The 72089-nt window shown below is 45.2% G+C and overlaps 1 protein-coding gene across 2 annotated transcripts; it reads left to right on the plus strand.

The window, feature by feature from the left end:
• Positions 1–14348: 14348 nt before the first annotated feature.
• Positions 14349–55612, plus strand: TM2D1 (TM2 domain containing 1). Of its 2 annotated transcripts, none has more exons than XM_068242491.1 (7): positions 14349–14677; positions 24309–24382; positions 30692–30800; positions 33360–33451; positions 38187–38260; positions 50021–50138; positions 54414–55612. In XM_068242491.1, the coding sequence occupies exons 1-6, from the start codon at positions 14556–14558 to the stop codon at positions 50129–50131; spliced, it is 582 nt and encodes a 193-aa protein (XP_068098592.1). In that variant the 5' UTR covers positions 14349–14555; the 3' UTR covers positions 50132–50138; positions 54414–55612. The 2 variants fall into 2 exon arrangements, with proteins under 2 accessions (XP_068098592.1, XP_068098590.1); XM_068242489.1 differs by having other exon boundaries at positions 14351–14677; positions 50021–50154.
• Positions 55613–72089: the final 16477 nt, after the last annotated feature.

The following is a 72089-nucleotide window of genomic DNA, read 5'->3' on the forward strand; positions in this document are numbered from 1 at the left end:
TTTGTTTCTTGGTTGAATCTGCCCATCATTGCTAGATGTATGGCAACCAACAAACCGCATTTTGTTTCAAAAACAATCCTGCTATGGGCTGCAGCTTGCACTGCTGCTTAGACAGAAGACGGTAGAGAATGTGCTTTGAGGACGGAGGAGGCTCTGCTGCTGTGTGTGTTCGTGTTTTGAGCATGGGTGCTTTTTAATTTTCATCACTAATCTCTGTGCAAACATTATAGCGTGTTTAATTTTGATTGAGCAGCACGCACATTATCATTTAACTGCCGTCAGGAATAAAAGTGCTTACCATATTAGTAATTTTATGTTTTATCATTCCATCAGTTAAATATTTCCCGGAAGAAAGTTTTTAACGGTCAGTGAAATAAAACTGTGACATATGGAATGTGCAGTTCTCAGTTTACCTGATTGCCTGAGATTTAAAGTGTGTTTCTACCTTAAGGCCCCGTTCACACTTGCGGTTTTGCGAAAACCGCACCGGATGTCCGGACCGCACCGGAGCCGGATCGGACCTGAATCGTACGGTTCCTGTCCGGATCCGGTCCGGATCCGGTCCGGTTGCATACGGTTTCCGTGCGGTATGAACACGGTTGCGGTCCGGATCCGGATTCTTAAAGAGATAACAACCTGTATAAATACCTGGGGTTCTGGGAGGTCAGCAGAAGCTCTGGGGTCATTGTTGGAGACAGCTGGACGTGTGGAGACCATCCTTGGATACAGAGACAGCAGTTGGGACCATGGATCCAGTCATTTTTTACGCTTATTACCTGGGAATTCTCTCCTTCCTGTTGTTTACCTACTACTTTGTGGGGAGAAGGCGTGCTCCTCGCAGGAGATGGTGGGTGCACCCTCTACTAGCCAGGAGGCAGAGGAAGGGAGAGTTCCAGGCCCTCTACCGGGACCTCAGACGACACCCACAGAAGTTCTACAGCTACACTCGGATGTCTATTCTCCTGTAAGTATATAGGCCTAAATACACCAACCCCCACCATTCCTAAACACCCCACCCTCACCCCCACAACACCTCATCCCTGTATACCTAGCTAAACACACCACCCTGACCCCCACACCCCTGTATACCTAGCTATACACTACACCCCCACCCTCCACAACACTCCCAAACCTCTGTAAACACACCTCCCCCATCCTCCACCCAACACCTTGTCCCACAACATACTTTACAGCTTCTTCCTTTCCATCTCCTGACAGGTTTGATACCCTTTTGGAGATGGTGAAGGATGACCTTAGGAAGAAGGATACCACGTTCAGGAGAGCAGTCACACCACAAGAACAACTACTCATCACACTGAGGTATGTAAAAACAAATTTTTTTATTGCAAAAACAACCACTTTCCAACATGGAAACATTCTTCCAACATGGAAGACAAAAAAATAACATATCTATGGTATAGCCCGGTCAGTTTTAAGGAACACCAACCACCAACTTTGTGCTGGAAGAGTTGCAGGGCATAGCTGCCCAAGTGTCTTTCGGGGACACCAGTCCCTAATATTAAAGTGCTTCAAAAACCTAACCACTGGCACAGGACCCTCTGAGCCATGGATGAAGGACACAGGTCAGTGAAAAGGCTAGGCCTCTCACCAACCAGTCAAGGTGTCCTTCATCCATGGTTTCAAGGGTCTTGTGCAAGTGATTAGGAACAAGAACAAAGTGAGGAGCAAGAGGAACCGATGGCAGAGGAGCAGGACTACAGGTGCAGTGCAACAGGCACAAGGTTGTGACCCAGGTAGTGTCTTTCGGGGACACCAGGCCCTAATAAATTGAAGTGCTTCAAAAACCTAACCACTGGCACATGACCCTCTGAGCCATGGATGAAGGACACAGGTCAGTGAAAAGGCTAGGCCTCTCACCGACCAGTGTAGGTGTCCTTCATCCATGGTTTCAAGGGTCTTGTGCAAGTGATTAGGAACAAGAACAAAGTGAGGAGCAAGAGGAACCGATGGCAGAGGAGCAGGACTACAGGTAGTGTCTTTTGGGGACACCAGGCCCTAAATTATTAGTGCTTCTAAAACCTAACCACTGGCACATGACCCTCTGAGCCATGGATGAAGGACACAGGTCAGTAAAAAGGCTAGGCCTCTCACCGACCAGTCAAGGTGTCCTTCATCCATGGTTCAAAGGGTCTTGTGCAAGTGGTTAGGAACAAGAACAAAGTGAGGAGCAAGAGGAACCGATGGCAGAGGTGCATGACTACAGGTGCAGTGCAACAGGCACAAGGTTGTGACCCAGGTAGTGTCTTTCGGGGACACCAGGCCCTAAAATTGAAGTGCTTTAAAAACCTAACCACTGGCACATGACCCTCTGAGCCATGGATGAAGGACACAGGTCAGTGAAAAGGCTAGGCCTCTCACCGACCAGTGAAGGTGTCCTTCACCCATGGCTCCAAGGGTCTTGTGCAAGTGATTAGGAACAACAAAGTAAGGAACAAGAGGAATCAAAGGCACAGGTGCAGGACTACAGGTGCAGTGCAACAGGCACAAGGTTGTGACCCAGGTAGTGTCTTTCGGGGACACCAGGCCCTAAAATTGAAGTGCTTTAAAAACCTAACCACTGGCACAGGACCCTCTGAGCCATGGATGAAGGACACAGGTCAGTGAAAAGGCTAGGCCTCTCACCGACCAGTGAAGGTGTCCTTCACCCATGGCTCCAAGGGTCTTGTGCAAGTGATCAGGAACAACAAAGTAAGGAACAAGAGGAATCAAAGGCACAGGTGCAGGACTACAGGTGCAGTGCAACAGGCACAAGGTTGTGACCCAGGTAGTGTCTTTCGGGGACACCAGGCCCTAAAGTTCAAGTCCAGCAAAAACAAAAGTTCCCTGACATGGTCATCTGAACACCTCTGAACCTTGGTTGAAGGAGATGGGGCAGGGAAAATGTTGGGCTAAAAAGCCCTGTGATGGTATCCTTCCTCCGAGGATCGGAGGTATTCAGAGGAGCATGTCCAGGAACAATCTGACTTTTTTTTTCAAATTGTATCGGCACCACTACTAGAAAAGGTGGGAGTTGCTGCCTGGAAATCTGGACTCTCTTGGGTGCTGGTCGTGGATGAGCTGGACCCTGACAGCGGTGGCCCATATTGACTGCCTCTGTAGCCGGTGTACATCTGTGATGATTGCCAGGTGGGCACCGCTGTTGGTTGTGGGGGTCTAAAAATTGGTGGTTGCAATAATGGCGTGTCCATGTGTTGTTTGATCACCTCCAGCAAAGTGGAATGGCACGCCATCATGTTTTGGGAAGGCACCTTTTCCAAATATGGTATTAGAGACATCACAGTGTGAAAACACGGGTGTGCCTGCAATTTCAGTAGTTCCTTGCTTTGTTGATGCATTTGCTGCATCATGTTCTGCAGCTGGCCCACCGACTGATGATGCTGCGCACGCAGTTGGTCGATTTCTCCTCTGTGCATCTCATGCATCATTTTAAGCTCGTCCCTGTAGTGCCCATGTACAGCGTCGAGCTCACATTGCAGTGAAGTGATGTGGGACTTGTACTGCTCCATGATATGGCCCCTGTCCTCATCTTGCAACTGCCGGGTTATGAGAGTTTGGTGGCTCTGAAGAATCCCGAGAAGTCCGGAGACAGCCCCGGACATCTCGGACTCTGTCTCTCTCCTTGTTGGGGGGAGGGTACCTCGACGCCTCACTGGTGGGGTGGTCCTCACTGGTGGTGTGGCAGCATCTTCCCGTCCTCTGGCCTGTGTCGGGGTTGCCCTGCGCGCTGGTTGTGCTGCAGTCTCTCGGTGCTCCTCACTTTGTTCTTGTTCCCCTGGAGCTTCCATAGCGGTCGATTGTGGAGGTGCAGCTTCTTCCACACTCGGTCCTGCAACCTCAACATCCAAGCTCTCTTCTCCCAAGTCATCATCAAAGGAGAGAGCTGGGATAGCTAAGGACTCCCTCCTCCTACTCCTCTCCTCGGGGAAATAGGTTACATCGGCGACGTCATCATCCACCAAGCTCTCCTCACTGCTGAACCGTGCCTCCTGGGTCGGTTCCTCTTGCTCCAAATTGTCTTCAGTCCTGTAGATAAAAACAATATTTATTGGTGTGCCAAACAGCATGTGGCGTCAATTCACAGAGCTAGCAAACACTAGCAAACACTTTATCAACCGTTTCTACCAAACATTTGATAAAGCTTGTGAGAAAAGTTCGCTAGCCATGGGAATTGAGGCCAGTTTATAGCAATACATGGCCGAAGTCATGGTAGTTGTCTGCTAAAATGAGCTCTCAGTTCCTGCCCATAGTAGTGGTACTTACAGTCTAGGTTCCAGGCTTGCATTGATGAAAGACAATTGCTTGGCAAATTGGTAGTCTTTTTGTCGCTTTCCCCCGCCACTGCGTTCGGCAAGTTTTTTCTTCCGTAACCATTTCACGTATGCATCACGTATATTGCGCCACCTTGTCTTGAACCTTTCTCCTGTAACGACATGAAAAATTGATTTCGATTATTTCTCTTGTAGGTACATCGCAACTGGACAAACATATACATCGCTACATGTCACATTTCGTATTGGGAAGAGCACGGTGGCAGGCATCGTCGTGAGGACTTCGAGGATCCTTTGGACGCGACTGAGGGCCAGATACATGCCTGTGCCGGACACCACGAAATGGGAGGAGATCGCCCAGGGCTTCTGGACCGAGTGCAAGTTTCCTAATTGTGTTGGCGCACTGGATGGTAAACACATCCGGATTCAGAAACCCGTGGGGAGTGGCAGCCATTATTTCAACTATAAAAAATACTTCAGCATTGTTCTAATGGCAGTGGCAGATGCGGACTACAAGTTTGTGTACGTGGACGTGGGGTCGTACGGTAGTTCCAATGACTCTGGAATTTTCCAGCGTACGACCCTTTGCCGGCTGATGGAGGAAGGCAGACTGCGTCTCCCCCGTGACAGACCCTGGCCTGGGACAAGGGCACCAGCCTACCCCTATGTGTTTGTGGGGGACGAGGCCTTCGCCCTGTCCGACCATGTAATGCGTCCGTACCCAGACAGGGGACTTGATGCCAGCCAGCTACACTTCAATGCTCGGTTGAGCCGTGCAAGGAGAATGGTGGAGTGCACATTTGGGATCCTGGTGTCAAAGTGGAGGGTGTTCCACACGCCCATGCTGCTGAAACCGGGCAACGCAGTTGTCGTGGTGAAGGCAGCATGCATCCTTCACAACTTTGTGCGGCAGGAGGAAAGAGAGACTCCGGAACCCCCGAATGTGCTTCCACTAATGCCCCTGCGGAGGTATGCAACCAGGCCAAGGGTAGTGTCACTGCGGAACAGGGACCAACTGAGACTTTATTTTACCACACTACCAGGACGAGGGTGAATGTTTGGTTTTTAATATGTTTTGTTGAAATGTGTTTATTTTGGAGTTTCAAGTTTTTAAGTGATTTTAAATGTCTTAATTTTTTACAATAAATTGATGTTTAATAATTGGTCATTGTGTATGTTTTATGTGCACAGGTGGGGTACATCGCAGGTGGGTGGGAGACATCACAGGTGGGTGGGATACATCACAGGTGGGTGGGATACATCACAGGTGGGTGGGATACATCACAGGTGGGGTACAGGTGGGTGGGATACATCACAGGTGGGTGGGATACATCACAGGTGGGGTACAGGTGGGTGGGATACATCACAGGTGGGGTACAGGTGGGTGGGATACATCACAGGTGGGTGGGATACATCACAGGTGGGGTACAGGTGGGTGGGATACATCACAGGTGGGTGGGATACATCACAGGTGGGTGGGATACATCACAGGTGGGGTACAGGTGGGTGGGATACATCACAGGTGGGGTACAGGTGGGTGGGATACATCACAGGTGGGTGGGATACATCACAGGTGGGGTACAGGTGGGTGGGATACATCACAGGTGGGTGGGATACATCACAGGTGGGGTACAGGTGGGTGGGATACATCACAGGTGGGGTACAGGTGGGTGGGATACATCACAGGTGGGTGGGATACATCGCAGGTGGGTGGGATACATCACAGGTGGGGTACAGGTGGGTGGGATACATCACAGGTGGGGTACAGGTGGGTGGGATACATCACAGGTGGGTGGGATACATCACAGGTGGGTGGGATACATCACAGGTGGGTGGGATACATCACAGGTGGGGTACAGGTGGGTGGGATACATCACAGGTGGGTGGGATACATCACAGGTGGGTGGGATACATCACAGGTGGGGTACAGGTGGGTGGGATACATCACAGGTGGGTGGGATACATCACAGGTGGGGTACAGGTGGGTGGGATACATCACAGGTGGGTGGGATACATCACAGGTGGGGTACAGGTGGGTGGGGAACAGGTGGGTGGGCCACGGGTGGGTGGGCAACACGTGGGTGACACAAATCCATAGCAAAAGTGGAATACATCACAAGCTAACCACAAGCCCCCCCAAAAACTTCTAGTCAACATACCCTCTGTGCCTTGCTGTCTCTTGCTCAAGTGCTCAAAGTCCTCCACATACAGCTTGGCAATTTTTTTCCACAGGCCTCTGCATTTTTTGATGTTGCTGTGGTCCGCATCCCCCTTGTCCCACAGGGCTGGTACCTGCTGCACCTGTAGGATGAGGTCTTCTGATGTGTAGGGCCTCACCCCCTCGTTATCAGACATATCGTCAGACATGTTGCTGCCAAACAGCTCCAGCATGAAGTCACTGCTGCTCCACTCTGTGAACGCTGGTGCCATGTGGTCCCCATCCAAAATGGCCACCATACCATAGAGTCAGCATAGGAAGTGTGGTATAACATCCGGTTTTTATAGCCAGTGTGTTGTGCGCTCTCCGGTTCTCATTGGTTTCCATTGGCCGGATGCAACATTCCGGCTCCGGTCCGGATACGTCAGCCGGACCAGCCGGACCAAAAAATAGCGCATGTTGGAACGGACGCCGGAGTCCGGATCCGGTCCGGCTCCGGTCCGGACGAAACGGACGCATGTGAACGGTCGCATAGACTTTCATTGCTATGCCGTGCGTCCGTTTCGTCCGGTCCGCATGCGGTCCGGCTCCGGCACGGCTCCGGCACGGCGATTCCGGATAGCAACCGCTAATGTGAACCGGGCCTTAGGGAAAAGTACACAGCTAAATTTGTCCCAACTAAATTGTGCCATAATTTATAAGAAGCCTGGTTTTCTTCCCTCTACTGAAAGTCAATTGTGTAACCTACCGTACAGAGGGCCTGGGAAACCGTGCAAATGTTCCGTACTTGAGTGTGAAATCCATACTGAACGTACAATTGTGCACGAGTACAGGCATGCCCCCTGGGGTCGGTGCAGTGTCTGCCAATAATTTTGTGCTGCCCTGCATGTGCACGATTCTCCTATGGTACCTGCACAATACGATTCCCTATCAGAGTCTGAGACTTGGGAAAAGGGGGAGTTAGTGTCAGGACCCGTTTACACTGACACGTTTTCACTGCGTTGTGTTACCCCTTTGTTACTGCAGGGTAACACTATAGCAATAAAAACCTATGGGGCCTTGAATACTTACTGAGGTGCGATGCAGCAGAAGTAGCGAATTTACCGCAACAACAGCGTGTAATTGGCGATGACCCGTGGCGATATGCGGCAACCAGTAGTCATGTAAGTCTATGGCGCTGCAGATATTTGAGCATTCGTGTTGCGTAAGCACAGAAGCGTATTTTGACATTACACTTCCATGGCCTTACTATTTCTGCAACAAGAAGTGAACGCTACAGCTCCTCATTTCTTGCCTGGCTTGCAGCCAGAAGTGAGATTACCGCTATAATCTCCAAAGGCTGTTTTTGACATTGCGATGCGATGGGAACAAAAACACAGGTTTCTAGTGTGAAGCAGGCCTTAGGCATCAGACAGGGCTGGAGAATAGTGTTAGGCATCAGAGAAGTGAAGGTTAGTGTTAGGCTAAAGGTGCGTACACACACACTACCGCCGGACCCTCCCGCTGGGCGGACTTTCAGCCGACAGTAGCACGTGTGTACGCGCTGTCGGCGGACTGATAAGGCTGTTTCGGAACGATCCGCTCAGCGGATCGTTCACAAACAGCCTTATAAGTCCGCCAACAGCGCGTACACACGTGCTACTGTCGGCTGAACGTCCGCTCATTGGGAGGGTCCGGCGGTAGTGTGTGTGTACGCACCTTTAGTTTAGAGGGGCATGGACAGTGCTGTTAGGTTGGCCACCTGCAACTAGATAGAAAGTTTGTCCAATGGATGTGTTACTTTCTAAATGGTTCAGTATATGGTTGTGGTGTCTTTTGTACCTATATGTTTTTACTATTAACAGCAGTGAAACTCATGCGTAGCCTTGCATGTTGGTAGTGTTCATGGGTATTTAGAGCTAATAAAGTTTTAATTATTGAACCTCTCTCCAGGTGTTTCTGATAGTCTGTCTTGTATGTGGATTTAGCGGGCTCAGCTAGATGACTCCTATGTTAACTTTTCATTTGGGCGTCTGAACCAGCTGCCCGGAGTCTCGCTCAAATGCTTTTCTGCTAGTGAGAAGGAAAGGATTTGGCGGTTTTTAGTGGCATGGGGACACGGGAGCGCGACCCTAAATGATCTTGGAAGCAACCTGTGCCTCAGATGATGGGAAAAGTTGGAATTGAAACAGAGTTTGCGCAAACGACAGTAAACGACTGTACCATGGTTCTCAGACAGGCTGAGACAACTGCGGAAGTGCAAGAAAGCTGTGCACAAGTCTGGCTCCCTGGAGGATTTCGGGATTGCAAGGAACTCCGTAAACTGGGAACTGCGAGCATCAAAACGGACATACGCAGATAGGATTCAGCACAACCTCTGCTCAAATGACCCTGGGGCGGTGTGGAAGGGCCTTAAAGGGAACCTGTACTGAGTAAAATTATTTAAAATAAATACATGACGTAGCTGCAAATGACTATTATATACTTACCTCACCGTCAGTTCCTCTCAGAAGCTCACCATTTTCTTCTTACAATGATCCCTTCCAGTTCTGACAATATTTTGTCAGAACTGAAATATACCAGTTGCTAACAGTTATATCTCAGCTGCTGTCAGTTACAACTGAATGTGTAAGGTAATGTCTGTGACGGACAGTTGCGTAGCCGCAGCCGCGTCCTTGAACCGTCCGTACAGAACATGCGATCTCAATCGATTCTCTGCATCGATTACGATTAAAATCGATAGAATCTAGATTGGTTGTGTAGGAGCATCTGCAGTCAATCTGGGCTCTCTTTTTTCTCAGCAGAGAGCTAGCAGGACATCTTTTGATTTGTTAATTAGCTTGGGCCAGGCTTGTGTCCAATAGAATGTTTATTTTTAATTACCTCAGGCAGAAGTCAACTGCCCACCATTTGGTGAGCCCTTTTCATACAGGGAGAGCCAGGAAGCTACTCACAGCAGGAGGCTATTCAAAACCTACTTTCACACAGACTTCATGGCACCGATAAGGACAGATATGAATGCATGTGATGTATGGTTTCTTACCTATTATATGGAGACCGTACATCGCACAGCTATAAAATTCATATAGTCTTATTCGTTAAAGTTTGCCCAACGCGCTGATATAACATTCATGGTAATACCTCGTCCAGTAATTGCGGTATGAATCTTCTCAGGAACCTGAGGAGCTACCCAAGTCACGTCTGATATCATATTAATCTGTATTTTCCGACAAGTATGAATCTGTTATCCACCTAAATATGACATGTATCGTTTATGAGTTACGGCATTTTATATGTTTAAACCTAAAATCTCTCAGAGGGAATGAACTGTCATTGGTGGGTAATTCAGAGGGGGCGGGCATTGCCACACCCCCGAACCAGCTTCATCAAAAGCACATCGCCGGCAGGCGGACCTCAGTCCTCCCTGTGTACTATCACCTGATTGAGCCAGCCAGAGGACAATGTGGCTGGCAGCCATTTTCTTGGACTGAAACAAAGCACATTTTCCTTGTGCTCAGATTTTCCCCCAAAGGACATCTTCCATGAACCTAAGTATTTTTTCCTTTTCTTTTCATACTGCGCTATTAATGTCTCTATAATTGTTGATTGTAACAATTTTCTGTATATATTAATTATTTATATTGCACGTAAATAAAGACTTTATCAAAGTCGTTTACTGTTACTGTTTACACCTGCTATACAGCCATACACAGAAACTGAACTCAGGTCTCTGAGGAGTCGCTACTATTATTGATATCTAGACAGAATACAGCGTGTTTTAACAGTTTTATTTGCAGGATCAGTCAGTCAGTCGGTAGGGACCACTGGCCCATACCAGTGGTGGTGGCAGATATACCCTGAAATAGTGTGTAAGTTGTAATTACCGTACCTCACACGCTCCCTTCTATTCGGGCTGCTGCCCAAATTCCGTCGATTCCCGTGCACTGATTGCGACCACAGTTTGCATGGTCTGTGTGCTGAAACCGATTGGAAGGCAAATTGCGTTCCGACAACTAGGGCTCCTGTGACATGTCCATTTTTCCCTATGGCTCAAGTGGGCGATATTACAGTTTAACAGTGTGCTGACCAGGAAGCTGTTATGGGGTAATGGCCATTTTCAAAATGGATGACGGAGAATTCCATTGATATTTGTGGACAAACAGGACGCATGAGAGGAGAAAGAGATTGTTGAGTAGACTACACGGGAGGGAAGTGCGACGTGTGTATGTTTATTTTGACTTTTAATTTTCAATTCAGGTTCTCTTTAAGGATGCCACCAACTACAAGCCTCCCCTTCCCAACATGCCATGCCAGGCCCTGAGCTAGCTGAAGAACTCAGCAATTTTTACTGCAGGTTTGAGGACCTGGCAGCCTCAGGGGTGCACTCTATGTCCTCCGTCCCGCCTTCCCCCTGCCCCTGCTAGTGTTGATCTTAGCTTGAGGACAGACCCTCCGGCAGTAACTGAGCCTGATTTTCTGCGCCTCCTGTCTACTCTAAATGCGAGGAAAGCCTCTGGAACTGATGGTGTGTCACAAGTGTGTTTGAGGTCCTGCTCACGTAAGCTGGCCCCCATCCTCACATCCATCGTTGCCATTCCCCTTAATGAAGGGAAGGTCCCATCATGCTACAAGGAATCCACAATCATCCCTGTACCAACCCCCCCCCCCCCCCCAAAAAAAAAAACAAGGGGTTCCAGTGCCCACCTTCCTGGACACTACCATGTCTGATGACCTGTCCTGGAGGGCCAACGCAATTTCAGCTCAGAGGAAGGCACAACAAAGACTCTTCTTCCTTTGCCAACTAAAGAAGTTTGGTATGGCTCAGGAACTTCTGAGGTCCTTCTACTCTGCCACCATCGAGTCGTTCCTTTGCTTGTCCATCCTGGTCTGGTGGTACTCTAGCTCTTCTGCCAGCGATAGATACAAAATCCAGAGGGTCATCAGCTCAGCGGAGATAATTATTGGGAAACCCCTACCCCTTTTAGACGTCACCTAGGTTCTCAACGTGTGGTACTCGTACCCCAGGGGGTACTTCTGATGGTTCCAGGGGGTACTCAGGCGTGATAAACTTAACCAAGAACAATAAATTTAGAGTTTAAGAAAATTATAAATCTTATTTAAACACCAGATTTGTATTTTAGCTAATTAAAAGCAATAGTAAATGCTTGGAAATGGTTTATGAACCAAGTATCATGTACTAAGATTAAATATATATTTGTCAAGGGGTACCTGTGATAAGGTTTTCTATGCTAGGGGGTACTTGGTGAGTACAAGGTTTTAATAGGGGTACATACCAATAAAATGTTGAGAAACACTGATCTACAACACCAGGCTGTGCACTAGGGCAACGAAAATTGATGGCAACCATTCCCTCCCAGGTCATTGCTTCTTCAGACGGCTAAGATCTGGCTGGAGGTTCCGGCCATACTCGCTAGGAACAACAGGCCTAGGAACACTTTTTTTTCCCCCCACAGCCATCAGACTGTTGAACTCTGACCATGCCACTCTCCCCCCCTCAACAGGACATAGCCACCTTTGGACTGTCATCTTCTCGCTATAGGTGTATTACTGTTACTGTGTTATCTTCTAATACATGTCTGTTGGACTGTTCATCTGCTTTTTCAATTGTTGTGTTACTTCACTGTGCCAAAACCTATTCCAGGCACAACCCAATTGTGCTTGGCGTATGAGGCAGCGTTCCCTCCATAAAGTACATTAGGCAGCGTTCCCCCATAAAGTACATTGGGCAGCGTTGCCCCATACAGTACATCAGGCAGCGTTTCACCAAAAACTACATGAGGCAGTGTTCTCCAATAAAACACCAGTGTTTCCTGATACAATAAGTTAGGCAGCCAGGGTGGCCATCCGTCCGGATTTAGGCTGGACAGTCCGGTTTTTGGACTGCTTGTCCTCCGTCCGGCGCAAGGCAAGGAAGGACAGCCAGATGTCCTCCTTTTTGGGCTGTGTGGAGGGAGAGAGCGCAGAGAAGAGGGATCAGTGGGCACAGTGGGAAAGGGGGGACATCCCCCCCCCCTTTCCTCACCTTTGGGCTCCCCCTTCCTCGCTCTCCCCTCTAGAACTAAAGTTTTGGGGTGACTGGCAGCGGGCGGGACTTACCTCTGCCTCGCTCCAAGCGCTGCGTAGTGACCTCTGGTTCATGAGTTATTTGAGCCTGTTCTTTCCTGTGAGTTTAATGATCCGACTCATCCACTGAGCCGAATCAGTTCAGTGGATGAGACAGGAACTGCTGTCTCCTCCACTGAACGGATTCGGTTCAGTGGATGAGTCGGATCACAGGAAAGAACAGGCTCAAATGACTCATGAACCGGACATCACTACTGCTTCGCCGTGGAAGGAGGCAGGTAAGTCCCACCCGCTGCCAGCCACCCCACAACTTTAGTTCTAGAGGGGAAAGCGAGGAAGGGGGGCCCAAAGGTGAGGAAAGGGGGGGAGATGTCCCCCCTTTCACACTCCTGTACCTACCGCTCTCCCTTCACTGAGCTCGCCCCTCCTGCTGGGGGACACCTGGCTAACTATTCTGGGGACACCTATAGACCTGGCTACATATACTTGGGACACCCATAGCCCTGGCTAAATATACTGGGGACACCTATAGACCTGGCTATATATACTAGGGACACTTTACACCTGGCTATATATACTGGGGACACTATACACCTGGCTATCTGTACTGGAGACACCTATACACTTGGCTAACTATTCTGGGGGAACCTAAAGACCTGGCTACATATACTGGGGACACCTATAGACATGCCTAACTCTTCTGGGGACACCTAAAAACCTGGCCATCTGTACCAGAGACATCTATAGACCTGGCTAACTACTCTGGGGACACCCAAAGACCTGGCTACCTATTCTGGGGACATTATACACCTGGCTACCTATTCTGGGGACAACTATACTCATGACTACTTATACTGGGGACACCTATAGAACTGGCTACCTATGCTGGGGGTACCTATTTTGGGGTAACTGCTGTCAGATTATCTGTATTTATGGGGAACCGCTGCCATATTATGTATGTTAGGAGCACGGCTGCTGCCAGATTTTACGTATTTTGGGGGAACTGCTGCCAGACTGTGTATGTTTGGGGGACCACTGCTGCCAGATTACATGTATTTTGGGTGTTATGTGTATTTTGGGTGATCCGCTGCCAGGTTTCGCGTATTTTGGGGAACTGGTTCCAGATTATATGTATGTTGGGGGGAACTGCTGCTGCCACATTGTCTATTTTGGGGGAACCACTGCCAAATTATGTGTCTTTTTGGTGAAATTCTGTCAGATTACATCTATTTTTGGGGGCTACACTACGGCAGAGCTCAAACTTCCCCGGCAGACAATTTACACCACTGCTAAGGTCATGTATATTTGGCTCCACCCATGACCACGCCCACGGTATGCTTGACCACACCCACTTTTGGCACGCTCAGTACGATGTCCTCCTTTTCAGGGTGTGATGTCCTCCTTTTTGGGGTTCTGCAAGTGGCCACCCTATAGGCAGCGCCCTCTATAAAATACAATAGGCAACGCCCCCATAAAATACTTTATTCAGCACCCCCACCTCAAATATGTTAGGCAGCGTTCCCCCATCCATAAAATATGTAAGCCATTGTTCCCCCACAAAATATATGAGCCAGCACTTCCATTGTTTTCTACCCCCCTCTGTTGACCTCCCAATATCCTGACTGAATACCTGAAAAGGAAAAATAATGTACTCACCTGGCAGAAGTTTCCCTTCTCCCTCCAGCGTCGCCCTCTTATCCTTGCAGCAACTCCAGCTGCAAATCTCCCGCTCTGTGCTGAGCAGAGCAGGGCTACAAGAAAATGGCCGCCGGAGCCCAGCACTGGAGACACAGACTTTAGTGCAGTGCTTCGGAAGCCATTTTCCCGTAGCCCTTCTGCTCGCAGATAGTCCTGTCCTGCTGCAACGCCGCAGGCTGGAGGTGGTGAGCGGATCGCTGCCTGCAGCACCAGCACTCCGCCGCCCGTCGCCCGCGGTCGCCAGTTCCCCAAGCCCGGCACGATTAAAAAAGAAAAAAAAAGTTTAACTATCGGCAGCTAGGCTGCCTCCACCCCCTCAGTTTCCCCGCCCATTCCCATTTCCCAAGATGGCGCCACCCTGTAGCTGGTCGGTTCTGATTGCAGGGGTCTCTGTGGTACTGTGGTCGTGTTCTGCTGGTCTCTCTGTTGAAGACGTGGGTTTCAAATGTGATGAGCTGCGCCTGGGGCAATATCCTTTATAAAGCAAGCCGAAGCCATATCTACCTGCTGTGTGCTAGGACTCAGGAGAGGGTATATGATGCTGTGGTGTGACAGGAGGTGGTATATGGTGCTGTGGTGTGACAGGAGGTGGTATATGGTGCTGTGGTGATGCGAGAGAGGGTATATGATGCTGTGGTGTGACAGGAGAGGGTATATGATGCTGTGGTGTGACAGGAGGTGGTATGTGGTGATGCAGGAGAGGGTATATGATGCTGTGGTGATGCAGGAGAGGGTATATGATGCTGTGGCGATGCAGGAGAGGGTATATGATGCTGTGGCGATGCAGGAGAGGGTATATGATGCTGTGGCGATGCAGGAGAGGGTATATGATGCTGTGGCGATGCAGGAGAGGGTATATGATGCTGTGGTGTAGCAGGAGAGGGTATATGATGCTGTGGTGTGGCAGGAGAGGGTATATGATGCTGTGGTGTGGCAGGAGAGGGTATATGATGCTGTGGTGTGGCAGGAGAGGGTATATGATGCTGTGGTGTGGCAGGAGAGGGTATATGATGCTGTGGTGTGGCAGGAGAGGGTATATGATGCTGTGGTGTGACAGGAGAGGGTATATGGTGCTGTGGTGATGCAGGAGAGGGTATATGGTGCTGTGGTGATGCAGGAGAGGGTATATGATGCTGTGGTGTGGCAGGAGAGGGTATATGATGCTGTGGCGATGCAGGAGAGGGTATATGATGCTGTGGCGATGCAGGAGAGGGTATATGATGCTGTGGTGTAGCAGGAGAGGGTATATGATGCTGTGGTGTGGCAGGAGAGGGTATATGATGCTGTGGTGTGGCAGGAGAGGGTATATGATGCTGTGGTGTGGCAGGAGAGGGTATATGATGCTGTGGTGTGGCAGGAGAGGGTATATGATGCTGTGGTGTGACAGGAGAGGGTATATGGTGCTGTGGTGATGCAGGAGAGGGTATATGGTGCTGTGGTGATGCAGGAGAGGGTATATGGTGCTGTGGTGATGCAGGAGAGGGTATATGGTGCTGTGTTGATGCAGGAGAGGGTATATGGTGCTGTGGTGATGCAGGAGAGGGTATATGGTGCTGTGGTGATGCAGGAGAGGGTATATGGTGCTGTGGTGATGCAGGAGAGGGTATATGGTGCTGTGTTGATGCAGGAGAGGGTATATGGTGCTGTGGTGATGCAGGAGAGGGTATATGGTGCTGTGGTGATGCAGGAGAGGGTATATGGTGCTGTGGGGATGCAGGAGAGGGTATATGGTGCTGTGGGGATGCAGGAGAGGGTATATGATGCTGTGGTGTGGCAGGAGAGGGTATGTGATGCTGTGGTGTGGCAGGAGAGGGTATGTGATGCTGTGGTGTGGCAGGAGAGGGTATGTGATGCTGTGGTGATGCAGGAGAGGGTATGTGATGCTGTGGTGTGGCAGGAGAGGGTATGTGATGCTGTGGTTTGGCAGGAGAGGGTGTATGATGCAGGATAGGGTATATGATGCTGTGGTGTGGCAGCAGAGGGTGTATGATGCAGGAGAGGGTATGTGATGCTGTGGTGTGGCAGGAGAGGGTATGTGATGCTGTGGTGTGGCAGGAGAGGGTATGTGATGTTGTGGTGTGGCAGGAGAGGGTATGTGATGCTGTGGTGTGGCAGGAGAGGGTATGTGATGCTGTGGTGTGGCAGGAGAGGGTATGTGATGTTGTGGTGTGGCAGGAGAGGGTATGTGATGTTGTGGTGTGGCAGGAGAGGGTATGTGATGTTGTGGTGTGGCAGGAGAGGGTATGTGATGCTGTGGTGTTGCAGGAGAGGGTATGTGATGCTGTGGTGTGGCAGGAGAGGGTATGTGGTGCCGTGGTGTGGCAGGAGAGGGTATGTGATGCTGTGGTGTGGCAGGAGAGGGTATGTGATGCTGTGGTGTGGCAGGAGAGGGTATGTGATGTTGTGGTGTGGCAGGAGAGGGTATGTGATGCTGTGGTGTGACAGGAGAGGGTATGTGATGCTGTGGTGTGGCAGGAGAGGGTATGTGGTGCCGTGGTGTGGCAGGAGAGGGTATGTGATGCTGTGGTGTGGCAGGAGAGGGTATGTGATGCTGTGGTGTGGCAGGAGAGGGTATGTGATGCTGTGGTGTGGCAGGAGAGGGTATGTGATGCTGTGGTGTGGCAGGAGAGGGTATGTGATGCCGTGGTGTGGCAGGAGAGGGTATATGGTGCTGTGGTGGTGCAGGAGAGGGTATGTGATGCCGTGGTGTGGCAGGAGAGGGTATATGATGCCGTGGTGTGGCAGGAGAGGGTATATGATGCCGTGGTGTGGCAGGAGAGGGTATATGATGCCGTGGTGTGGCAGGAGAGAGTATATGATGCCGTGGTGTGGCAGGAGGGGGTATATGATGCCGTGGTGTGGCAGGAGAGGGTGTATGATGCTGTGGTGTGGCAGGAGAGGGTATGTGGTGCTGTGGTGTGGCAGGAGAGGGTATGTGATGCCGTGGTGTGGCAGGAGAGGGTATGTGGTGCTGTGGTGTGGCAGGAGAGGGTATGTGATGCCGTGGTGTGGCAGGAGAGGGTATGTGATGCCGTGGTGTGGCAGGAGAGGGTATGTGATGCTGTGGTGTGGCAGGAGAGGGTATGTGATGCCGTGGTGTGGCAGGAGAGGGTATATGATGCTGTGGTGTGGCAGGAGAGGGTATATGATGCTGTGGTGTGGCAGGAGAGGGTATGTGATGCCGTGGTGTGGCAGGAGAGGGTATATGATGCCGTGGTGTGGCAGGAGAGGGTATATGATGCCGTGGTGTGGCAGGAGAGGGTATATGATGCCGTGGTGTGGCAGGAGAGGGTATATGATGCTGTGGTGTGGCAGGAGAGGGTATGTGGTGCCGTGGTGTGGCAGGTGAGGGTATATGATGCCGTGGTGTGGCAGGAGAGGGTATATGATGCTGTGGTGTGGCAGGAGAGGGTATGTGGTGCCGTGGTGTGGCAGGTGAGGGTATATGATGCCGTGGTGTGGCAGGAGAGGGTATATGATGCTGTGGTGTGGCAGGAGAGGGTATGTGGTGCCGTGGTGTGGCAGGTGAGGGTATATGATGCCGTGGTGTGGCAGGAGAGGGTATATGATGCAGTGGTGTGGCAGGAGAGGGTGTATGATGCTGTGGTGTGGCAGGAGGGGGTACAGTACAGACCAAAAGTTTGGACACACCTTCTCATTCAAAGACTATCATTCATAAAGCATTTCCGCATGCGGAAATGCTGAGAACAGCTCACTTTATCGACCTCTTAGCAAAGTTTCCATTCATAAAGGCTCTTTCCGCATGCGAAGCTGACATTTCCGAGCAGAGTGATAAATCACTGCCTTGTGCGGTGATTATCATAAAAAATGTAACAAACTGTCAATTCATAAAGATTACCGCAAGCGGTATGAGGATGGGAAATACCGCCCCCTCTGATGTGACGATGACAATGTTAAAGGAGTACTATCGATTGAAACGACTTTTTTTTTTAATACTCTATATTAGTGTACACATTACCACTAGTGCTAGGGGCACTTTATTTATTCACCCAGGTCTCTCTCTCACTATCCCTGCTTAAAAATTCATTTCTCACACAGCTCATAGTAGTTTGGGTCACCCTGAGCTGCTTGGTTGCTCTGTCACACAGCTCACAAATATATTTCACTGTGTCACTCACAGCATGCAGCAGACATGAGGAGAAATAGGCTGATCTGAGGTGGTAACAGGTAACTAAATGAGCTGGAATATTGCAGGAATATAACTAGCTATACCAGGAGTCTGTGTTTACACTCAGACTGGCTGCCTGCTTGAGGCGATTCACTCCAGGCTGCATCCACTTTACAAGCTGCTGAGAGGGGCAGACCACTGTCTACAATTAGCATTATTAGTATCTTTATCAGTAAAGAGAAGCAAAGATAATAAACACACATTGCTAGAATCTTTAACCCCTTACCACCATATCAACAAGATTCTTTTAGCAAGGTGATAATTAAACTATAAACTGAGGAGTTGATAGCATCTCCCCTTTGCAGAGGCATGGTCTAGGCCTTTGGGAGCAGTCAGTATTAGATACATTTTGCATCCAACACTGACGCCAAAACTGACGGAGGATTTTACAGCTGAGAGGAACAGCTGTGTGAGGAATCAAATTGCTCCTAGTACTTGCCCTAATGTGTGCTACAACATACAGCATTTAAAAATAAATGCATACATCGATAGTATTCCTTTAAGTTAATGGAGACACAGACCTCCCAGGCAGCTGCAGTAGAACAGAACACAGAGAAATGTATCAACTCCGCAGCTTCCTGTGCTTCCGCAAGCCTACCGCCAGCCTAGTTTGGGAAATCTCTGCACTCCTATCGCAACTGTATCCTTTTCTATGAATGCCCACACAGAAGTCTAAAATACCGGCAGCGGTGTTTTTCCGCACTGAGTCTAATTACCGACAACACCTTTATGAATGATACCCAAAGAGTTTTCTTTATTTTCATGACTATGAACATTGTAGATTCACACTGAAGGCATCCAAACTATGAATTAACACATGTGGAAACAGTGTTCTCCCCAGAAGTGGCATTCACTTGATGAGCTTCAAGAGGTAGTCTCCTGAAATGGTCTTCCAACAGTCTTGAAGGAGTTCCCAGAGATGCTTAGCACTTGTTGGCCCTTTTGCCTTCACTCTGCGGTCCAGCTCACCCCAAACTATCTCGATTGGGTTCAGGTCTGGTGACTGGAGGCCAGGTCATCTGGCGCAGCACCCCATCACTGAGTACATTTGAAATTGGCGCCGGTAGACTTGGGCGCAGGATACAGCGGTATATAGCTGATCCTGCTTCTGCACAAGTCCAAGCCGTTTTTTAATTACTATTCCCCCTCCAGGCTGGATAGTGGGGGAATGAAATAATTCGGCTTCCAGCGATTGCTGGAGGCTGAATTATTGCGTTTTTCAACTTCGGCTCCGTCTTGTGACTCACTGAGCGCCGCTATAGTCTGATTCCCATTACAGTCTATGGCGGCGCTGGCTGCGCCCAAATCTAGCAGCGCTGAAAAGCACTGCTCCGCCATCACTCTCCTTCCTGGTCAAATAGCCCTTACACAGCCTGGAGGTGTGTTTGGGGTCATTGTCCTGTTGAAAAAATAAATGATGGTCCAACTAAACGCAAACCGGATGGAATAGCATGCCGCTGCAAGATGCTGTGGTAGCCATGCTCGTTCAGTATGGCTTCAATTTTGAATAAATCCCCAACAGTTTCACCAGCAAAGCACCCCCACACCATCACACCTCCTCCTCCATGCTTCACGGTGGGAACCAGGCATGTAGAGACCATCCGTTCACCTTTTCTGCGTCGCACAAAGACATGGTGGTTGGAACCAAAAATCTCAAATTTGGACTTATCAGACCAAAGCACAGATTTCCACTGGTCTAATGTCCATTCCTTGTGTTCTTTAGGGCTCTTTCACACTAGAGGCTGCGGTAGAAAAGGCTGAAAGCCTTTTGCCTAACGCCAATACATAGCGTTTTCAAAGGCTTTTGAAAGAGTTTTACAGCCCATATGAAAACGTCCTTTTTTTTTTCTTCTATAAAAATAAGTGAACAAGATAGCTGTAAAACGCTTTGAAAACGCTTTGAAAAGGCTTTGAAAACGCTGAAGTTGGCGTTTTCCATTGACTATCATTGAAACGCCAACAGCCAACTTCGGCTGTAAACAGCCCTGAAAAAGCTCCTGGGAGCGTTGAAACGCAACGCTCCAAAACGCCGAGTTAGATGTGAAAGGTAAAATGAAAGTCTATGGACTTTCTTTTACCTAGCAAAACGCCAACTTCAGCCGTGGCGTTAAAACGCCGAAAAATCCCTCTGGTGTGAAAGGGCCCTTAGCCCAAACAAGTCTCTTCTGCTTGTTGCCTGTCCTTAGCAGTGGTTTCCTAGCAGATATTCTACCATGAAGGCCTGATTCACACAGTCTCCTCTTAACAGTTGTTCTAGAGATGTGTCTGCTGCTAGAACTCTCTGTGGCATTGACCTGGTCTCTAATCTGAGCTGCTGTTAACCTGCTATTTCTGAGGCTGGTGACTCAGATGAACTTATCCTCCGCAGCAGAGGTGACTTTGTAGCGTTTGATGGTTTTTGAGACTGCACTTGGGGACACTTTCAAAGTTTTCCCAACTTTTCGGACTGACTGACCTTCATTTCTTAAAGTAATGATGGCCACATGTTTTTCTTTACTTAGCTGCTTTTTTCTTGCCATAATACAAATTCTAACAGTCTATTCAGTAGGACTATCAGCTGTGTATCCACCTAATATCTCCACAACGCAACTGATGGTCCCAACCCCATTTATAAGGCAAGAAATCCCACTAATTAGACCTGACAGGGCACACCTGTGAAGTGAAAACCATTTCAGGTAACTACCTCTTGAAGCTCATCAAGAGAATGCTAAAAGTGTTCAAAGCAGTAATCAAAGCAAAAGGTGGCTACTTTGAAGAACCTAGAATATGACATTTTCAGTTGTTTCACACTTTTTGGTTATGTACTATACTTCCACTTGTGTTAATTCATAGTTTGGATGCCTTCAGTGTGAATCTACAATGTTCATAGTCATGAAAATAAAGAAAACTCTTTGAATGAGAAGGTGTGTCCAAACTTTTGGTCTGTACTGTGTATGATGCTGTGGTATGGCAGGAGGGGGTGTATGATGCTGTGGTGTGGCAGGAGAGGGTATATGGTGCTGTGGTGATGCAGGAGAGGGTATATGATGCTGTGGTGTGGCAGGAGAGGGTGTATTATGCTGTGGTGATGCAGGAGAGGGTGTATGATGCTGTGGTGTGGCAGGAGAGGGTTTATGATGCTGTGGTGTGGCAGGAGAGGGTGTATGATGCTGTGGTGTGGCAGGAGAGGGTGTATAATGCTGTGGTGTGGCAGGAGAGGTTGTATAATGCTGTGGTGTGGCAGGAGAGGGTGTACGATGCTGTGGTGTGGCAGGAGAGGGTGTATGATGCTGTGGTGTGGCAGGAAAGGGTGTATGATGCTGTGGTGTGGCAGGAGAGGGTGTATGATGCTGTGGTGTGGCAGGAGAGGGTGTATGATGCTGTGGTGTGGCAGGAGAGGGTGTATGATGCTGTGGTGTGGCAGGAGAGGGTGTATGATGCTGTGGTGTGGCAGGAGAGGGTGTATGATGCTGTGGTGTGGCAGGAGAGGGTGTATGATGCTGTGGTGTGGCAGGAAAGGGTGTACGAGGCTGTGGTGTGGCAGGTGAGGGTATGTGATGCTGTGGTGTGGCAGGAGAGGGTATATGGTGCTGTGGTGTGGCAGGAGAGGGTATATGGTGCTGTGGTGTGGCAGGAGAGGGTATATGGTGCTGTGGTGTGGCAGGAGAGGGTATATGGTGCTGTGGTGTGGCAGGAGAGGGTGTACGATGCTGTGGTGTGGCAGGAGAGGGTGTATGATGCTGTGGTGTGGCAGGAGAGGGTGTATGATGCTGTGGTGTGGCAGGAGAGGGTGTATGATGCTGTGGTGTGGCAGGAGAGGGTGTATGATGCTGTGGTGTGGCAGGAAAGGGTGTATGATGCTGTGGTGTGGCAGGAGAGGGTGTATGATGCTGTGGTGTGGCAGGAGAGGGTGTATGATGCTGTGGTGTGGCAGGAGAGGGTATATGATGCTGTGTAAGGAGAGGTTGTATGATGCTGTTGTGCGGCATTTGTCTTTTTAGTAAGGTTCACTGGAATCTTTGTCCTTGCAGAAAATGGCCCTGGCCTTTTCTGTGTCCGATATACAAATGGGAGGGACCCTCTTCTGCAAGGGAGCAGGGCTACACTTTGGAATCTGGCTGATATGGGGCTCCGGTGAATCTTATACAGACAACATGCTGGGGCATCCACATTGGCAATAACAGGCTGGGGAGAGTGTCAGCTTCCTGGCCAGGAGCTTTTTGTTCTCAAATGCAGATGCCATCTTAAAGTGTACCTGAGACGGAAGAAAAATCATTTATACATACCTGGGTCTTCCTCCGGCCCACTTCAGGCCCTGGGCTCCCTGGCCGCCCCGATCCTCTGCTAGCTGTCGGGATAAATCTTCCAGTTGCTGCCAGTCTCATCGAGTGCGTTCTGTGCCTGCACAGTATGTGATGACAGGTGGCGATTGGAAGATATACCTGGATGGGCAGCAGAGGATCGAGGAGGACAGCGAGGAAGCCAGCTGCCCAGAGGAAGCCCCAGGTATGCATAACTGCCTCTAGCTTTTGCACAGCACTGTATACCTGTACATACTGTCCTGTATATGTTAGTACTGTACAATCACCTAGAGATTCTTGTTCATGATTTCAGTTTCACTCTACATCTCCTCAGAAGCCCTTTAAAGGGGAACTTCAGCCTAAACAAACATACTGTCATTAAGTTGCATTAGTTATGTTAATTAAAATAGATGGGTAATATAATCTCTTACCCACCCTGTTTTAAAAGAACAGGCAAAGGTTTGTGATTTCGTGGGGGCAGCTATCTTTTTGGTTGAAAGGAGGTGACAGGGAGCATGAGACACAGTTCCAACTGTCCTGTGTGCTGATCACCCCTCCTAGCTGTGCAAGCTAGGCTTCAAATCACAAATTTAAAAAAAAATTGCATCAAAACAGCAGGAGAACATCAGAGATCTCATCATGCTTTGCACAGCATTAGGAGAAAAATGCCCGGGCAGTTTTCTTCTGTGCAGCTAAAAATGAGGCTTGGGTAAGAAAAACAAACTTCTGATGCTGTGAAACTGTTAAAGAGAAACCGTGACCAAGAATTGAACTTCATTCCATTTAGTAGCTGATACCCTCTTTTACATGAGAAATCTATTCCTTTTCACAAACTGATCATCAGGGGGCTTTGTGTGGCTGATACTGATACTGTGGTGAAACCCCTCCCACAAGAAACTGAAGACCATGGTACTCCTGGCAGTTTCCTGTCTGTGATCCTTGTTGCAATGTGGGAAATGGCTGTTTACAGCTGCTTCCAACTGCCAAAAAAGCAAGCAGCAGCTACATCACCAGATTTTACAATGGGCAAACACTGACTAAATCAGTTATACATAATTATTGTAAAAATGAAGCAATTTTTTTTATTACATTACTTTCACTTCAGTTCCTCTTTAAAGAAGCACCAAGCCTTTTCAGTGCTGCTGAGTAGATTTTTAGTCTGGAGGTTCACTTTACCTGAAATAGAAATAACATGCAAATTTCCTTCTTGACAGAAACTAGAGGACATCTCTCGGCCTCCATATGTATTTGCATAATGACAATTCATGGTAAGCAGAACCGGGCTACTTTTTCATGCTGGTGTTTTGTTTTTTTTTGAAGTAAGACATGTTTTTTGTTTGGGCTGACATGAGGCTATATACACTTTACAAACTCAAGATTTTCACTCAAAACACTCAGGAATTGTCATCTTGGGCAGCGAAAAACTGACGTACGTAACGTAGCTTTTACTGTAAGTGGAAATAAACTTGTTTCTGGTTGAGTCTGTCTTTTTCATCTTCTTGTTCTGTTACCACTTCTTGTTCTCTTACCACTTACCGTATGTCATCATCTAGTTTGAGTTTCCAAATCATAAACCATGTGGCTGTATTTTACAGTGAATTGTTGTTTATAGTTTTCCTTAATCCTTGAACGTATATTTGCTTGGACCCTGAAATAAACCCCGTAACACAGGAACCTGAAAAGTGTGCAAATTCTACCTCCTATGGTAAGTAATTTATTATTGTTGTATTTATTTATTAAAAGGTAGTCCTGAAAAGACTCTAGTGCTGGTGAAACTACAGCCTACGAGCCATGTCCAGCCGTGTGCACAGTAAATCCTGCCCGCCGACAGGTGGTCAGATTCCTCTCCTTCCCCCGCCTCCCTCCCTCCCTGCCGATGTGGGTTAAAACTCGCCTAATCGCCAATTCCAGCATCACGTCTCCATGGCCACAGGGCATCATGTGACATCCCGTCACGCTCCGCTCCAATAATATAAGATATGATTGGTCATCATAAATGATTTAACTAACCCCCTTCACAATATTGGTGCTTCCGCCTCTAAGGCCTTGGGCCCGCTGAGTGATTTTGTAGAGCTTGCCGTTTGCTGGCAATCTGCAGAGTGCTACACCAGTTGATCCCTATGAGGTTGATCCCGATCGCATCAGTGGCTGCAGTAGCCAAATCACAAACACTCTCCGGGAATAGCTGTGAAACTGGCAATTCGCAAGAGCTTTGCAGTTTGCTGCAAAGAACTCATAATGTGTCACCGGTCTAAACTTTGGTTGCTGACCTTCTCCATCAGTTTTCCTCAATGGTCCTCCACACTCATCTATAAGGAAGGCCACACCCCTTCCTTGTTTTGTTTGACTGCCAATCACTTATAAGTCTCCACCCATCTGCACAGAAACTATAGAAGTGCTGACCCAGTCTCACTCCATGATGCTCTGCAATCCTTGTGCTCCTCTCCATCTTATAGTGACCCAATACTGTTACTTAGCAGTACTTCTCATCAACACCTGTCCACATCATGCCAATACAGTTGCCGCTCAGTACTTTTTGTTTTTTTTTTTGTAATTATTTGTGCATGCTTTATTGTACAGACTTGCATATATCTTCTTTTGAGTTTGTCACACATGCTATTGACTGAATGTGATAAATGAGATGTGATTATTATTATAATTGACTTATACATTTTGCGACAGCATCTTCTGTGGCAGTAAGATGCTGGCGCCAGAATACAGGGTATAACAATATGATAGATAGATAGATAGATAGATAGGACATATGGTTTGGGGTTTATATGGAGAGAGGAGGCTGCTGGGTGAAGCTTTTCCTGATGTTGGTGATTTTGCCACTAAAGAAGGAAATAAAGCCCTTGACTGAAATGCAGGGAGTGGGAGGTGGAGGTGTGGGCCGGAGAAGGGAGTTGAAGGTAGCAAAGAGTCGTTTAGGGTCGTGGGACTGAAAGGAGATTAGGGAGGAAAGGTATGCATGTTTGGCTACTGAGAGGGCTTGTCTGAGTATGGGCAGAGCCTCTTTGTAGCTATGTAGTGCTCATGCAAATAATTGTTTCACCAGCGCCACTCGGTTATCCAGGAGCAGGCGTTACATTATAGTGATTAGTTGCAGACATGGTAAAAAAAAAAAAAAAGTCTTAGCTCTATCACCCATATAGATGAAAGATTCATGACCATAATTATAGCGACATTGCTCAGGATGATATCTGAAAATGTACTTCCTGCTTTACGCAAACTTCTGGGAAAGCTGTGAACCTGTGACCTGAATTCTGGCAAGTCCTGCACATAAAACAATGCATTCCGTTTCTGTATTTGCATCAAGAGTAGATTGAATTGTACGTGGAGGTGGTAAAATTGCTCAGTGATTGTACAATCAAAATGGAAGGTATGTACCAGGATTAAGAATGGTATAGCCGTTAACACATAACAGAATTTGCATGCATCATGTGGGTTTGTGTTCGCTGCTTATCCTATGCAAGTCATTGGCATCGTATTTGATGTGCAGCATTGTGCAATGTTTCAGATCCAATGTTCTATGTTTCTTAACCTCCTTAGCGGTATGCCTGACACTGTGTCGGGCATACCGCTCTGTAGCCCCAGGAGTCCCCCTTAATGAAATAAATGTGCCAAATGGCTGTAAATTCTCTAGCTAGCACTAGGCTAGCTAGTAAGAGTTTCCAGCACCCCTGGATTCAGCGATCGCGCAGCCTCCCTGCACAGCTCCAGTCTCTCTATGGGGAGGATCGGGTTTGCGCATGACGTCCGCGACGTCATCTGCGATCCTCCCCATAGTGAACACCGGAGCTTTCCGGGGAGGCTGCGACGATCGCTAGATCCAGACTGGGTAACGTATAAACGGGGGAGCGGCGGGGATCGGGGGTGCTGGAGACTTCTTCTAGCTAGCCTAGTGCTAGCTAAAGTGTTTATAGCCATTAGGCACATTTATTTTATAATCGGGTAAAAAGTGACAAAACCTGAGCGGCGTAACGCTCAGGAGGTTAAATCTTTCAGCACTGCATTTTTTTTTTGTGTGCGATTTGCATGTAATGTAAGTCAATATAAATGCAGAAGAATATCATTCGATTTTTGTGAAACATCCCATGCGATTTTGAAGTTAATTACATACAATCTCATCTAAAATAACACCTTTGGTATGCACTTAAATCACAATCCATAAAGTTGCATACAAAATGTGGGGGGAAAAAAGGAAATACCAGAACCAAATAAAATTGCACAACGCATATCTGGGATCTTTGGCTGGACAGCCCTTTAACTCTAATGATTTGATTGGGTGAAGGAACACAGTTTTACTGTCAATATTCCTCGGTTTTGCAGAATTTTATTTCTTTTTCACTAGTTACAATCATAGACAACAGGTGGATGTTTATGTTAGTGTTGGTTAGGTAACATTGATTTGTTATAAAATATATCACTGGATAGTAGAGTGTCCATATGCTCTTATATTTGTCTAATTTGTTCTGTTTCTTTATCCTAAATGATCATCTACACCAGGGGTCCCCAAACGTTTTGGGTCGAGGGCCGGGTCAACATACTTCAGACTGCTGGGGGGCCGGAGTATACAAAAAATGATGTAGAAGTCTTTGTGCACCAGACAGTGAAGCATACCCAGGTGACAACCTGCAGTCCAATTTCAACCCAAATAACTATGTAATTGGACAGCAGTGTCAACTGATGTGGAATTTGATTGGAAATCGGTGAATTACTGCTTTCTGGCTTCATTCTATATGCAGACCACTAAAATTTAAAGATGTAGCTGACCGCATCTATAATACATTTTGTGTGCGGGGGGGCCGGTAAAAAAGCCTCAAGGGGCCACATTCGGCCCGCGGGCCTTAGTTTGAGGACCACTAATCTACACTATCTGTATTTTTTATGAATATTCCTTATTGTATCAGTTTCTGAAACATTTGTTATGTATTCAGGGATTTGTTGTTCAATAAAACGACTTAAAAAAATAAATTGCACAACGCAGAATAGAAAATGAGAAAAAAAAGTCAGAAATTGCACCAAGTGTCAAAGGCCCCGAAAGGAGATGTATCTGAGCAACAAAATTATTTCTTTACAAATGGCGTTCTAAATACAAGAGCCATGCATGAAGTTTAATCCTTGGTTAACATTTAAAGAGAATCTGTTCTGTCCGATATGTACAATAAAAAACATACCAATCGAGTCACTGTGATCTCCTGGATTCCTCTTTGCCGTTTCCGCTGCACCCCGTTGCGATCCTGGCTTTTAATTGCCAGTTTTAGGCAGCGTTTACAAAAAACATGGCCGCTAACCAGGAAGTGATGTTAGTGTGGTATGTATGTATGTATGTGCAGTGTTCTCCTCAGATAATATTTCCAGCCAGGAGGCATGAAAAAGTAGCCAGGTGGGACAATATGACAGAATGCAGGGCCGGCGCTTCTCTGCTTACAGCGGAGGAGGAGGTGAGCCGATCACAGCTGGGTGCTCACCAAAACTAGCCGGGTGGAGCACCCGGCTAAAAGAGCCTGGGAAGAATGTGTGTGTGTATGTATATGTGTATGTATATGTGTGTGTATGTATATATATATATAGAGATAGATAGATAGATATAGATATATAGTTACAGTATACTACAAGTTTTTATTAGATAGTGAATTAACTGTACTCCAGTCTGGGATTCTCACAGTTTCTCAGCAGGTGACCGGCAGCTCCCTCCCCCCTCAGCCTGACAAGCTGAAACTGAGAGTGTCTGTGAGAAATAAACAAAGCACACAGAGCCTGCAGGCGGCGTGCATAACTTTTCCCCATTACAACAGAGGCAGCACATTCCTCCCTGGGTTGATAAAGCTTAAAGCGGAATATTACCCTGCATTTCAACTTTGCTCTAAAACATTATTTACAGCATATTATATGCAAAAAGCATTTTTTTTTACTAGACCAGCATTGGAAGGGTTAAACACAGAGGTTTAAAGTTCCGTGGAGAGATATGCAGAAGTTCAGATTGTTACATTCTATTTAGTTAAATGTATCTATTGAGAAATGTTTACACACTCTTTGGCTGTCCTCCAGCTCCTTCTCAGTCAGAGACAGTGAGTCACATTCAACACTTAGATACATTTATGTAAACAAAATGTATCTATGCCAGCTTCGGATGCATCTGCAGAAATCTCCAGGAACTTTAAAGCCCTGTGTAACCCTTCCAATGCTGGTCTAGTAAAAAAAAAATGTTGGTTGCATATAATATGCTGTAAATAATGTTTTAAAGCAAAGTTGAAATGCAGGGTTATATTCCGCTTTAAAGCGGTATAAAACCCTGACATAATATTCAATAAAAACATATTTTCCTACTTTTTATATGCCATACGGTTATCATATTTGCTGTTGTGCATAAGTATTATTATTAATTTAAAAATTACAAGTTTTCAAAGTAAATTTTTTTTTCTCTCTCTCTCTGAGAATTGCCTTTGCATTTTATGCATAACTGGTTTTATTCATCTTGTACTGAAGGCAGAAATGCTTTCTGAGTGTCTGTCTGTATCTAGGAGCTTCTGCACAGTCAGAGAAGTGTTTACTTAACCTCCCTGGCAGTAAGCCCGACACAGTGTCTGGCTAGCCGCCGCAGGGGATCGCATCGCCACAAGAGGATTTTTTTAAAATAAAATTTTTTACATTTTGTTAAAGTGGATCCGAGATGAACTTTTACTCATTGCATAATTGTGTCCCTTTCCTATAGTTTATAGGGCATTCCTCAAGCCAAATACTTTTTTGTTTTTGTTTTAATACTTTAATTCCCTATAAACTAAACAAGCCTCTTCCACAGCCCTCAGAGTGCCAAGGCACTTTCAGACAATAGCAAGGACTTACAGGAGCTCAGTCTGGGCAGGAGGAGGGGAGGTGTTACTAGCCATTGATTTCAAAGGCAGAGGGGAGGAGGGAGGAGGAGAGGGGACTGAATTTACACACAAGAAAGCTGATACCAGCTCTTAGCCTGTGACAATATGACAAAAAGAACATGGCTGCCCCCATTGTATCACAGGAATAAATAATCATACACTTTTTAAACTTTTGCAGCTAGATGTGCTGTGTAAACTATCTAAACTTTAGATAAGATATATAGACAAGTTACTTGTTATAGTTAGTGTTTCATCTCGGATCCGCTATAAGCTGACACTTCGCTAGCTAACGATGCTGCCCAAGTCGCTCCGGTCCCCTCCGATCGCCCACGATCACCTCCGGTGTACATACCCCACAGGGATCCCGCGATGGCGCGGCCTCCCTATCGGCACCCGGCTTCGCTATGAGGAGGATCGGAACTGCGCATGACGTCGATTACGTTATGTCCGATCGTCACCATAGTGACGAGTGATGCTAATTGGGAAGCTGCGGCTCTCGCGGGATTGCGGACGGGTAAGTGTTGCCAGCGGCGATCTGGGTCGGAGATGTGCCGGGGGACTTGGGCAGCATAGTTAGCTAGCCTAGTGCTAGCTAACATTAAAAAAAACAACATTTAATTTTAAAAAAATCCCTCCCGCGGGCGCAACCACCGCATCTGCATACCACCAGGGAGGTTAATTGTATCAAGTGAGGAATGTAAACACAAGATAACATCTCCAGTTCGGACACGTCCAGCTTTCTCTGCACTGAGCTTGTAAGTCCTGTGTTTAACCAGTTCAGTGCTGTTCTAGTAAAAAAAAAAATGATGTTAGTATATAATATGCTGTAAATAAGCTTTTAGAGCAAAGATTAAATGCTGGGTTTCACTCTGCTTTAAAGGTGGCCATACACTATCAATCTTACTACATCTATTTAATATGAATATATTTACAGAGTTAAAACATTTTGAGCAGATTGCTTAGATGTGCTCTCATGCTACATGGAAGTAATAAGTTTGGACACGATTGTGTGGTGTGTGGCCAACTTAGGAGCAAAGCAATATCTTGTAATGTTCTGTGTACAGTCTGTTAAGTAAGAGCTTGTAAGTGCAACCTTTCCCTCTGATCATTAATCAAACGCCTGTGTTTCTGTGCAGCACCATGTTACCCAGCTCCCAATATTACCTGCAAAGATTTCAATGGAAGTGTCACAACCTACACAGGAAAAGAAGTGGGGTTTTTCCGACCGGTTTCCTGCCGCAATGTGTAAGTTTTAATTATGTTTTGGCTTTAACAGGGTCTAGTCACGCAATTATGGTGCACAGTATTATAGCTGAATGGCCTACCAGGTATAGCCAAAGAAACCTCTTCCTTTTTTTTGAGGATGTCAGCCATACTATCTCAGAAAAAACCCACATATATAAGTAGATAAATACTTGCTCTACTTACATAACATATGTATTGTAACATATACTGTCCACGTTTTGATTTTAGTGATTTTTCTACAGTAAAAAAAAAAAGAAAATCCTTCTTAGCATTTCCCATTTTAACTGTGGCTATTTTGAAGCCAATCCTGATGTCACTTCCTGCCCTACTATCCTCTGCCTGCTTTGCCCACACTCCACTATAGTGCATTGTCTCAGCATGAGAAATATTGGCCAATCAGAGAGGAACAGAGTTGTGGTAGGGGAAAACAGGAGGGAAAGAGGCTTCAGCCAATCAGGCTGCACTAGTTAATTCTGAGGGGAAATAGAGAAGCAAAAAAAAAGACAACCCAGCATGCCCTGCAACTTCCTTTTGTGTACTAAATTTTGTGTGTACCAAATAAGTCAGGTAAACTGGGGAATGATCATTTATCAACAAGAAAAGTAATAGTAATTTTAACTTTTGGATTGCCTGGTTAGCATCCTTATTACTTGTTTACCAGATAAAAATAAAGAATAGATTTTTGAATTTATGCCCGACAGTTACACTTTGAGGGACCCTGAGCAGAGCTTTAAAATGAAAATCTGAACTTACCTGGGGCTTCCTCCAGCCCCCCGTAGCCTGCGAGGTCCCTTGGCATCCTCTGAGTCCCATCCATGGTTCCGTTGGTGGCCCCGTTAGTGCAGCGACTTCGGCTGAAGTTGTGCGCAACTGCGTATGCACAGCCCATCCACACACTTGGCTCGATCACACGTGTGTTGCCATAAGCTATCTGCACATGGCCGGTTCTCGAAAGACTGAACTGCTCATGCGCAGGAAACTTACTGCGACACGCACATGATTGGGCCAGGCGCGCATGCGGGCCGCGCGTCTGCAGTTGCGCACAACTTCACCCAAAGTCGCTGCATTAATGAGTCCGCTAGCGGGACCATGGAGGAGACCCTGAGGACTCAGAGGGACCTCGCAGGCTAAGGGAAGTTGGAGGAAGCCCCAGGTAAGTGCCGATTTCATTTTAAAGCTCTGCTCAGGGTCTCTTTAAATATTCTTTATTCTGGAAAATAATTGTGATACAATTACTGCACTTGAAATGTAAACAGAATCACATCATAGACATCCAAGTATAAATCAACAAGAAAAAAACATTTTCAAGAGAGAAAACAAGATGGCATTGTCGGTATAGTTCCACATCAAGACCTAGACTGTAGCATATCTACTGCCCTAGGTATAATCTCTCCAAAATTAGTCAAAAGTGAATGCCACATTATAAATCACAATATAGTTATCAACTATAGTCCTACAACGGTAGAACATTAACAGTAACGTATAACCGTTTACGTATTAGCAGATAGGGCCTGTTTCCACTACACACAGATTGGATGCAGAAAAACTGACTCCAATGAATGCCTATGGGAAAATCTGCATCAGAAAAATTGTGTTTAGTGGAAACAGGCCCATAGACATTCATTGGAGTCAGTTTTTCTGCATCCAATCTGTTTGTAGTGGAAACAGGCCCTTACTGTATATATCGCAGAGGTATCAACATTGCTTATACGTAACTGTGGTAAGCAGGCATGGCATGTCTCAGTGTCCGAAGAAACGACTTTTTATACTGAATATAATTGAAAATCTGTGGTGTGTTAAAGAGAACTGTCCATGCTCGGAAGCCATCAAACCTGAATGAACTAGAGATGTTTTGTAAAGAGGAATGGTCCAAAATACCTTCAACCAGAATCCAGACTCTCATTGGAACCTACAGGAAGCGTTTAGAGGCTGTAATTTCTGAAAAAGGAGGATCTACTAAATATTGATTTAGATTTAGTAATATTGATTTAGGTTTAGAATATACGTCTGAGCTTTATGTCTGTCTCTGTCCTCATTGGAAGGTTTCCTACCCCTTCCTTTACTTGCAACAGGGAGGTGAGAATATATCTTACCCCACGACACATGACAGAATTGTATAAAAAAAGTTGAGTAGTATGGTAAGATTAAAGCGTACCTGAACAGTTATGCAACATGGCATATTTCCTAAACTGCAGTAAGCAGAATAAAATGCGTAAAGTCTTATGCTTAGAGTAGAGGGTATTGCATCTTGCTCTACTAATCGTGCAGTAAGCATTTGCGCACGTTATTCTGCTTACCGCAGTTTAGTGGATACACCCGAAGATGGGATAAACGTAAATGCATAAAGTACCAAACATTTATAAAACTTACCTCTTATGACTTATTTTTTTCATTGCAAGGGTTAATTAACCAATTGCTTTTTGCAAATGAGGTAGTTGAATGCAGTGGCAGCTCCCCCAAAAAGTAATGCAGGATTTGCGGGAGGCTCAGGGTTAATTACTTATCTGATCGGTTGGAAGCTCCGCTCCATTGTAACTCTGATCATTATGTTATTGGCAGGAATGGATATTCCTACAAAGTTGCTGTGGCCTTGTCTTTGTTTCTTGGATGGCTGGGGGCTGATCGATTCTATCTGGGTTATCCTGCTCTAGGTAAGATACTGATTTCTTTAAAAAAAAAACACACACACACACACCCCATGCACTCATTCACTCTCTTTCTCTCTCTCTCTTTCATTCTTTCTTTCTCTTTCCCTCTTTCTCTTTCCCTCCCTCCCTTTCTCTTTCCCTTTCCCTCCCTCCCTCCCTTTCTCTTTCCCTCCCTTTCTCTTTCTTTCCCTCTCTCTCTTTCCCTTACTTTCTTTCCCTCACTTTCTTTCCCACTTTCTCTTTCTCTCTCTTTCCCTCTCTCTCTTTCCCTCTCTTTCTTTCCCTCTTTTGCTTTCTTTCTCTCTCTCTTTCTCTCTCTTCTCCCCCCCCCCCCCCCCCCCCATACACACGCTCAACACCGCAGCAAAATCGAGCCGTGTATGGCCAGCATTATGCTTTCACAACTTTTGTTATGAAACAAGTTGAAACACCTAAAAAAAAAAAACTCTTTTGATATTGTTCAAAGAGCTGATAAGAAGTTAATACAACAGTTGGATTGACTTCTTATCAGTCTTATCAGCTCTTTGAACAATAGCAAAATACTTTTTTTAGGTGATTTAACTTGTTTCGCAACAAAAGTCGTGAAAACATAAAACACCACTGTTGAGCATGTGTATGGAGCTTGACCCCTTTTCTCTTTCCCTCTTTTTATCTCCTCTCTCTCTCTCTCTCTCTCTCTCTCTCTCTCTCTCTCTCTCTCTCTTTCTCTTTCTCATTCTCTCTTTTTTTTTCTCTCTCTCCCCCCCCCCCCCCCCCCTTTCTCTTTACCTTTCTTTTTCTATTTTCCTCTTTCGCTCTTTCTCCTCTTTCTCTCTCTCCTCTCCTCTCTCTCCCCTCTCTCATTTAATGTGATTCCATCTGCTACACTGTTGTTTTTTTCTTCTTTGTGGTGGTGAAAGTTAACTAAATTGAAAGGTTATAGTCTGGTGTAGGACTTGACTTCTCTCATAAATGATATTTGTGATCCTATTCTGCACCAGACAACACAAGCTGCCACATAGTCACATTCCAGTGTTATTCAGAGGTCGGTGTGTGTGAGTACAGCAATGAGGTCATATCACACTTGGATTTGGACACACACTGAACACAATCTGTTACTCTGTACTATGGAGGTAATGATCTCACTACACTACAGTGAGCAGAGGGTTGTGTGAGGACACTACGTGGCCGTATATTTCAGCCATAGCTCGTTAGTCTTTGGCACTTGTATTTATGCTAACAAGCTGTTTGATTACGCTTTCCAAATTCTGGCTTGTAATGGCTGACAAAGTGGTGTTAAATGGGTGCTATATATATGACATCATTTTCATACATTTATGTTAGTTTTTGTTAAAGTGGACATGAATCCACTTTGTCAGTTCAGAAAATATTTAAAATTATTGCTGCTATAATCATCATTGCCGTCTTTCCCCCTTTCATAGGTCCAGTAAAGATCTTTTACGCAGATTTTTGTTCGTGCCCCAGTGAGCATGGGCAGAGCCATATTGTTAGGTTGGTTGAAAAAAAAGGCATTCATCCATCAAGTCCAACCATAATAAAACACCATCCTGAACCAGCACATATCCCAGTAGGGATGATCAATAAGATGCAAATTCTTCTGAAATTATGCAAATGTTTATGCAAATGTATGCAGTTTGAAAATAGACCAATCAATTTAAACCCAGGTTTAAAATGATTGAACCATTTTCAAGCTGCATACATTTGCATAAAAATTAGCATCAACTTGAAAGAATTTGCATATCTTTGATCATCCCTATAGCCCAGTTGATCCAGGGGAAGGCAAAAACCTAACAAGGCCTAGGCCAATTAGCCTTGGGAAAATTCCTTCCCGACTCCAGTTGGCAGTCGGTTAAATCCCTGGATCAACTCTTTCAGGAATTACCTAAAAATTACAGCCATGGATGCCCTTCAATGCAAACTAAGCATCCAAGCCCTCTTTAAAGTGGAACTGTAGATACGTTGCAAACACACAGTTTTACTTACCTGGGGCTTCTGCAAGCCCCCAGCAGCTGTCTTGTCCCGCGCTGGTCCTCCACGAGCCTCCCTTCTCCTGCCGCCTCTCCGTTCCATTCCTCGACTTGTAAGTCAAGGCTAGCGCAGCCCTGCCAAGCGTATATTTTCTTCGTGTTCCCCTCTGCAATATCGCTATTGCAGAGGGGAACGCGAAGAAAGGATACGCGTGGCCAGAGCCGCGCAGGCGCAGTGCCCCCACAGCGAAACCGAAAGCTCATCTGCCAAACTTTTGTATTGCCCTCTGATGTTAATCAGGTCACCTCTCAGTCGCCTTTATTCCAAGCTAAATAAGCCCAGTTTGTCCAAGTGTAACTTGAGGATTTAGCTTCTAGGGCTAAATCAAATCTGGTATCCCTGGAATCCCTTTGTTTATGAAAAGACTTCCTAATAAAGCAGAATCAAATACCCTTTTATTCTGTTGCAGTTCCTCATTGCTCCTCTATAGTGGTAAGAAACATTCGTATTAAAACGCACTTGACATGTGGCAAAACTTAAAATCAGTGAGCCTGGTTAGCCAGAGCACTTACTACTGTTCGTTGTCTTCAGCGTCTTTTCCTTTGAACGTTCCTAGAAGTTTTTTTGCCCACAGCATCCCGTTAGTCCACCGGGCTGGTAACAAGTGATTGTGAACTGGGCATGTGCACGTTCCGAGCAGTGCATGCTCAGTAAAATAAAGTGCTTGTGCACTCCTTCCTTCCTTTCGTGCATGAACACTTCCTTTTACCGGGCACGCATGGTTCAGAACTCATGCATGCCCAGTTCAAAAGCGCTTGTGCATGGCCACCTGCGCTTCCTGGAGAGAGTTTGACTGGAGGACCAGTTGAAAACTAGAGGTTGGGAGTGGGGAGGTGGAGGGACTCTGAAGACAGCGTGCAGCAGGAACAGTTTCAGCAGTAAGTAATTAAACCCATGGGCCTCATTCAAAATGTATTTTTTGCTTCAGGGAGGCTATAAGTGATAATTTCGGGGCTGCACCTGCTATTTGTCTCCTACAGTGCCCAAATTACCACTTATAGGCCCTAATTACAGCTATTAATATAGCCTATGGCAGCAACCAAAGTACCACCACAACTAATGTTTTTATCGTCAATTTAGTTAATTAGGAATCACTTGGGGGGAGGGGAGGTTAGGGCTAGGCATAGGCTGGGTCTGTTAGCTTTAGGAATCATCTTTTGGGGAGTCATTTAGGGTTAGGTGGGGGCTAGTTAGGGTGAGTCATCAGTTGGGGGCTGGTTAGGTTTAGGCATCATTTGGGAAGTTGGTTAGGCATTGGTTTGGGGGGGCTAGTTAGGGTGAGGCATCAGTTGGGGGGCTGGTTAAGGGTAGGCATTGATAGAGGAAGGGTTCAAGTGAGAATGGGGTCAGGTTAGGTGATAGGAAGTATCAGTTATTTTACTATCGTAATTACATAGCAGAATATTGGTAATTTTCCGATTTTGTATTAGTGGCTACTTCCGGCACCCAAATGATCGCAGCACCTTTTTTAAATGTTTGCCGTTTTTAGCCTTATTACAAGAGGTCAGATCAGTTTAAAGGACAACTGTAGCAAGAGGTATGTGGAGGCTGCCATATAAACAATACCAGTTGCCTGGCAGTCCTGCTGATCTAGCTGTCGTAGTGTCTGAATCACACCAGGAACAAGCATGCAGCTAATCCATTTAGATCTGACATTAATGTCAGAAACACCTGATCTGCTGCATGCTTGTTCAGGGTCTATGGCTAAAAGTATTAGAGGCAGAGCATCAGCACGACTGCCAGGCAACTGGTATTGCTTTAAAGGAAATAAATACGTCTGCCTCCATATCCCTCTTGCTACAGTTGTCCTTTAGGAATGTTTATTTCTAATATTTGTCTGTCATCTGTCCTTTGAAGATAATACGCAGACAGACGGAGGCACGCACACTCTCACAATTTTTAATAACATCACACATTGCCCAAACATCTAAAATCAGATTGAGCTCTTTCATAATTAGTCACTATAATCGTAGACAATTTCTGATCATTTTTAGCCAGGTTTGCAAAGTTACTTGTGCTTTCCACCCTGGAGGAATTTCTGTACAATAGGCCTTGTGCCCGGTGCAACAAACATTTAAAGAAAATCTGTACTATCTGATTTGTACAATAAAAAACATACTAATCAAGTCACTGTGATCTCCTGGACCCCTTTTTGCCGTTTCTGGCGCTCCCCGCCGCGATTCTGGCTTTTGCCAGTTTTAGGTAGTGTTTACAAACGAAAAACATGGCCGCTAACCAGGAAGTGACGAATATGTGTATGTATATTACAGTATACTACAAGTTTTTATTACATAGTGAATTATCTGCACTCCATTCTGGGATTCTCACAGTTTCTAAGCATGTGACAGGCAGCTCCCTCCCCCCTAAGCCTCACAAACTGCATCCCGGGAATAAACAAAGCACACAGGAGTGAGCCTGGAGGCAGTGCATTCCTCCCTGGGTCGACAAAGCTTGACAAAATAAGATTAGATATATTACAGAGACAGTGCAACTAGAAAAGGCTGCAGTAAGCCAGACCCCTTTAGAACAGGTATAGGAACTTATAGGATAGAAGCAATAAGGCTGAAATGTTGTTACAGAGTCTCTTTAAGATAACTAGTCCAATCTGAAAGATTCTTTTGTTTTATATGATTTTCTTGAACATAGTTAGAAATTCCATTTTCTTTTATTATAACCAAAATTCCTTGTGCCATTTTTTTTTTTTTATTAGGAATGCTGAAGTTTTGCACGGTAGGGCTCTGTGGAATTGGCAGTCTCATTGACTTCATCCTCATTGCCATGCAGGTGAGTATTACATAACATTAAATGCTGTCCATGCTGCAGCTTTTCATGTAACTATACAAGTCACAGGAGTGGTTTGGTGAGTTGCTATTCTGGGCGTCGGTCACAGCACCTTACAGGCGTCACTTATAGGCTGGTCCCACATGTTGTTCATGTGAGTGCCTTTATGCCGGCAGATTTATCTAAACCAATGACAGGAAAACTGATGCAAAACAAATGCTGCTTAGAGTGGTGATCCCTAAGTGAGAGGGAAATTGAGGCTTATATGTTTATTTCCAGTTAAATAATGCACATTGCCTGGCTATTCTGCTGATCCTCTGCCTCTAATTCTTTAAAGGACACCCGAGGTGAAAATAAACTAATGAAATAAACAATTGTATCTATGTTCCTTCTCCTAAAAATGACTTTTTAAGATATTCCACAGTTTTATTTTGTTTAAATCTACTTTTTAAGTTTTAACTGTTTTATTGTTTTTGCTCAATGACATATTCATTGAAGTATGCCAGAGCTAAAATCCATGAACTATTGAACCTTTTTATCTCTTTCCTGCTCTCAGAAGCCATTTTCTGCTAGGAAAGTGATTTATAGTTGGAATTTCCTATCAGTGAGGGTCACTTCCTGTCAGGACTGAGTCAGCCACTTACATACCTGATATTTAACTCTTTCAGGCAGAGAAAGAAAAAAAGGAACACCGTATAGTTATTTGTGTGCTAGGCACTGTACATACACGTCTATCTCACCATGTCACGTCACCTCGGGTATCCTTTAAGGCAAATTTGTGACAACCATCAAATTTCATTAAAAGTATAACCTGTTTCCTTAACAACTGCCTGAGTACTCCCGAAGACGGGCAGCTCTACACTGCGCATGCGCGAGCGCCCTCTATGATGCACATGCGCAGAATGGAGCCGCCTGTCTTCGGGAGGACTCTGCTCCCGAAGACTTCCGAAGTCCCCGCGGCAGGGGATTGGAACAGGGGAGCCAGCGCAGCACCGAGGGCACCGGGAGAGGGAAGGCTCATTAGGACCCATGCCTTCCCTCTCCTTAGGTGAGTATCTGACTTTTTTTTTTTTATTTAAATATGGGATTCCATTAGCTTTAATAAGATCCACAGATCTTTTAAGGAATTTTCTTTCATACACAAGGCTGAAGTATTCCTTTAAGCCATAGACACTGAAGATGCATGCAGATCAGATGTCTATAACAAATCTGACAAGATTAGCTGCATGCTTGTTTCAGGTGTGTGGTTTGAACCTTACTGACCAGAAAGATCAGCAGGACTGCCAGGCACCTGGTATTGTTTAAAAGGGAAGAAAAAAAATATGGCAGCTTCCATAGGTCTCGCACTTCAGGTTCCTTTTAAGCGACCTTGGGGGAGATTTGTCACAAGCTAAATTCTTGGCTGAGACTGCCTTAAACACTTGTCTCAGATGAGATCCATCTGGCATGTGTATGTGGCTTTATTTTCTTGATGACAGTAAAAGCATTTTGAGCCGGATCAGATCTTTGATACACGTATATCTGGAATGGAGTTCATGGAGTTAAGGTGGGGGCATTCTTAGCTTTCCCCAACAGAAGTATTCATTTATGGACATGAAAAAGAGCTCTAGCAGCAGTAATCTTCTGGTCACCGCAATCTACAGGTACAATGCAAGATGCAGTGTACACTGCACCTGTAGATTGCGGTGACCAGAAGATTACTGCTAGAGCTCTTTTTCATGTCCATAAATGAATACTTCTGTTGGGGAAAGCCAAGAATGCCCCCACCTTAACTCCTTCCCGACCGACTGACGCCAGTAGGCATCGGAAAGGTGGCAGCCCCAGGAACGCAGACAGAGTAGTGGACCAGTACTGCATTTGGTATACTCAGCAATACTTAAAAGAGAGTATCAAAATATTGGTGCCTAGCATTGTTACTGCTGTGAATTATATGATAAAGCTGCTTTATCTGGTTTTATTCCAACTAAGTGTGCATCTTCCCCCTTCCCATATCACCGACGGAAGCAGCCTGCAGCTCTGAAAGTTGCTGGAGGAGGAAGTGCTTAAAGCGGACCTGAACTCGGAACTTCCTCTCAGCTCTATAAGATATGCAACAGCATAATGACCTTTAACCACTTTACCCCCAGCGGTGCGGATATCTCCGTCCCTTTTTCCATTCTTTCACCCCCAGGGACGGAGATATCCGCACCTCCCACCCGCTCGTGCGCACACTCTCGTGCATGCCGCCGCCCGCTTGCCTGGAGATCAATGAACGGGAACCCATTCCAGTTCGTTGATCTAAGCCCCCGCAATGATCGGCTGCTTCTATGAGAAGCAGCGATCATTGTGAAAAAAAAAAAAGTTTCCCAGCCTCATAACACTTCCTGCAAGTGTTCTTCCTGTACGCTTGCAGGTTGCATAAACAAAGTTACTGTGGCCATCTTGTGGCCGAATAGTAAAACTACACACTAAAGCATTTTTCATATACAAATACAATAGTTTTACACTAAAAATTAACTCATTACCTCCCACACTCCCCAATTTTATTTTTTTGTAATAAAAAAAAAGTACAATAAAACAAAAATACATAAATAGTTACCTTAGGGACTGAACTTTTTAAATATTTATGTCAAGAGGGTATAACACTGTTACTTTATAAACTATGGGCTTGTAATTAGGGATGGATGCAAAACTGAAAAACATGCTCCTTTATTTCCAAATAAAATATTGGCGCCAAACATTGTGATAGGGACAAAATTTAAACGGTTTTATAACCGGGACAAATGGGCAAATACATTTCATGGGTTTTAATTACAGTAGCATGCATTATTTAAAAACTATAATGGCCAAAAACTGAGAAATAATTTTTTCCCCTCATTTTTTCCTATTTTCTCATTAAAACACATTTAGAATAAAATAATTCTTGGCATAATATCCCACCTAAAGAAAGCCTAATTAGTGGCGAAAAAAACAAGATATAGTTTATTTCATTGCGATAAGTAATGATAAAGTTATAGACGAATGAATGGAAGGAGCGCTGAAAGGTGAAAATTGCTCTGGTGCTCAAGGGGTAAAACCCCTCGGTTGTTAGGTGGTTAAAGAAAAACATTTCTTTGTTACAGCTGATACAAATCCTGCAACAAATCTGCAGTGTCTACTTCCTGCTTTCATTGAAGCAGGCATATTGTGATGTTCTTTCAAATTAGCTTATCTGCGGTAGCAGTCAGCTGAGAGATCAAATTACAGCTGTGATTAGTCACAGATGAGGGGGAATTAGACAGGCTAAACTCTCTAAATACATACAGGGTGCGTTTCTCTATGTTTTTCCCCACAATCCTTCAGGGCAAAGGTGAGACGTAGCTCCTCCCAGGAACAGGAACAGACAGCACTTCCCCTATAAAAAAGTCACATGGTTAGTCCACCCTCAGTGCTGTTTGTTCCTGCGTCCAGGCAGGTCGGCATCTCCCCTTTGGGTGAAGCCTGTGTGCTGGGCTGCAGGTGGATCTCTCTGGGTGGCTGAGACTGTGGTACTGAGGCAGTCTGGCCATGCGCCCCAGGCTGGAGCTTTCCTGGGGTTTGCCTACCTTTCTCTCCCGCTTCCAGGGAGAGCAAGAGTGGAAGGCGTGGGTTCCCCTTGGCGGCCTTGCGGCGGAGTGAGCAGGACGGAGGTAAGCCGGCGGCCATGTGCAGCGTGGAGCGCATTGCGGCCATTAGGACGCTTGGCCGCGTCCGGATGCGTACTTTCCGGCGGGTATGCCAAAAGTAACAATTTGTAGTGCCGGCTCATTACTCTCTCTGCAGCTTCCGGGCCGCCACTCATCCATTCGCGGCAGGCCAGGTATGTTTCAAGGGGAAGCTGCGCGGGCCTGTAGCACTGTTGCTCAGAGAGAGTTTGTCCTGCGCTGGATGTGTCAGCTGGAAGCATGTCAGACGCTGAGAGGATTGAGAGCAACCAGGCCGCCCAAAAGGTGAGATAATGGTTTCTCTTTCTGGGCTGATTGTGCTATATGTGTGAGCAGAGTTACATGCCTTGTTGTGTTGTTGTTTATGCCAATACTAAGGCTTCTGCTAAATCTGCTGCTGCTGCAGATAAGCATAGGCATCCTCCTAATGATAAAACATGCCCTTTGTGCAATTTTTATGTTGCCCTATGCAAAAACTCTGTCTGTTGTGCATACAGAGGGTTGTAGGGGAGGAGCCGGGTCACTCTGTTCAGGATACATTAAATCCTTTAGAGAGGTGATTAATGCTTCATTGGAATCAATTAAGTCCTCATTATTGAATGCTAATCCATCCACTTCTCAGGTTGCTGTATCTGGAGTATCTGTGACTGAAGTTGATAGTTTCAGACACTAGAGAAATAGAATCTGAATCTGTTTCAAAGTTTAAATTCTGTATTGAGGATGTGGTAGCTGTTTTGTTTATTCATAATCAATTATACAAAGCTGAAGGATCCACTTAATTAAAAGGTGGATGTTTATTTGAAAAGGTCTTGGGAGGCTAGTGCGGCTATGTTTAGGTCGGCTTTTACCTCTACATGTGTGGCCACAACTTTGGAGCTGTGGATTAATCAACTCAAAGCTAACATACTGGCTGGTGCACCTGTTTTGCAATTGTTTAATTCTATTGCTATTTTCATTTAAACTGCTGCATATTTATCAGATGCTTCTGCTGAAGCAATTAGGTTTACTGCCAGGTCCATTGCTCTGTTTCTATTAGAGCCTTGTGGCTTAAAATATGGGATGGTAATATCTCATCCAAAAACAGGCTGTGTGGTGTCCCTTTTTCAGGTGAATTGTTGTTTGGTCCAGAACTGGATTCAGCTTTGGAAAAAACATTGAATAAAAATAAAATTTTGCTTAAGAAACAGAAGACTGTGGTAACAATATTTTACGTAAGCCAAGGAGTGATCAAAAGGATGCCTCTAAGGATCAAAGTAAAGGCAGGAGGTGGACTTTTGACAAGTCCAGGAAAGGGGGCTTTAAGTCTAAAGCTCTAGAGTCCCAGTCAGAATCCCAATGACTCGTGTCAGGTGGTGGGGGGAAGGCTAAGATACTTTCTCTTAGGTGGGCAAAAGTGTCAAAAAATCCATTTATTCGCCAGACAATAATGTTTGGTTTCCAAATAGTTTGCCCTTCCTCCACCATCAAGATTTGTGATCTCAAAGGCCCTAAGAGATCCCACTCTGTTCCAGAGATTTTGAGCATATTGCAGAACATGCTAAGACAGAATTATTATTATTGATTTATAAAGCGCCAACATATTCCGTGGAGCTGTACAAGGTAATGGAATTCATCCTGTGCCTGATTCTGCACCTAACAAACCTGAGTCGGTTTATGAAAAATTTTCGGATGGAATCAGTAAGGGAGTTATTGTTTCCAGAGGCCTTTATGGCATCTCTGGATCTAAGAGATGCATATTGGCATATGCCGATTCACCAAAAATCACAAAAATTCTTAAGTTTTGCAGTGAGAATAAATGGGATGGTAGAACACTACCAGTTTGTTTGCCTCCTGTTTGGGATCACTTCTGCCCCAAGAATGTTCACAAAAATTCTGGGAGAAGCATTAATTCCGTTAAGGGAACAATCGATTTTAATCATTCCGTATTTAGACGACTTGCTTATTCTAGGAAGTTCAGCAGAACAGCTGAAAATCCATTTGAATCTGGTATCGGAACATCTCCGATCCCTAGGTTGGATCATCAACCTGGAGAAGTCCTCTCTAATTCCAAGTCAGAGAACTCAGTTTCTTGGCATGCTAGTGGATTCAGTAAAACAGATGATTTTCCTTCCTCCCAAGAAGATTCTGAAGATAAGTTTGGCAGTGAAATCATTACAAGGGGAAGACAAAGTTTCCCTAAGAACGATTTTGTCGGTGTTTGGGTTAATGTCATCCACGATGGTGGCAGTTCCCTGGGCATTAGCGCATATCAGGAAGATACAGAGGTTCCTCCTGGAAAATTGGGACGGTCGTCCACAAACATTAGATTTCAAAGTCAAAATCCCTCAAACTGTGTGTCTCTGCAACGGTGGTTGGAGGAATCCTACCTTATGAAGGGCAGGCCTTGGAAGGGGCCTGTAGACAACGTAATAACTACGGATGCAAGCGCCTGGGGCTGAGGAGCTCATATAGCTCACAGAGCCTTTCAGGGGAAATGGACAAAATCAGTCTCAAAGGTTATCCAATTGAAAGGAATTACCAGTAGTAAGGCTGGCTTTATTTCAGGTGCAATCGATACTGTTGCAGTCCAATGTTCTGATCCAGTCGAACAACGTTACGGCAGTAGCGTTTATCAACAAACAGAGGCACGCGATTCCTGTTGTTGCAGGAGGAAGCGGAGGACATCTTGTCTTGGGCAGAAAAGAATGTGTCATCCTTGAGAGCTGTTCATCTCAAGGGAACACTCAATATACATGCAGACAAACTGAACAGAAGCAGGATTCTGTCATCAGAATGGTCTCTAAACAAGGAGGTGTTTTCGCAGACATCATAAAACGATGGGGAACACCGTCAATCGATCTGTTTGCAACAGAAGACAATACCCAGATTCAGACTTTTTTCTCTCTCAATCCAAGAGATCAAAGCAGGGGGGTGAATGCATTCATTCAAGAGTAGAACTTTCCACTTCTGTATGCATTTCCTCCTCTCGATTTGATTCCCGCGGTCATCAGCAAATGGAGAGGTTGTCAAAATTGGATGATTTTGATAGCACCTTGGTGACCGAGAAGGAGCTGGTTTTCAGCTCTCAAGTTAGCATCAGAAGACCCTTGGAGACTTCCTTGCAGGCCGGATCTACTGCTACAAGGGAACCTGTGGCATCCGCATCCAGGAAGATTGAATCTGTTAGTCTGGATCTTAAATTAGCCTTACTCAAAAAGTTGGGAGTATCTGAGAAGGCAGCCTCTACATTTGTTACTAGCTGTAAGGAAGTTACTAGGAGGATCTATCTGAAATACTGGAAGACTTTCCATCTTTGGTTATCTGGCTCTAAGTTTGATAGCTTGTCAGTCCCAGCAGTCCTGGTTTCTCCAGGACGGTTGGGATAAAAATATTGGTGAGTACGCTTAAGGTGCAGATTGCTACCTTATCTGCTTTTTCAGGTATCCCCTTGTCTTCCTCTCCAATACTGAGATTTCGGAAGGCTCGATCTAGGAAACTGCCAGTTTACAAGCCATACGTTTCTCCTTGGGATTTATCGTTAGTATTAGAGGGGCTGTCCAAAGGTCCTTTTGAGCCGCTAGGGGACAGTTCTTTCAAATTTCTTACATTAAAGACGGTATTTTTAGTAGCCATCACTACAGCTAGAAGGGTTAGTGAGCTACAGGCCTTGTCTATGAAAAGTCCTTATTTTCAGGATAGGTTAGTATTACAGACGGATCCATAGTTTTGTCCAAAAGTTATGTCTAGGTTTCACAGGTCGCAGGATATTATTTTGCCTACCCTCTGTGAATCCAAGTTGTGGAAAAGAGAGGATTTTTCACTCATTAGATGTTAGAAGATGTGTTCTGGAATACTTGAACAGAGCTGCAGATGTCTGGAAGACCGATTCCTTATCTGTTTTATTTCAGGGAAAACTGTAGGTCAGATGGCTTCTAAATCTACTATAGCTAATTGGATTAGGTTAGCTATTATAAAAGCTTTCAGAGTTATGGGAAGTGAGGCTCCGGCTTCATTTAAAGCTCACTTTTCTAGAGCTAGGGCAGCTTCTTGGGCTAATAATGCAGGGGCTTCGCCTGAGCAAATATGTAAAGCAGCAACGTGGTCAAGCTTTTCTACGTTCATCTGTCATTACCGAATTGATGCAATGTCTGCACACGACCAGGCGGTTGGTAGAAACGTTCTCCAAGCATTGGTCCCACCCTGAGGTTGTATTACTTGTTAATCGTCTCACCTTTGCCCTGAAGGATTGTGGGGAAAAAGCAGAGTTAGTACCTGCTAACGATGTTTTCAACAATCCTTCAGGGCAACGATCCCACCCGGGTGTTAATTGTCTGTGTCTGATAGTTGCACGGTTATGGGTAGTGGAATGTTCACCTGTCGGGTACTTGGCTAAACGCACTGAGGGTGGACTAACCATGTGACTTTTTTATAGGGAATTGCTGTCTGTTCCTGTTCCTGGGAGGAGCTACGTCTCACCTTTGCCCTGAAGGATTGTTGAAAACATCGTTAGCAGGTACTAACTCTGCTTTTCCATCTGTCCTGTGCAAGCGTTCAGGTCCACTTTAAGGGATTTACTTAGCTTCAACTACTTGTAGAAATTCTGCTCAGATTAAACCAAGCTTGGAGTCTGGCTTTAAAACAATACAGTTCCATTAATTTTGCTAACTATAAATCAGGCATATTAATTCCGTCTGAAGATGTCTGTAATTTAAATTAACATAAATATTGCCCCTGACATTTGCCTTCTGCGCTGTGGTCCTGGCGCTCTGTCCAAAAGAGCCATAAGGATGGCCGGGCAGCCGAGATGGAATTTCAGTAAGAAGATAATGGCAGGTTTCACCATTCCGCCCTCGTTCTTCGCTGAATAAGATGGTTAGAGGAAATTATGTCGGCATTTAAATGTGTTCATGTGGTCAGCAGCCAAATCCCCTGTACACGGTCCAGCAGGCTCGCACAGAGCTGTGTGTGTCTGTGTATTCTCTGCAAGCAGATCCTCACTTCACTGCTGTGTGTGTGTGTGTGTGTGTGTGTGTGTGTGTGTGTGTGTGTGTGTGTGTGTGTGTGTGTGTGTGTGTGTGTGTGTGTGTGTGTGTGTGTGTGTGTGTGTGTGTGTGTGTGTGTGTGTGTGTGTGTGTGTGTGTGTGTGTGTGTGTGTGTGTGTGTGTGTGTGTGTGTGTGTGTCTGTGTGTGTGTGTCTGTGTGTCTGTCTGTGTGTCTGTGTCTTCTGCAAGCAGATCTTCACTTCACTGTTTTGTGTGCGTGTCTGTTTCCACAGAACCGTGAAGTGAGGATCTGCTTGGAGTGTGTGTGTCTGTGTCCTCTGCAAGCAGATCCCTACTTCACTGGTGTGTGTGTGTGTCCTCTGCAAGCAGATCCCTACTTCACGTGTGTGTGTGTGTGTGTGTGTGTGTGTGTGTGTGTGATCTGCAAGCAGATCTTCACTTCACTGCTCTGTGTGTGTGTCCTCTGCACGCAGATCCTTACGTCACTGGTGTGTATGCGTGTCTGTGTCCTCTGCAAGCAGATCTTCACTTTGATGTGTGTGTGTGTGTGTGTGTGTGTGTGTGTGTGTGTGTGTGTGTGTGTGTGTGTGTGTGTGTGTGTGTGTGTGTCAGATCCTCACTCCACTGGTGTGTGTGTCTGTATCCTATGCAAGCAGATCCCCACTTCACTGCTCTGTGTGTGTGTCTGTATCCTCTGCAAGCAGATCCCCACTTCACTGCTCTGTGTGTGTGTCTGTATCCTCTGTAAGCAGATCCCCACTTCACTGCTCTGTGTGTGTGTCTGTATCCTCTGTAAGCAGATCCCCACTTCACTGCTCTGTGTGTGTGTCTGTATCCTCTGCAAGCAGATCCCCACTTCACTGCTCTGTGTGTGTGTCTGTATCCTCTGTAAGCAGATCCCCACTTCACTGCTCTGTGTGTGTGTCTGTATCCTCTGTAAGCAGATCCCCACTTCACTGCTCTGTGTGTGTTTCTGTGTCCTCTGTAACCAGATCTTCACTGTTCTGCTCCCGTCTCTTTCCCATGGGGATCAGCCAGTATTATAAGAGCTGGTATGTTCCCCAAACGTGTCCTCCTGTTCCAGCAACACATGCTGTGCTGGTAAACTCGCATCATCTGAGGCTGCTACTGAATATGCAAATTATCTCTTTATGCCCCTGAAGCCAGGCTTACATCCAGAACCGCTGGTGTCTAATGCTGGGTACACACGATGCGTTTTTTTACATCCGATCGGTTTCCAGTTAGGTTTTCCAATCGATTTCTGATTCGATTTCATTATCTTTTCTTATCTATTTCCTTTCGCTTCTATGAGAAATCTATCAGAACAAATGATCGAAAATAAGATCGGACATGTTGAAAATTATCTATCTAACCAGGGCTGTGGAGTTGGTACAAAAATCCACCGACTCCTCAGTTTAAGATTCCACTGACTCCGACTCCTCAGTTTAAGATTCCACTGACTCCGACTCCTCAGTTTAAGATTCCACTGACTCCGACTCCTCGACTCCGACTCCTCTAATTTGCATATTACAATCTTGTTGATTGAAAGTATGTAACATGAAATTCATCTCTTAACTGCCAACGCTTAGGAATTTTAAAAGACAACTGAAGTAAGAAGGATATGGAGACTGCCATATTTATTCCCTTTAGTCATAGACTAAAACTAGTCCTTGGTAAGAGTACTTGTAAAAGGTACAGACTGGAACAAAGAACATCTATCAGGCCCTAGGCAATGTAACTGTGGGTACATGTAAGAGTGATGTGCAGGTACTCTGCAGGGGAATGAGGAGATTCTCCCTCTATTACACATTCTTCATGTACAATCTGAACCAGGTTTATGGGTGATAGACAACACCTCTGTGTTCAATGTGCACAACATTCTCAGTGGATTCCCTGCAGCTCTGTGGGGAGAGTGCATATGTAGAGTATAGTACTACTGTGTAACAAAGTAAACCTGAGACAGATGAAATTAAAGTTTTATACATACCTGGGGCTTCCTCCAGCCCCCTTCAGGCTAATCAGTCCCTCGCTGTCCTCCTCCGCCACCTGGATCTTCTGCTATGAGTCCAGGTACTTGAGCCAGTCTGGCATAGTGCGCATGCACACACTCCGCCGCCGGGAGCATACTACACCTGCACAGCACTATTGCGCAGGTGGAGATCGCTCCTGGCTGTGGGAGCGGCACGCGGCCGGACTGCGCTGACTGGCTGAATTTTCGGGACTCATAGCAGAAGATCCAGGTGGTGGAGGTGGACAGCAAGGGACTGATTGGCCTAAAGGTGGCTGGAGGAAGCCCCAGGTATGTATAAAACGTTTCTTTTCATCCGTCTCAGGTACCCTTTAATTCGTAGCCACTAAACCAAATTTTAACATATCAAATTATTAGATTTCATGAGCAAAGAGCATGCATACATTTGCATAAATCAGCATCAGCGCATAATTATTTCCATCTCATTGACCATCTCTATTAGTGACACGGCTACACATCAGGCTTTATACTTACAGCATAGATGTTATTTAGTATATATAAGAGATTCCTGTGTACACATCATATATACAGTCACAATCAGATATGTATATCTGACTTTAAAAATACGGGGACTGCTTTATTGAAGCAGCACAAGTAACTCATTCTGATTGGTTTATTTCTGTTTACTAAGCATAGCTATTACTGTATATCTAAATGATTTATGATGACTATTATCTGAGAAATTTAACATTTTATCATATTTTCTATTTTAATTATAGTTTCATTTCATTAGGAGTCGGAGTTGTTGCATTTTTTTCCCGACTCCAGGCACCCGAAGTTGCTCCGACTCCAACTCCATAGCCCTGCATCTAACACAAAATTTGTATGGTGTGTACCTAGCATAACAAGCCCATAGTTTTTAATTTTACAGAGTCACATCAACCCCACATGCAGATAGCCTGTTTCGGACTGTTTGCCCTCCTCAGTGTATGGCAGGGATTGGTATGGCTCTATGGGTTAGGGCTTGGACCAGAGCAACGGAATACCCAAGCAGCTCGGGGGGACCACTGCCTCCCCGTATCTCTGAGCTCTCACCTCTTGTCTACGTATATCTCTTAAGTCCATTTGTTTCTTGTTTGTTTTTATGCAGCTTGTCGGCCCATCTGATGGATCTAGTTACATCATTGACTACTATGGAGCCAGGCTCATCCATCTAAGCATCAACAATGAAACCTTTAGAGAGGCACAGTTATATCCCTGATCCGCTTGTAAGTCATCATTCAGGTAATTAACAAATATCTATTGTCTCCACCCCAGGGGGTGACTTATGGTGAATATGGAAGCCCCTTCAACGAGGTGACTTTCAGATATCAACCTCACTAGGATTTAAAGGACAACTGAAGTGAGAGAGGTATATGGAGGCTGCCATACTGATTTCCTTTTAAACAATGCCAGTTGCCAGGCAGCCCTGCTGTAGTAGTGTCTGAATCACACTAGGATCAAGCATGCAGCTAATCTTGTCAGATCTGACAATAATGGCAAACACCTGATCTGCTGCAAGCTTGTTCAGGGTCTATGGTTAAAAGTAATAGAGGCAGAGGATCAGCAGAATAGCCAGTCAATTGGTATTTCTTAAAACATAATAAATATGCCACCATATACCTCTGACTTCAGTTGCCCTTTAAAGTGAGTACAGAGGTGGTGGTATCCTTCTTGCACAAATTTAATTGTAACATAGAACACCTTTTTTCCCCCTAAAGAATGGATATTGTAGTTATTAAGGGTTTTCTTAAAATTGTGATTGAATAGCCCATTGTGTTCTATGAGTGCAGTACTAAGCATCTTTAAAACTCCCACTCCAGCTCTTCCATTTGACCATTGACTTGAACCAATGAGAAACCTTCCTATCACTCACATCAGTGTTTCAAATAGAATCCCTGTCAGGAAATTCAGAAATGATTTATGGCGGGTCTTCATTCTTTATCACTGCACTGCTATACAGCTCATTCAGGGAACCCCATCAAAAGTATCTTTGACTCTTCAACATTTATTATTGTTGTTATTGATTTGTAAAACACCAACATATTCCATGTTCTTTAACTGGAGAAGATAAACAATGCACTGTGGATGTGTCTTCACCTTTAATCACAGTTTCACACAGACAAAGTAGTTAGCAGGGGAAGTTAAAGGGAAGGTTCAGGGAGGGTGGAGAAAAAATAAAAATCAATTTCCACTTACCTGGGGCTTCCTCCAGCCCGTGGCAGGCAGGAGGTGCCCTCGCTGCCGCTCCGCAGGCTCCTGGTGGTCGACCCGACCTGGCCAGGCCGGCTGCCAGGTCGGGCTCTTCTGCTCTCCAAGACCTGGCACTTCTGCGTCCCACGCCGGCGCGCTGACGTCATCGGACGTCCGCCATGCTGTACTGCGCTTGCGCTGAACTACTGCGCATGCGCAGTACAGCCCGGCGGACGTCCGATGACGTCAGCGCGCCGGCGTGGGACGCAGAAGTGCCAGGACTTGGAGCGCAGAAGAGCCCGACCTGGCAGCCGGCCTGGCCAGGTCGGGTCGGCAACCGGAGACCACCGGGAGCCTGCGGAGCGGCGGCGAGGGCACCTCCTGCCTGCCACGGGCTGGAGGAAGCCCCAGGTAAGTGGAAATTGATTTTTATTTTTTCTCCACCCTCCCTGAACCTTCCCTTTAAGAAGCCTGACAGCCATTTCGCGTTAACAAACGCTTCCTCAGAGGCCACAAGGATATTCCGCGTTCTTCTTTAGCATTTTGAGGAGGTGTGTAGTCCAGAGGAGTCCCAAGACTTCCTACGGATACAGGAAAAACAGAGAGACCAGGAGCCGCTTATGCTGTAGTATATTAATGTAAAGTTCTGGATGAGGTACTCACAAAGGTGGGTTGCAAGACCAGCAACCATAGTATAAAAACAAGTGAGGAAATCCCGTCACCACTCGGGCTCTTTGTCTTCAAATGTATGGGTCGCACTTAAGAAAAAACGATTGTTTGGTTACACAAAACAAACAATTGACAGCAACCTCAAATAGCTAGGGGGCTGTAAACAATATCACTGGGAGGGAGAAAGTGCCCCAAAAAATAACCATGAACGTAATAAATATAAAATGGGTTACTTTTAAGAAGGGTCAACGCCAATATAGGAAATACATTTTAAGAATCAGACACAAACGACAACGCATTTTGTGGAGCACAGTCCGCTTCCTCAAATCAAATAACGTAGTGTCTGGGTAGCCAAGGTGCAGAGCTTGGAGCACCTAAAAGAACGAGAAAAAGAAGCCTGACAGCCATTTCGCGTTAACAAACGCTTCCTCAGAGGCCACAAGGATATTCAGTGTTCTTCTTTAGCACTTTGTATGTACAACTGAAAATTCTCAAAAAATGCTTTACATAACACTATCAATACCCAAGTTTTCTAAAATTACAATTTACAAATAATGTCTAAGTAGTTGTGTAAACATTTTCCTACTTTCCATGTTGAATATCAGAGGCAAAGCTTTAATTCCTTGTGTGTAGGATTTAGCTCTATTGGAACAAAACAGTCGCAAAAGGGGTGTCTGATTCAATGCACAGCCAGTGTTTTTTGCATATCGAACTACAGAGTATTTTTCTCTGAAAGTAAAAAAGTATGAAAAGCTGTGGTGTTAGGTTTCACAAACAATTACAAATGTTTATAACAAGTTACATTTCCTCTGCTTTCTGCAGACGGTTCAGTCAAGAGACACGGGACACAGACAGCCGCTGAGAGCTTTCTCACACACACAGGGTTAACAGATGTAGTGTGGGGGAATTCCCTCCTCCCCTCATGGTTCACTGGCCCATCAGATTTGCCGTCCGTTAAGAGTGAAAGGAATTTAATACAGTAAACGAGATAAGCAAGTGAAATATAAACATCACTACTTGTGATGCATATTTGTATCTTCCTCACTATTACACTATTGGTGTATTTAAAGTGTACCTGAGGTGGATTGTGACCTAAAACAGGTACTTGCCTATGAAAAAGGGATACCTGTGAGTTGAGTCTTCCTGTGTCTTCCTCACCCCCAATGTTGCCAAGTGCAGACCCCAAAACTTATCCGACAAGAGATTGCTGGTTATGTTATCGTAGCTGCACTTCCCACCATGTGAAACCGCAGCCGTACTGCTCTTGGTGAGTATGGCAATGCTTGCGCAGTAAGAGGGAGCCGCTCATCCACAAGCGGCTTTTTGCTACTACATACATACAGCCGTACTTGCTTGGGTGCAGCATGGTCACAGTTGTGCATAGCAGGGAGTGCATACAGGAACTGCAAGAGAGTCCCGGGCAGCCGTCGTGGTCTGGATGAGGACACGGGATGTCTCTGGAAGATCGAGGCTTCTCTTTTCCTAGGTAAGTATCTGTTTTTTAGGCCACAATCTGCTTCAGGTTTTCTTTGATTTGTCAAAACTCTCAGCAGGAAGAAATCTGGTTGGTCTGTACAGTAGACCACACCCCCTTTCTAGGCAACAAATGTGCAAGGATGAGCCTTGGATGAGCTTCTAATAATTAACATGGACAAGGGGTGCTTTGAAAGTGGGAAGGGCTAATGTTTTCCATGCATGCTTCAGTCACCAAATCTGGGGACTTTGCTTTTGTAATGTTGGAGACTTCTTCATGCTAACAGTAAAGGCAACACACTTTTTGGCTCACCCTTGCTTTACTAAGTGGAGATGCATGATGATCTTCCCAAAATGAACATTAGTAATATAGTTTTTTAATTAAAAAAAAAAAACTAAACCCAAAATAAGACCCCAAAATAAAACAAATATGCTTAAAAACACTATTTATTCCCTGTAGTGGCAAAGAGGTAGAAAGTGTTTAGCATTTTTTTTTCGTCTTTTCCCACCACAATGAAAAAAAATTTAGTCACTGATGGTAGCAGAGGAAGTGATGTGAAATCTCTCCAACTGAAACACTAGTTTTCTATACTCGCATATAAGCCAAGGTACCCACTTTCCCCACAGAAACCAGGAAAAAGGGATCGACTCGTGTATAAGCCCCCCTCCACAGTAGCCTGATGTGCCCCAGTACAAGTCAGCCCTTCTCCCCATAGCCATATGTGCCCCAAGGATGATACAGCTGTGTCTTATGACGCCATAGATATGAGAGACAGCGATTGCCACACAGGAAGAATCCCCGATCATTGCACCGCTGACATCTTGTTTGCACGCTCTACTTTACAAGCCAGGGGACACAGGTAGTCTTGAGCAGTGCATTCTGCACACCATGTTGCAGGGGATGGGGGGCACAGACACAGCAGGGAGCCAGCTGGCAAGAGCCAAATCTCTAGTGCAAGTGCCAAATCTCTAAGATCCTTATGCTCCTCTGCCAGTAACAAAACCTGCTCCACCATCTGTTCTGCTCCACTGACTCACATACAAGTTGAGGGGGTAACTTTTCAGCACTTTTTTTTTGTGCTGAAAAATTAGGCTTATACGCGACTATATACAGTATGTCTTTGAATCTGTAGTATTCTTAATATATAAACCCATTTTTCATTTTACAGGCATTCCCATGGCTGTTTTGCTTTAGAGAAGACATTGTACAAATGGCTGCTGCAGATTTCTTTCCTGAAGAAATTATTCTGAAAGGCTGCCTGTGTGAAAATCCTACTGAGTCAATAATGGGCAATCCAACAATGGAGGAAAGCTGCAATCCAGAGAAATAAAGACAATAAGGCATCATCTTCTGTTTTGCAGCATGGACAAAGGAGTTTACATACTTTCTGATGGTTTAACCTGGAGATTGTGTACCAATCCATTTACTCTGTCGCTTCTCCCCTTCTGCCGCCAGGCTCTGAGGGGGAGGTGCTAGGTTGTGCCGTGTTTTCAAATAATGTGCTGCTCATCGAGGCTTAATTTATCTGATGTTGGATTGCCAGAGAACTCCCAATAACCGCAGACTGAGTATGTTCCTTATATTCTTAGGGGTGGTTTATAAAAGTCAGAAAATACTGAAAAAAGTATTTTGGGGTTGTAGGAACAACTCTTCGGTTTTTAAAAAAAAATTTGAGATGCAAATAAATCTGGATTGGGAGCAAATTTCATGCACATTATATGAAGCTGGTAATTGGGGCCTGTCGGAACCAGGCAGAATTACATCTGTTCGGCCCAATTCCGGACTGCAAAAATATTGATGCAACCCAGAATTATTTGTATGTCGCTGAGCATTTTGAGTGGGGATATATGACCTTAATTTGACACCAAGCGCAGGAAATGAGGAACATCTCTCCAGTGGTGCACTGACAGAAATAAATACTATTCAATTATACCTGTAGAGTACCTAAGCTAAAACTGGCAGAGCCTTTATCTTAATTTGGGGGGGGGGGGGTAATCAAGTGGGTTAAACACTTATCTGTTCTGGCATCATCCAAGCAGGTGATCACTCCATGTCTCTGAGAGAATGGGCCCTGGCATTTGCGTTGCTGCGGCCAGCTCCCAGCTTGGCGGTCACTGCCTAATTGGTGGTTGCCAAGCTGGGGTAGGACCCACAGACGGAGGTTTCCGAAGAGCTTTGGCAGTCTTGGGAAATTTGACCATGACTGCACTGCTGAGGAGATGGGGCGGAGAGTCGAAGGCGGTAGGAGAGGTCAGTATTTAACACAGTGACACCCTCCCTCCCCCCCCCCCCCCCTTCCCAGTCTGTAATGTTTTAGCTTTGGTACTATTTTTAAAGAGAGCCCGAGGTGTGTTTCAAGAATGTTATCTGCATACAGATGCTGGATCTGCCTATACAGCCCTGCCTCTGTTGCTATCCCAAACCCCACTAAGGTCCCCCTGCACTCTGCAGTCCCTCATAAATCACAGCCGTGCTGTAAGGCTATGTTTACATCTGTAGTGTCAGTCTCAGCTACTCCCCCGCCTCCTGCATAGCTCCGGTCCCTGCCCCGTCCCTTCCCTTCAATCAGCAGGAAGGGAAGGGATGCAGGCGGGGACTGGAGTTCTGCAGGAGGCGGGGAGAGCAGCACTGACACTATAGAGATAAACACAGCCAGCTCTGACAAGCTGTTTGTCAGCAGCATGGCTGTGATTTATGAGGGATTGCAGAGTGCAGGGGGACCTTAGGGGGGTTTGGGATAGCAACAGAGGCTGGGCTGTATAGGCAGATCCAGCCTCTGTATGCAGACAATATTCTTCAAACCCACCTCGGGTTCTCTTTAAGAATGGTTGCAATGTTGAGTTGTTTTTGTTCACATCTGGGCTCTATTTGGGAGTTCTCTTGTTAAAGAGACATTGAATTGAAAAACTAATTATAATATGATTTGTATGTGTAGTACAGCTAAGAAATAAAACATTCAGTGTCTCTTTAACTATAATCATTGCACCGAGAATAGGAAGTGGGGGCTGGTCTCCACAGTGGGAACTGCAAAATATATAAAAACCTGACACAAATTCTAACCAATACCAAAAAAGAAGTTTTGACTGTAGCTGCTACCTTGTCCAGTGAGAGGAGGTGATTCACAGAGCAACCTTTTCCCAGAATCGGGGCTAATCCGGCACATGTCAAACCAGTATTTGTATGTCAAAATGTTATCAGAAGTTTTTCTGTTCCAATTCCAGAGTATTCTTATGTTTTATTTAACCCCCCCCCCCCCTCCCTCATCCAACATTACATAAATTACTGAATTTATATTATATTTGTTAACATCCACAAATGTCTGCAGAGTATATGGTCATGTGAGCATGAACAAGCCTTATCGCTGAAGCAGGCTGCAGGGCTTCCTCTCAGACCATGTGGGAACCTGATTGGGCAATCCGCCGCTCCCATGAGGGAGGGTTAGTGGCTGTCTTGTCCTCTCCTGTAGGACCTAGCTATGCGGGAGGGTGAGTAGAGGCCAGAGCCATGCTCCCACCCATAACCAAGTGTACGAGTCTTAAAGGGATACTGTAGGGGGGTCGGGGAAAAATGAGCTGAACTTACCCGGGGCTTCTAATGGTCCCCCGCAGACATCCTGTGCCCGCGCAGCCACTCACCGATGCTCCGGCCCCGCCTCCGGTTCACTTCTGGAATTTCTGACTTTAAAGTCAGAAAACCACCGCGCCTGCGTTGTTGTGTTTTATAAACTTCTTGGCACCAGTCTACTTTAGAGGAGCCAGCAGGAAATCTCATAGGGAAATTCTGCTAAAGTGATTGAGTGGATGTTCAGACCGCTAGGTTTTCAGATAGGTTGTAGTAAACTATCCCCATGCTATTCAGCCAATCACAACCTGGTGCTTAAAGGGAACCTAAACTGAGAAGGATAAGGATTTTTCCTTTTAAAATAATACCAGTTGCCTGACTCTCCTGCTAATCCTGTGTCTCTAATACTTTCAGCCACAGCCCCTGAACAAGCATGCAGATCAGGTGCTCTGACTGAAGTCAGACTGGATTAGCTGCATGCTTGTTTCAGGTCTGTGATTCAGCCAAATAGATCATCAGGACTGACCAGCAACTGGTATTGTTTAAAAGGAAACATCCATATCCCTCTCCGTTTAGGTTCCCTTTAAGGTGCTGTGATTGGAGAACTGTTCTTTATGAGTTGGATTTCCTAAACAAGATTAGCGGCAACTTCTCTAGTATACTGTTTATACACAAAAAGATGGGGCTGGGAGGGACACAAAGAGAAAAATGCCTTTTAAAATTATTTAAAAACAAAAAATTATTGAGAATATGGGACATAAAGGTGTAACATCATTCTTTTGCCCCGTTTGTACAGACTGTTCACTGCAGCCCTGGACCTGCGAGGTAGGGGGACAGTCCTGTGTTTTTCAGCGGTAAATGTAGTTTGCTCTGCTTACTAGGCTAGGAACAGTACATTGCTTTTAATCTATCATAGTGTTATCAGCATCTGCCAAGACCAGCAACTTTGAAACATAAGGAATGAATTAGCTTTCGGACTATTTGTGTCGCTGCGGCTAAATTATTTTCCACCATTAGATTTGGAGAGAACATTGTATTGATCTGGAATGTGCAGGGATCTTTTTTGCAGTTTAGAAATATGGAGACAGACTCGGCTGTAACTCTTTGTATGGCCGCCTGCTCTGCTGCGCAAAGGGAACCTGCTGTGCGGAGGATTGTATATCAGAAGCTTCTCTATATAAGTGCATGTGTAGCAAGCTGAGGTGACTGTAATTAAATCAGGACCTGTAGGAATATGCAGTTAAAGACCTGGGGCCTATTTATAAAACCACCATAATTATTACTGGTAATTTATGGCTGTAATTTCTGTTATCGCTGAAATTTTCTGTGCATTTATCATTCTGAGGCAACTAAACGCTTTACAGACATGCTTATCACATTACTGACCTGATGAAGTGATCTTTTTAACCACAAAACACATGGCTGATATGGTCTTTGCAACCTTGAAACACATTCCTGCTGTGCTAATAAACCGTTACTTTATTGGGTGGACCTCATGTTACTGTTAGGAGATAATTTACATTTTTTTTATTGTTTTAAAGCCCCACTCCAGCTACAAATGAGATCTGTGTAAATACCGGTTTCTGTCTTTGTCCTCATGGCTAGAGTGCAAACAGCAAGTGAAAATCGCTGCTTGCGCGATCGTAAGCAGCAACGAGAAACGACTCTTATGCTGAGCATTTATTGTTTTACCTCTGTTGACATTTTGGGGATTCTGTTCTCTATAAATTGTAAATATTTCTCATTGTTTTTGTAAATATTTTTGTTCATATATTGTATATAAAGCATTATTTATAAACTAGGTTTTGGAAATAAGATCTGCTTATGTCTTGTTTTTGGAAACCTTTATTAATTCAGTTGTGAATGTGTTTTACTGCTATCATACCAAGTGTTGATTTCAAATCATTGCAGAAATGAGAAAGCTACCATTTCATGATCCAATGCAAAAATTAATTTAATTTAATTCAGGAAGATGGTGCCTTAGTTGGCAGCCATGGCCACAGGATTCTGGCCTTTTCTGTTTTTTCTTCCCTTTTACCTACGAATACCCTTCCCCCCCCCCCCCCCCCGCCCCCTCGATGTCTCCTTAGGGATGACAGATGATTGTCAAGTGCGACTGGTGGCACCGTAGTATGGCAGCCTAGGCTCTTGACTTTCAGGGCTCGTTTCCACTATAGCGAATCTGCATGCAGATTCGCATAGGCAATGCAAGTGGATGGGGCTGTTTCCACTTGTGCGGCTGCGGAAGCGTTTTTTTGTGCGGCAGAAATCTGCACGGCAGAGCCGTCTGATTTCGCGTGCGAGAGGAATGCACGCGAATCGCCGCTAATGCTGTTAATTGGTAAACCGCATGCGGGTTGAGCATGCGGTTTTTGCTGCGAAGTCGCATGCGATTTCGCATAGGTATAATGTTAATTTACACAGGCAGTGACATGGTTAAATTCGCACATACCCTTACCTATGCAGAATCGCATGCGAAATCGCGGCAAAACCGCATGGTGAATAGCACCCGCATGTGATTTCGTCCGCGGTGGAATGCAGGCGATTCCGCACCTCAACAGTGGAAACGAGCCCTCAGACATTACCCCCCCCCCCTGCCATCCTTCCAGAATTTGTATGAGCCAAAACCAATTCCGACTACAACCCGCCATTTGTACTTGGTGAAATAAATGATTCTGAAATGGAGGTATTTTACAAACCAGACCAGAATTGGTATTGCCTACACTCAGTTAATGTTGGGGATTGTCAGTGAGATGAAAATAATTCTCCGTGCACGTGCTTGACTGCCGTTGCCTAAAATGAATGGTAAAATACAGAGGTTATCATCCGTGTAGGCCATTTCATCCTGGCAGTTCGAACGATAGTTGGTGTTAGTCTTTTGTATTAAATGAGAACTAAAAATGGCCCCATTCAAGCATACTGAAGTGTTGTTAATTACACACTTGTGGGTTCTGTATCTGAAAGGTGGACGGTCTTTGTTTTAACATTCCAACAGTGATCGAGAGTGTGCCCAGATTTGGACTCCCAGGGCAAAATGAGGCGAAATCCATGAACTCTTTCATGCACCCCCCACCCAAAAAAAATAATGTTTATTGAATTTATAGTAGCATCACTAATCTATTACAGCAGGTTGGGAATTTTGACTGCTGTTCCACGATGACCATAAAAAATTGCAGGAAACTGCTGCCAAGCAGTCCTGTAGCTCCTGGTCGCCTCTATCTTGCTGTGATGTCACAGCTGTTGGCAATCTCTCTTGCATACACAGCATTTACTGAGTTTGACCCCAATCCCGAGACCCATGTTATAAAGAGGTAATAGCCAGTTGTATGCGGTTTGGTTTTATGCCTGGTATACACTTTCAATTATGGCCAACCACTGACCAATTTTACTACCTCTATGTAGTATGAGGGTTTAGCTTTGCAATCTGCCCATAATATTCAATATCTGTTAACTCGCATACCACAGGAAGGTGATAAAATTGGTCAGTGATTGGCCAATTATAATTGAAAGTGTGTAAAAAGCTTTAATGGAAACCTGAGACGGGGATTTAAAAAAAAAAAATACACACACGTCACACACACACATACCTGGGGCTTCCTCCAGCCTCCTCCAGGCTGATTGCCCCTTCGCCATCCTCCACTGCCTGGATCGTTCGCAATTCGCCCCAAAAGACCTCTGGAGCATTCTGCACGTGTGGCCTGGCCGCACGCCCCTGTTGCTGGGAGCATTCTGGGCATGCTCCGTACTATTGCACAGTACGCTCCCGGTGGCAGTAGTGCAACGGGGGAGTGTGCGGCCGACTGGCCTCGACTGAAGGACTTTCGGGGCCGAATTGCGGATGGTCCTTAGGGTGGAATACAGCAAGAGGAATCCCCAGTTATGTATATAGTTTTATTTTTTTTACATCTCTGGTACACTTTAATCATGGAGAGAATCCAAAGATCTAATAAAAGTTGTTTAGGTGGTACCTTTAAAGTGTACCAGAGCTGAGATAATATCAAAGTTTTATATATACCTGGGACTTCCTCCAGCCCCATGCGCATGGATTGCTCCCCCGCCGCCGTCCTCTGTCTTCTCCTTCTTCGGTACCAGGTCACGGTCACGGTAGCCAGTCACGGCCAGTCTGCGTAAGAGAAGTGTGCACTCTACTTATTTCTCTGGCAGCCGCCAGAGAGATATGTAGAGGGTGCGCTTCTTTTTTGCAGACTGGCCGCGACTGGCTGAAGTTACGGGAACCGGCGGTACCGAAGAGGGAGAAGACCGAGGACTGCGGCGGGGGAGCGATTCGTGTACATGGGGCTGGAGGAACCCCAGGTATGTATAAAAATTTTATATGATCTCAGTTCTGGTTTCCTTAATGATTAACTGTACAAGATTTCTGTGCAAGCTTTCGAAACTTTTTCAGGCATGATGCAGAACTGGATCAGATCGCATACGAGAAGAATATGGCTGATCCTGCTGCTGCACAAGTCCCGGCCGTGTTAAATACTATTCCCCCTCCAGGCCGCCATGGAGGGTGTGGAATGAAATAATTGCTGGAAGCTAATTTATTGTGTTTTAAAAGTAACTTCAGCTCCGTCTTCTGATGGCGCAGAAGTTATTCCCCGTGCGCCCAAGTCTGCTGCGTTGGATTCACTGTGTTCGATCAGATCCGTATGCTATTAATCTAACCAAGTTCTGTATCATGCCTGAAGAATGAACTTAAAGGGATACTGTAGGGGGGTCGGGGGAAAATGAGTTGAAGTTATCCGGGGCTTCTAATGGCCCCCCACAGACATCCTGTGCCCACGCAGCCACTCACCGATGCTCCGGCCCCGCCTCCAGTTCACCTCTGGAATTTCTGACTTTAAAGTCAGAAAACCACTGCGCCTGCATTGGCGTGTCCTCGCTCCCGCTGATGGCACCAGGAGCATACTGCGCAGACCAAAGACCATACTGGGCTTGTGCAATACTCTCCTGGTGACCTCAGCGGGAGCGAGGATGCAGCTGCGCAGGCGCAGTGGTTTTCAGACTTTAAAATCTGAAATTCCAGAAGTGAACCGGAGGCGGGGCCGGAGCATCGGTGAGTGGCTCCGTGGGTACAGGATGTCTGCGGGGGGCCATTAGAAGCCCTGGGTAAGTTCAACTTATTTTCCCCCGACCCCCCTACAGTATCCCTTTAATTTTGAAAGCTTGCAAAGACATCTTTTACACTTAATCATTAACCTCCTTAGCGGTAACCCCGTGCTGGACACGGGGTAAGCCGCCGCGGAGGATTCCTCAGGCCCTGCTGGGCCGATTTGCATTATTTTTTTCAAACACGCAGCTAGCACTTTGCTAGCTGTGTGTTTGTTGCGATCACCGCCGCCTGTCGCCGATGCGCCGCTACCCGCCGTGATACAGGGCCCCCGTATACCCCTTGCGCAGCCTGGCCAATCGCCGCCAGACTACGCTATGGGGTGGATTGGGACACCTGGTGACGTCACTCCGTTTGTCGCCATGGCGACGGAGGAAGCCTTCATGGAAATCCCGTTCAGAACGGGATTTCCTTATGGGCAAGCGGCGCCGGCGGCGATCTTACGTTACAGGGGGATGCCGCAGAAGGAAGGGAGCATGTAGCTAGCTACATGCTAAAGAAAGAAAAAAAAAAGTGAAAAAAAACCCTCCCGCGGCCGCGCGAATCATACCGCCAGGAAGGTATTGCCTAAACAACTTTTGTTCTTCTATCTTCTGAAAGAGGTAATACTTTACTCTGAAAGTAGTAATACTCTAATGCTGGGAATACATGATGAGGGCTCGATAGATAATTTCCGACAGGTCTGATCTGATTACAATCGTTTTTCTGATCGATTTTCTCATAGGGTTGAATGGATTGGAAAAACGATCGGCCAGTAAATCTGCCATAAAAAAACGAATTGTGTATTCCCAGCATAACACTATTAACATCTTCTCTTCTGTGATAGTGTGTATCATTGTTTTGTATTGTATTTACACTTAAGTGGTGTGCTGCATCTGCATTCACTTAAATGGTGCTTTGCATTGCATGGAGAAGTACTAGCAGTGCTGCAGTTTTCATGCACAGTGTTGATCTGGAGTCTGTACTCTGGATCAGGACTAGTTGGAAAGTAGTATAAAAGGTCTGACATTACTGCAGCTGTTGACTGTCAGGCATCACCCTCGGTTGCACAGAGTCCTAAGGATGGAGAGGAGGCTGGCTTTGCCTGAGGATGAGGAAGAACAGGAAGATGAGATGTGACTGCTGTTACTTCTCACCTCAACTCTGCTGTCCACTCTGGAGTAGGGGAGGGGCCAGGGAGGATACTGATGCACACTACACACACCAGCACCTCTGGATTGCAGTCCTGCCTATCCTGCTGAGCCTCTGTCTCTAATACTTTTAGCCATAGACCCTGAACAAGCATGCAGCAGATCAGGTGTTTCCAACATTATTGTCAGATCTGACAAGATTAGCTGCATGCTTGCTTCTGGTGTTATTCAGACAATACTGCAGCCAAATAGATCAGCAGGACTGCCAGGCACCTGGTATTGTTTAAAAGGAGATAAATATGGCAGCCTCCATATACCTCTCACTTCAGTTGACCTTTAAAGGTGCCCACACACAGTACAATTTTTCATTTGTTTTCGATTAGATCATTTAGATTAGATTATTCCGTTAGATCGAATATAAAGATTTTTCCTACGTGTCTGATCGGATTCTTATAGAAAAAAGGGGATAATTGTTCGTTTTTCTTGATCGAAAAAAAAAAGATTCTTTTCAACTTTTCATTGGATTCGATAGTTTTGGTCGAAAAAACGGGAAAATTGAACTTTTTATTATTGTACCATGTATGGGTACACCATAACACGTGTTTTTACTAGTAATGCACTACATGCAGTGTGTTGATATACCGCAACCACCACACTGTGAACATTGCATAGGTGATGCTGATGCATTGCAGTGCGGTAAGCCGTGTTACAAAGCGGCCGTAACACTGCACTACCATGAATGTGGCTTATGCCGCTTGCCACTGCCAGTCTATAAACTAGTGTAGGTTTATTGGTGATCTATAAACTTTTATCTGATGATTCCCAGTTTTAGAATGACAATATGAACTACAGTATACCATTATTGCAGCAGAAAAACTATTTTTGTGGCGCATGTCTCATCACTTCCTTCAGAAATAGCACGACTGTTGCCAAGACTTTAAAGAAGTGCTTTTCTTCTCAAAGAAAGTCTAACAGACTGCTGTAATAATTCTCCTCAGCATTGACTGGTAAGTTTTCCCTGACAGGCTCCATTTATTAGACTTCATATACTAAGATATGGCTGGTAGGCTGGACATCATAAGTGATTGCAAAACTGGCCTGGATTCATTTAAAACGATGTACTATTAGATGATGAGTTTGCCGCTGTAGTCTGGGTAATATGAGACCACAGAGAGGGCTCCCGAAAGCATAGTAAAGTTGCAGCTTTTGTAATTGTATTGTGTTTGGTTTTGTTTTTATTTTCTCATAATTGCAAAATCTGGTTGCAGCTAGGTGTATGCATGTGACATTGATTGCACAATCAGTAGTTCACTGTTTTTAAACGATTCTAACCATTGTGTGATATGACCCGGGAAAAGGTTGCAATCTTTTATCACCCAATATTAGACTGTTTTTATTAAATTAGGCATGTTTTTTTACAGGATCACTTTTAATCTGTCTTAAGGAGGACCTGAACTCAGAACTTCCTCTCTGCTCTAAAAGCTAAGCAACAACATTCTAATCTTTAAAGAAAAAAAATATTTGTTACAGCTGATACATAGGTAGCTACATACCATACAATTTTTTTAATCTCTTTTCAATTCAAGAATTACAGTCAATTTTTCTGATTGTTCATAACATTTGAAAAATCTGACCAATGTACCACACACGTGTATGTTAAATTTTTGCCCAAATGTGACAAAAATATTGCAAACATTGCTTGGAATCTAAAAATTAAGAAATGTATCCTATACCATTTAATATTCATAAAAATTGATCAGAAAAATCCACCTCTCCTGATCGAGTTATATGAAGAAAAAAAAAATTGAAATTCGATCTTCGATCAGATTTCTTGAATGAATTTTAAAAAAAAAACGTTACATTTTTCTGTACAACTGATCATATTTATGGAATTGCAGTAAAATGTAATCACATTTTAGTGTATTTTGTGTTGCCATCTTAAGAGATGCCCATTGCTAGACTTCAGGAGGATGAAGGTCTGGATAGGCATGTCACTAGAGAGGAAGTAATGAAGTGATTGTTTCATAAAGGCCATTTACAGTGTTACCGATAAAAAATACCTTTAGACCTTTTTCTACTGGCCACATTTGAAGACATGTATGAGGTGCTTTCTAGTGTCCGAGGTCAGGAAGGATTGGATGTTGGATATTTTGCGAGGGTGGAAGTTGCAGGCTCTGGTAACATTTTGGACTGAAGGAGAGAGCAGAGTCCAGGGTGATGCCCAGACAGCATATTCTTAGTAGGGCTAATACTATGTGTTCATAACTCATGGCTGTAGGCGCTTCCAGTCCGTGCATGCAGCTGCATAAGACACTGTACTATAGACCCCAGGAAGTGGGCAGGTACTGTGAAACATATCCTCTTTTCCTGTGTCCAAAATAATTATTATCAGAGGCGCTCTGGCTCATTTTTTGATCAGTTTGGTGTTCTCCACACTTGATTGCCTAATGACGCGGGATGTTGGCCCGTGAAACGCGTTGCACATTTGGAGTTTTGTTTTAATACATATTACAGTTATATCTTTAATGGCTAGTTTGGCCTGATCATTATTTACCTGAGGGAGGTGAGTCCACCCACTTCCCTCCTTTTAGACGGTTTTTAATCATTTTTATCCTTCATGGCGCCTCTGTTATCCCCGTGTTTATTACATATCTAGTCCACCCTTCGGTGGAGGGGTGTTTTCCCCATCTTTCCTCTATCTACAGAGAGCGACATTTTAAACCTGAGTGGGGTTAGGTTCTAATTCTCCCCACCCACCCAATCAGTGGTCGCCTGTGAGGTGACCCGTACTTGTGAGTATATTTCATTCATAAACTTCTGTCATTTTTTTCAAAAATACTACATTAGATTGGGCTCTCGGTTTCTACCTTTTTTTGTCGTTCAAGCCCTAATTATTATCTTTGCACCTCCTACCTGAGGTATGACTGTTTTATTACCCATGCTTACCCATTGCATACTGCGTTGGGGCCCCTCCTCCCACATACCTCCCAACTTTTTGAGATGATAAAGAGGGACACTTAAGCCACGCCCCTGCCATGCTCCTGATCACGCCCCCGTCACACCCCTAGTCACGCATACCATGAAGATTTCATAAAGAAAATATCTTGTTTTATAATTCAAACCACACTAGTCCTTCTATCCTGGTTAATTATCCTTCATAGTAACATTTTAACATTAGTAATATATCAATTTAAATGATGGGAATAAAGTTTAGAGTCAATCAAACACATTTTTTTTAATATATACTGTGTGTATATATATATATATATATATATATATATATATATATATATATATATATATATATAGTGGGTTGCAAAAGTATTCGGCCCCCTTGAAGTTTTCCACATTTTGTCACATTACTGCCACAAACATGCATCAATTTTATTGAAATTCCATGTGAAAGACGAATTCAAAGTGGTGTACATGTGAGAAGTGGATCGAAAATCATACATGATTCCAAACATTTTTTACAAATAACTAACTGCAAAGTGGGGTGTGCGTAATTATTCGGCCCCCTGAGTCAATACTTTGTAGAACCACCTTTTGCTGCAATTACAGCTGCCAGTCTTTTAGGGTATGTCTCTACCAGCTTTGCACATCTAGAGACTGAAATCCTTGCCCATTCTTCTTTGCAAAACCACTCCAGCTCAGTCAGATTAGATGGACAGCGTTTGTGAACAGCAGTTTTCAGATCTTGCCACAGATTCTCGATTGGATTTAGATCTGGACTCTGACTGGGCCATTCTAACACATAGATATGTTTTGTTTTAAACCAATCCATTGTTGCACTGGCTTTATGTTTAGGGTCATTGTCCTGCTGGAAGGTGAACCTCCGCCCCAGTCTCAAGTCTTTTGCAGTCTCCAAGAGGTTTTCTTCCAAGTTTGCCCTGTATTTGGCTCCATCCATCTTCCCATCAACTCTGACCAGTGTTGCTCGGATACCCCCCAATCACGGATCCGCATGCGGCCGTGATTATTGGAGCCGCATCCGTATCAACCCGTGATCGGGTCCCGTATTTTTTCCGCAACCGGCTCGGGTCTTTACCCGTGATCAGTATTGTAAAATCCGCAATGTCGTGTCGTGGGCAGTCGTAACCCATAATGTTTAATGCGTATCGCCATGTGTAGAAATGTACGTGTTAAAAAACTAAGATTGCGCATGCGCAAGCATATCAATAGGCCATGCGACTCACTAACTGCGCTTGCGCATCAGTATCAGTAAGCCATGCGGATATAAAATCCGCATGTATGTATGTGTCGTATTGTTCAATGCGTAACAGTGGGTACCCGTACTTACTAACTGCGCATGCGCATGCATATCAGTAGGCTATACGGCCGCATCAAGGCCGTGATTACGGGTCGTGACCCGTCTTTTTGTACGCATGCCGTGATCCGGATTTGACGCGATGTCGTGATCCATGCGGATCACGGCATCCAGGTCACGGCCATCGTGATGCGGAAAAATGGCCATGAATCACTCGTACCCGTGATCACGACCATTCGTGAGAGCACCACTGACCAGCTTCCATGTCCCTGCTGAAGAGATGCACCCTCCCCCCCCCCCCCCCCGAGCATGATACTGCCACCAGCATATTTGACAGTGGGGATGGTGTGTTCAGAGTGATGTGCAGTGTTAGTTTTCTGCCTCATATAGCGTTTTGCATTTTGGCCAAAAAGTTCCATTTTGGTCTCATCTGACCAGAGCACCTTCTTCCGCATGGTTGCTGTGTCCCCCACATGGCTTGTGGCAAACTGCAAATGGGACTTCTTATGCTTTCTGTTAACAATGCCTTTCTTCTTGGCACTCTTCCATAAAGGCCAACTTTGTACAGTGCATGACAAATAGTTGTCCTATGTACAGAGTCTCCCACCTGAGCTGTAGATCTCTGCAGCTCGTCCAGAGTCACCATGGGCATCTTGACTGCATTTCTGATCAGCGCTCTCCTTGTTCGGCCTGTGAGTTTAGGTGGATGGCCTTGTCTTGGTAGGTGTACAGTTGTGCCATACTCCTTCCATTTCTGAATGATCGCTTGAACAGTGCTCCGTGGGATGTTCAAGGCTTTGGAAATCTTTTTGTAGCCTAAGCCTGCTTTAAATTTTTCAATAACTTGATCCATGACCTGTCTTGGGTGTTCTTTGGACTTCATGGTGTTGTTGCTCTCAATATTCTCTTAGACAACCTCTGAGGCCCTCACAGAGCAGCTTTATTTGTACTGACATTAGATTACACACAGGTGCAATCTATTTAGTCATTAGCACTCATCAGGCAATGTCTATGGGCAACTGACTGCACTCAGATCAAAGGGGGCCGAATAATTATGCACACCCCACTTTGCAGTTATTTATTTGTAAAAAATGTTTGGAATCATGTATGATATTCATTCCACTTCTCATGTGTACACCACTTTGTGTTGGTCTTTCATGTGGAATTCCAATAAAATTGATTCATGTTTGTGGCAGTAATATGACAAAATGTGGAAAACTTCAAGGGGGGGGGGGGGGTATGCTGGCCACAAATACTCACCGAGCCTCCAGCGATGTCCTGTAGCTTCTATCAGCTTTGGGGAGTCCGTGCACGGCTCTCGGCAGGTCAGATAACACGCCGGAAGCTGTACACAAAGGACACCGGAAAGCTGCCAGATGCTACGTGGCGTCGCTGGAGGTATTTTATCATGCACAAGGGGGGAGGTTTGTGCTTTTTTGGCCAGTTGCTTAAAGAGGGACTGAAGTAAGAGGTACACGGAGGCTGCCATATTTATTTCCTTTTAATCAATACCAGTTGCCTGGCAGCCCTGCTGGTCTATTTCTCTGCAGTAGTATCTGAATAACACCAGAAACAAGCATGCAGCTAGTCTTGTCAGATCTGACTTTAAAGTCTGAAACACCTGATCTGCTGCATGCTTGTTCAGGGGCTATGGCTAATAGTATTAGAGGCAGAGGATTAGCAGGGCTTCCAGGCAACTGGTATTGCTTAAAAGGAAATAAACATGGCAGCCTCCATATACCTCTCTCTTCAGTTTCCCTTTAAGCAAAGTACTGGTGTTTTCTGTTTACTTTTTCCTCTCCCAATTCCTGAAGTTCTTCACCCAGATTGTCACCCCTCATGACACATGTCAGTTCTGGTACCGTTTAGTAGCTTGATAATCAGAGTGGTCAGATCCTACTTATTTGTGTGAAGGTTTGCTTTTGCAGCTAAAAATCCTTTTGAAATTTTGTTCTCATAACCAGCAATGGAAGACTTTTTTTTGTCTTAGGTACTGTGGGAGGAGCAGCAGCAGCTGCCTGGATTACATCACCCTACTCTTCAGATTACAAGAGAGGAGGCACAGTCTGTATCTCTTAGAAGAGAACAGCTTATGTCAATGACATGATATCTGTGGTTCAGGAAGTGACCAGTGTCCCATCTTCAGGTATTTTACCTGATGATTTATTAGGCATTATGTAAAGAACTTATAATACCTGCACAGGTCTAGGAAAACATCTGTGCCTAGTATGGAGCTTTAGTTTTGAAAAAGTCGAGATCTGCACATTTTGAATATTATGCAGCATAGATCTGAATGGGAAAGTATCAATAGTTTGCTTTATATTCTGTACTGGTGCACATTTGGAAAGTTTGGGCTGTCACTACAGGTACACTTTAATGTGACTTGGCCTTAGCCTGATCCCTTTACACCGCTATCTCCGCTGTTATGTAACAGGCCTGTGGCCACTGCCAGGTCTTGCTTAAGAGGAATTTTTATCTGTCTGTGTCTGACAGGTTGTAAGATTTACAGCTCTGTGGCCTTGCTGCCAGATTACAATTACATTAAGCTGTCACATCTGTTGCGTGATTAATTAAGGGGAAATTTCACACAATTATTTTTAAAGGGACAACCCCATCAAAGATTAATATTTTTGTGTTTATGGATCATCTTATTTCAGCTATCTTATTATCTTAGCTTATTTTTTTCTAATACTGTACATACGTGCACAAAAGTACAAATTCACTAATATTTCCTTTTTTTTATCCAAAATACCTAGGATCCTATTTACAAAGAGTGTCAATCTGAAATTCAGATTGACACTTCTCTGTTCGTCATTGTCAAAAATGTGATTTCTCATTTAAAGGACAGCTGAAGTGAGATGGAGGCTGCCATATTTATTTCCTTTTAAACAATACCAGTTGCCTGGCATCTTGCTGATCTTTGTAACATCAGTAGTATCTGAATCACACACCTGAAACAAGCATGCGGATAATCCAGTCAGAACATTCTGACCTGCATGCTTGTTCAGGATGTATGGCTAAAAGTATTAGAGGCAGAGGATCAGCAGCCCAGCCAGACAACTGGTATCACAGAGGCGCTGTGTCTTGTTCCTGACAGAATAAGCTTGCTCCCAGTATTGTCGGCTGATGAAGCAGACTGTTCACCCGTAAAACGTGTTGCAACCCCCCCTCCCCCCACAAAGTTTTTGGAATAATTAAAGAATTATTGTTTTATCATATTCTGTTCAGTCATCTGTGTGGGGAGGAAAGTCCACCACTATCCACCAATTTTATTGTTTTTAAACCAGTTGGTTTTACCCTTACTGGTGCTCTGTTGTTCAACAAAAAGGCAAATGGTATCGTTTAAAAGGGAAAACACTATGGCAGCCTCCATATCCCTTTCACTTCAGTAGTCCTTTAAGATATATTTATTTATTTATATAGCGCCGACATATTGTGAAGTGCTGTACAGAGTATATTATCTTGTCAGTAACGGTCCCTCAGAGGGGCTCACAATCTAATCCCTACCTATCTAGTCCCTAAGAGATATGTGCGAGCTGTAGCTTCACTCAGTTGAATGGAAACTCGTTGCATTCTGCATATGGGTAAACAGTGCGGATTGGAGGCGGACTGTTGCCCTTCACTGATTGTGAGGTTTCTGCGCCTCAAAACAACTCTTGACCTTGGCTAAGTGGTTGGGAAGTAGACTGCAAATTGCTGAAGAGGCCCAGCAGCATCCAAACACATAGGAGGGTTCTAGGTACCCAACAAAGGCCTCGATTCATAAAGCATTCCCGCATGTGGAAATGCTGAAAACAGCTGACTTTACCTACCATTTAGCAAAATGCGTATTCATAGAGGCTGTTTCCGCATGAAACTAATATAGTGATTAGGGATGGTCAATGACATCCCAGTTATTCTGGTTTGCATGTGGATATAATGCAAGCTGTATGCAGCTTGGACCTGGACCAATTAAAAGCAAAGCTAATTGCCACTTAAATAAATATGTTAAAAGCACACTTGTGTCATGAGGCATAATGTGTACTCATGTAAAACTTGCCTATATTTTTATTTATTTTATTTTATTAATAAACTAATCCTTTATATTTGCAGCAGGAGCAGTAAGACTGCAGTGGCAGCTCTATTGCAATTTTCAGGCAATGGCCTCAATTCACTAAGATCATGCTGGAGATAATAAGGCAAGAGAAAACTTACCTCCACATAAGAGAGAGTTATCTTATCTCTTCATTCCTTAAGTTACCTCCTCTGTAGTTAATTTACCTCCTCTGTAGTTATTTTCACATGCAGTTAATAAACAGCTTGTCTTTAACTCTGGAGTTATTTTAAGGATTGAAGAGTTAACTTAAAATGTTTCCTGAATACTACATGCCTTATCACCATGGTAACAACTCTAGAAGAGTTATTAAAGACAGGAGATAAGCTTAGTGAATTGAGGCCAATAGCTATTAATGTGTAGCTGCTGTAAAGGTGCACACAGATGCAGAGCCGGGACAAGGTTCTCCAGCACCCAAGGCTGAGACACCAAAGTGCGCCCCTCCATCCCTGCCACCCGAGCCATTAAACACTGATTGCTATTAGACTAAGAGGCGCCACAGCGCCCACAACCTCCCCAACACCTTAATATCTAGTTATCTGGCTTGCAGTCACTGCCATGTATCCCCTTTTCTTATTTCTTTCTGCTTCAAACACAATTAGGAATGACAGCTGAATGAATTCTGCGCCCCCTCCTACACTGCGCCCTGAGGCTGGAGCCTCTCCAGCCTATGCCTC

Source organism: Hyperolius riggenbachi, chromosome 6 (assembly GCF_040937935.1).
Source record: "Hyperolius riggenbachi isolate aHypRig1 chromosome 6, aHypRig1.pri, whole genome shotgun sequence".
Classification (NCBI taxonomy): Eukaryota; Metazoa; Chordata; class Amphibia; order Anura; family Hyperoliidae; genus Hyperolius; species Hyperolius riggenbachi.

What these genes read in the sequence shown, in the direction of transcription:
- TM2D1 (XM_068242491.1), top strand. Translation starts at nt 14,556, where the DNA reads ATGGCGCCACCCTGTAGCTGGTCGGTTCTGATTGCAGGGGTCTCTGTG. An exon ending in GATGAGCTGCGCCTGGGGCA is followed by an intron (nt 14,678 to 24,308) that starts ATATCCTTTATA and finishes TAATCCTTGAAC; the next exon opens with GTATATTTGCTTGGACCCTG. An exon ending in TGCAAATTCTACCTCCTATG is followed by an intron (nt 24,383 to 30,691) that starts GTAAGTAATTTA and finishes GTTTCTGTGCAG; the next exon opens with CACCATGTTACCCAGCTCCC.